The sequence below is a fragment of the Phyllopteryx taeniolatus genome, chromosome 2 (genome assembly GCF_024500385.1).
Source record: "Phyllopteryx taeniolatus isolate TA_2022b chromosome 2, UOR_Ptae_1.2, whole genome shotgun sequence".
Lineage (NCBI taxonomy): Eukaryota > Metazoa > Chordata > Actinopteri > Syngnathiformes > Syngnathidae > Phyllopteryx > Phyllopteryx taeniolatus.
The window spans coordinates 19189101-19261189 of NC_084503.1; the positions used below are offsets into that span (position 1 = coordinate 19189101).

The 72089-nt window shown below is 42.1% G+C and overlaps 3 protein-coding genes and 1 long non-coding RNA gene across 4 annotated transcripts; 2 read left to right on the top strand and 2 right to left on the bottom strand.

Annotated features, from left to right (window-relative positions):
• The first annotated feature begins 18434 nt into the window (after positions 1-18434).
• On the top strand, positions 18435-22744 carry nr2e3 (nuclear receptor subfamily 2, group E, member 3). Its single transcript, XM_061764355.1, has 8 exons — positions 18435-18836; positions 19414-19564; positions 20200-20303; positions 20433-20723; positions 21141-21319; positions 21465-21705; positions 22021-22126; positions 22249-22744. Exons 1-8 carry the CDS (start codon positions 18743-18745, stop codon positions 22379-22381), a joined length of 1299 nt encoding a protein of 432 aa, XP_061620339.1. The 5' UTR covers positions 18435-18742; the 3' UTR covers positions 22382-22744.
• Positions 21587-27643, bottom strand: LOC133472877 (uncharacterized). Its single transcript, XR_009786891.1, has 5 exons — positions 27566-27643; positions 26947-27076; positions 23673-23787; positions 22000-22160; positions 21587-21719 (listed from the first exon to the last, which is right to left on the bottom strand). It is a non-coding gene; the product is annotated as an uncharacterized LOC133472877 (long non-coding RNA).
• Positions 25396-35221, top strand: LOC133472863 (receptor for retinol uptake stra6-like). Its single transcript, XM_061764348.1, has 17 exons — positions 25396-26031; positions 26211-26277; positions 26781-26866; positions 26949-27088; positions 27347-27513; positions 27593-27700; positions 29679-29752; positions 29939-30018; positions 30092-30153; positions 30459-30621; positions 30706-30781; positions 31209-31342; positions 31803-31920; positions 32011-32112; positions 32253-32416; positions 32597-32734; positions 34052-35221. The coding sequence occupies exons 1-17, from the start codon at positions 25931-25933 to the stop codon at positions 34303-34305; spliced, it is 2034 nt and encodes a 677-aa protein (XP_061620332.1). The 5' UTR covers positions 25396-25930; the 3' UTR covers positions 34306-35221.
• A 1826-nt stretch (positions 35222-37047) lies between these two features.
• On the bottom strand, positions 37048-40731 carry LOC133472883 (immunoglobulin superfamily containing leucine-rich repeat protein 2-like). Its single transcript, XM_061764372.1, has 2 exons — positions 40518-40731; positions 37048-39129 (listed from the first exon to the last, which is right to left on the bottom strand). Exon 2 carries the CDS (start codon positions 39118-39120, stop codon positions 37066-37068), a length of 2055 nt encoding a protein of 684 aa, XP_061620356.1. The 5' UTR covers positions 39121-39129; positions 40518-40731; the 3' UTR covers positions 37048-37065.
• Positions 40732-72089: the final 31358 nt, after the last annotated feature.

The following is a 72089-nucleotide window of genomic DNA, read 5'->3' on the forward strand; positions in this document are numbered from 1 at the left end:
ATTAGTTTTGTTTTTTTAATGATTGATTCATAATTGAGGGACTAGGGGTTAGCACGTTTGCCTCACAGTTCTGAGGTTTCTGTGTGAGGTTTGCATGCTATCCTCATACTTGCGTGGATTATGTCCGGTTACTTTGGCTTCTTCCCACAGTCCAAAAACTTTTACAAAATTGTCCACATGTGAATACGAGTGTAAATTGGCTGTCTGTCTATATGTTCGGCGACCAGTCCAGGATTTATTCTGCGTCTCGCCCCAAATCAGCTCTCGGATAGGCTCCAGCTCACCCACGCCTCTCATGAGGACAAGCAATATCGAAAATGGATGGATGGATGTTTATAATAAAAACAGTAAAGTGCAAATGTTTACAAGAAGTGTTCACAAAAAGTTTGTTTCTTTTGATTAACTAAATAACTAATTAGCTCAGTTGTTATTTTTTACCACAGTCGTCTCAGAAGTTTTTTTCCTCCCTTAATCCCAAATTATCGAGTGACATACTAGTTATCAGTACACTGCTCCCCAAAGTGCTCCATCTGTTGTGATAGACAGCCACATTTCTGTAGTTTACAGAAATGTAACAATGGCTCACTTCAGTTACCTCATTTGTCATAATCTTCTTGCTTCCTCTGCATTTCCACAGGGGCCCCAATCTAATCTAAAGTCATGGGTGCTAATCCGACGCAGCAACAGCGGTGGCAGTGGTCGAGGTAAATTAGGTCTTGGAGTGATAGCCATCTGCTAGACGTGTGGTTAATTAGTTTGTTTTACATGGTAAATTCAAAAACCTTACTCATCTAAGATGTAGATAGGCATGGTAAATTCAAAAACATGGAATTAATTATTTCCTTCAAAACACAAAAGGTTATGAATATGCTTCTTTCAATATTTTCCCTATTATCTTTAGTTGAGAGCACAATAAAGTGGAGTTTGGTCAGACCAAAGTACATGATAACCACACCACGATGAATTCAACCTGGTTGTCAGTCGAGGGCTTGTAAATTGTGATATTCTTCCATTCTTGCGGCACGGTGACCGATTGGTTTGCACATCCGCCTCACAGTTCTGAGGACCCTGGTTCAAATCCGGCCTCGCCTGTGTGGAGTTTCCATGTTCTCCCCGTGGCTGCATGGGTTTTCTCAGAGTACTCCGGTCAATTGAAGACCCTAAATTGTCCGTAGGTGTGAATGTGTATGTGAGTGTGAATGGATTGTGACTGCCCTGCGATTGGCTGCCGACCATTTCAGGGTGCACCCCGCCTCTTGCCCAGAGTCAGATGGGATAGGAGCCAGCATGCCCGTGACCCTAGTGAGGATAACGCTGTACGGAAAATGGATGGATGGATGTTTCATTCTTGTCCTGTAGGTGGCAGTAATTATACACATTTGTATATACCTTGTTTGCAACTACCAACAAATGAAGAAGAGTCATCTTAAATTATTACACTTGCAAGCTCCGTGGTCGCCTTTCCTCTCTTCACATTAGCTCATACTAGAGAGTCCATCGAGGAGTGAAGATCACACACGTTGGAAAGAAACAACAAAAACGACAATCAAGAACATGATCTCCTTGGCAGAGGTATAACTATAGCTAGCGGTCATAATCCTACTCTTTGCCAACACTTGACATTCAAAGGATTATCTAAACCGATTTAAGATGATTGACAATTTAACCACTCAGAGGATTTAACACACGTGCATGCTCGTGTGCCCCCTACATGTAAATTCCTGAAAAGTTAAGGTACCTGACTTCAGCAGATTTATTATTTAGATCAGGGGTCTCAAACTCAATTTACCTTGGGGCCGCTGGAGGCAGACTCTGGCTGAGGAGGGGCCGCAGCCTCGGCGCACATGCACGCGTGTGCAATTTAAATTAGAAATAAAAAAAAAATCTAATCTTCTCAATCGTCTTTTTTCTTTTTTTAACACAAAATAAGATAAACAAGGACGCTGACCAGACCAGATCCACGTGAGGGCCCGACACAACCAGACCGAACGCACCGCAACCCCCATCCACTGCCATGCCATCGAATCACCTTTTCTTTTTTTCCATCTAAGATGGCAGTGCACGACGCACTTCGCGCTCAGCCCGACTGCAGCCCACCCCCACACAAATCCAACCAGACTCAGACCGCAGACCACACCAACGAATTCCCCACCCTTCTTTTATCTCACCGCGCACGCATCACTTTGATTTATTCAGGGAGAGACATAACCTATATACGTCGTATAATGTCACGCTGGTCAGCAACTTAAAACACTTTTTTTTTGGAAGGTGTGGTGAACACAGCGCGCTGGGACGAATGTCCGTGTTTGCTTAGCCAGGCACAGAAGACAAATCTCCATGGCAACGCTACTGCAACTTTCACTCATGGAAAAATGTTTCTCTGCTTGCATCAAGCCCGGTCGATGTCACGCTCCCGTGAGCCATATACCCCACCGTGATTGATAGGTTCGTCAGCTCTGCAAACAACACTGTAGAAGTGACATTCATACAAAGTTTGAGACCTCTGATTTAGATTGTTATGCATACAGCAATCCAAGTCAGATAGTTTGACATGATGTGCATGGGAGATTTATTTGTATTGTTTGAACTCCATCAGGCCATCAATTTTCTATTTCACTTTACCTCATTGTGGTTGTAGATGACATTTGAGCAAAAGGTGGGGTACCCAGGACTGGTCACCAGCCAGCCGCAGGGCACATAGAGACAAACAACCATTCACATACCTACGCTTAATATAGCCTGGAGAAAAACCACACAAGCACACGAGAAACAACATAATGACAACGCCATTCTGTTGCCTAGAGATTTATTTTATTCACCAATTATTGCAAAATATAATAGTTGTCCAGTAATGTCCAGTATAGTGTCATGACTCGTCGATTATGTTAAGTTCTCAGTTTTAGTCCTTTTTCATGTCATGTCTGCTTTTATTTTGTAGCAATTGTTTCCTCTCATTTCAGAAGCCTTACATCTGCCCTCGTATCTCCTCGTTATGGCAATTTTCTCCACCCGTGTAAAGTTCCCCTGTGTGTAAATAATCTGCGTCTACCCCGGTTCTCTGTCAGTTTGTGTTGTATCCTGGCCTGTTTTGGGGGGTATTCCAGCAAGCAGATATCAAAATGCTCTTAATCGAAACCTGAGTCCTGACTTGACCTCCCCTGAACTCAAAAGCTGGTATTGTTCAGGTCCAGAACAGCTGATCTGAATTAGTTCAATCAAGTCTAAGTACAATGGAGTCCCGATATGTCGATTCACCAAGGACACTGATAGAAACATGTCAAGTTACTTCCCCCTTGGAATTTGAGTTGCTAATGTGGGCATTTAGTGATATGAAAATATCCATCCATCCATTTTCCGTACTGCTTATCCTCACTAGGGTCGCGGGCGTGCTGGGATCTATCTCAGCTGACTTTGCGCAAGAGGCGGGGTACACCCTGAACTGGTCGTCAGCCAATCGCAGGGCACACAAAGGCACAATCATTCACACTCGTATTGACACCGACTTGCAAATTAGAGTCTTCAATTAACCTACCGTGCAAGTTTTTGGGAATGCGGGAGGAAACCGGAATACCCGGAAAAAACCCTCGCAGGCACGGCGAGAACATGCAAACTCCACACAGGCGAGGCCGGATTTAAACCCGAGTCCTCGGAACTATGAGGCAGACACTGGGGCCTTAGTCAAGGTGAGGGAATTATAATAAATAGCAAGTGTTAGCCAAAACCTTCAGGCTTGCTTGCCATAATAACTCGTCAAAGTAATTCGAATGTGAAGAATACTTAGAATCATCAGTTTGGTCTTCCATCAGTCAGTGACATGACTCTCACAAGTTGTCATTATGAGGCTCCTGAAATTCTTGCAGTCTGTCTGGTGTGCATTTTATCTATTGTAGGCAGTGAATGCAGACATTGTTCTTTGAAACACAGAGCAAAAAAAATAGAAGCACACAGTGCCAAGTGTTTTAGGATGGCCTAAACAACCCACAGGGCTCTGAGCTGCATCAAGAGGCTCAGCTAAGGTTCAATCTGACGTTTATCTCTCCTGGCTGTTCTGCTGACAGCAGCACGACGTTGCTTTAGGAAGCAGCTGTTTACTGTCAGAGATCTAGGTCAGGAAGGGAGAGTTGGTCACAAAAGGCAGGCCTGGTTCCTCTGCCAACAGTTTACACACAGACGTGTTGGCCCCTGGCACTATTGTGGGCCATTTAATGGTTGTGGGGCCCAGAGCAGGAACTGAGCCATGGAACGTTCCAGGGATTATGCATATTAAACATACAAGATGCTTAATTGCTTCAGTCAGGGTACACTGAACTACATACCCGTCTTTCCAGTGCCTTAAAATATTCATCACATAGTCATCAGCTACTCCACAAATGTAAAGTAAATATTATGAACCTCATCTTCCTCCGTGGTCAGAGTTTAAAAAAAACACACCTCCAGACAGAAAAAAATTTAATTACTGTGCATCTCTTGAAAATTTACAGTGGCTCTGTTAAACGTCAACAAAAGTTAGTCTATTATTGTAGTAAACCTTTTTTTTTAATTACACAGAGAAGCCCACCTGTTTGTCCATCCATTTTCCATACTGCTTATCCTCTCTAGGGTCGCGGGCGTGCTGGAGCCTATCCCAGCTATTTTTGGGAGAGAGGCGGGGTACACCCTGAACTGGTCACCAGACAATCGCAGCGCACATATAAACAAACAATCATTCACACTCACATTCACACCAAGGGATGCATGTTTTTGGGATGTGGGAGGAAACCGGAGTACCCAGAGAAAACCCATGCAGGCACAGGGAGAACATGCAAACTCCGCACAGAGAAGGCGGACCCGGGTCCTCAGAACTGTGAGACAGATCTGTGTAAAATAATATGGCACAGACTTCGTTCATATCAATGTCAACGTCCCCTCTGTGTCACTCTACTGTCTTTTGTGCAACACAAAGCATTCATCGGCTTGTGAGTTGGATTTCCCTTTGAGGTACTATAATGAAGGAGGCACGGTGGACGACTGGTTAGCACGTCTGCCTCACAGTTCTGAGGAGCCGGGTACAAATCCGGCCACGCCTGTGTGGAATATGCATGTTCTCTCCGTGCCTGCGTGGGATTTCTCCGGTTACTCCGGTTTCCTCCCACAATCCAAAAACATGCATGATAGCTTAATTGAAGACAAAATTGTCCGTAGGTGTGAATGTGAGTGCGACTGGCTGGTGACCAGTACAGGGTGTACGCCGCGTCTTGCCCAGAGTCAGCTGGGATAGGCTCCAGCCCGCCCGTGACCCTAGTGAGGATAAGCAGTACGGAAAATGGATGGAGGGTACTATAGTAAATATAATAATTTAAAAATAAAACAAATACTGTATGTGTGTGTCTGTTCATGTCAATATGCACTGAGCTGATTTATGTGTTAGATTAAGATCTGTTGTCAGACACACCTGACGTACAGGTAAGAGGCTCAGTTTCCACAGTCAGATCCCAAAGGCAGATTTATCATAGTGTTATGTAACACACACACACACACAGACATACACGCAAGTCACGAGGCAGGATGATTGGAGGATGCTGTCACAATGCTGCCATCAGCACTGGTCAGATCAGATTTAACACCCTGCTTCATCTCCACACAATCATCCTTGAATTGTCTCCATGATCCATGGCAACACTCCTTTGCACTAGATTGGAGAAAGTCTTGGAAAGACGTGTAGCTGGGATGTCCTGGAAAGTTATGGGCACGTCACCACGAGTGTGTACTTTTATCCTCTTTGAAGTGATTGGTCAACTTGATTACTGAGCGTCAGCAATAACCTTGAAATTTTTGTTTTAAATTACAATGTGTCTGTGTGTGTTGCACACAAATCTGCACTGATCTTTCAGCCTTCATGCTTTGTTCAAAGTTGAATTGTTTCATGAATACAGCCACACTCACATTTCATCTTTTCACCTTTGACGGGCTCACAATCTAGATGGTTATTGTTGTTTTTAGAGTTTTACCTTTGACTGTTGTTCTGCGCTGTGGTGTCATAGCACATCTGAATAAACAAAGCACTGCTGAGCCTTAACAGTGTCCTCAATATGTTTGATTTAAAGGAGGTGTTATGACTTTCCTACCAAAAAAAAATCTCTGTCTTAAAGGGGAACTAAACCCTAGATGTCAAAACTGTCATATTTTAAAACACATTCACTGCCATTGACTGCTTTAGAAGTCAAATATCCATGTTAACTGGGAGAGCTGGCACTGAATGAGTTGTTTAAATGTGTGTTTTTTTTAATGAATACTTCATATATTGTATTTAAGTAAACGGCATCAGAAATAAAACATCGCATCTACTCCCCTACGAAGGCCACCATTTTACATCATTACGTGTGCAAAGTCTCAACAATGTGAAACATATTCATCCTAAACTAACTAAACCAATAATATATTGGACATCGCTGCCTTTTAGGCTTTTATTCTGAAGTTGACCATTGTAGTGTGTTGGCAGCGTGTTACCGTAATGCTTAATATGAACAATCGTTATGGCAGCTGGCTTGACTTCTTGACTGGATGCTGGCCTGACTGTAGCTTATATTACCATCATACACTGTTGCCACCAACATCAATACAACACTATCTCAAAATTATGTTCAATCAATAATTTAATACACTAAAAAAATAGATAATGATTGAAAACAGGTGCACGGCCAAGGTGGTGGTGATTACAGGGAAGGGAGAGAGAGAGGGGGATACCTCATGACACGAAAATGAATCTGTACACTTTGACGCTGACTGCCTGACACACTTGCAGTTCCTACTGATCCATTTTTAACAAACCAGGCTTACTCAAATTTTAGGCAATTAGCTACATTAATTGTGACGTCACCTGCCAATGTGAGCACAGCTTTTGTTACCATGACGAAAGATGCAGAGCTCTGGGATAGCTACTTGTGTTTAAACGCCAAATCTAATAAAAAACGAGTGCATGTTGAAGTGTTGGGAAAGTTAATTTTTTATGCAAACTAGTTCAAAGTTCAGTTCACCGTTCCAAAAATTAACGAGTTCAGTTTATAGTTCAGAATTCAAAATCTTGAACAAATTTCACTGTTTCAAAAATGATTTAGTTCATAGCTCTTATTGCTTCTACATGTTACTGACAGGCTATTCCCCTGAAAGTAATGACATTTCATTTCCCCATTGTTGCCACCCATTCAATTCACATTAGTACCCAGCTGCAGCGTTCACCCAACAATCTAAAAAACATTTGGAAAAACCTATTGCTTGAATGGTGTTTTGTTTTGTTTAGATGAGGAATTAAAGCAAAACACATGACTTGTATGTTTTTCTTTCCACATTAAGGACTAATCAGAATTAAAATCATCTTTATTTGCCAAGTATGTCAAAAACACAACAAGAAAAAAGGAATTTGTCCCCGGTAGTTGGAGCTGCTCTACTACGACAACAGACAGTCAATTGACAATGAATAGTTTTGAGACATTAAAACATAAAAAGTATTTTTTTTGACAATTTTGCAAATGATGCAGAGTCCTCTACCAATTTAGAACAGTTTGAAATGACTAATAGAACAATAGTCTGGTGCAGTGACCATTGTGCAAATGGTGCAGAGACTTCAAGAAATTATGCAGTTTAAAGTGACTAGTAGTGCGATAGTCTGGAACAGTATCAATTGCGCAAATGGTGCAGATAATTCTCAAGCATATTAGTGGCCAGTATTAGTCAACAACAGATATGCAAGTAGTGCAGAGTGGCGAGACTACTACAGTGAGTGCACAAATAATGTATAATTGGCCCGACAGAGATTTTACAACAATCTCAAGACAAAATTGGCAGCATATTACAATGGAATTGTAAGTTAACTTAGTCGTGCCCAACCACCGGTCCGCGGATCAGTACCGGGCCATGAGGCATTTGTTACCGGGCCGCAGAGAACGAATGACCAGTTTGTATAATTTCTGTTGTTTTGCAATTTGTGTGTCAATGTGTTTTATTTTAAAAATTTACCAGATCTTCTCCGCCGCACCAGCTGGGCAAGGAGCTGGAGAGGAGGGTCCGTCGGGAAGTCGAATCTCAGATTCAGGAGGAGAAGTGTGGTTTTCGTCCTGGCCGTGGAATAGTCGACTACCTCTACACCCTCGGCAGGGTCCTCGAGGGTGCATGGGAGTGGTTTGTGGACTCGACCGTGTCCCTCTGGGAGTCCTGTGGGGAGTGCTTCGGGAGTATGGGGTACTGAACCCCCTGATATGGGCTGTTCGGTCCCTTTATGACCGGTGTAAGAGTTTGGTCTGCATTGCCAACAGTAAGTCGGACTCGTTTCCGGTGAGGGCTGGATTCCGCCAAGGCTGCCCTTTGTCACCGAATCTGTTTATAACTTTTATGGAAAGAATTTCTAGGCGCAGCCGAGGCGTAGAGGGGGTCCGGTTTGCTGGCCTCAGAATTGCATCTCCGCTTTTTGCAGATGATGTGGTTCTGTTTGCTTCATCAAGCCGTGAGCTCCAATTCTCACTAGAGCAGTTCGCAGCCGAATGTGAAGCGGCTGGGATGAGAATCAGCACCTCCAAATCTGAGACCATGGTCCTCAGTCGGAAAAGGGTGGTGTGCCCTCTCCAGGTCGGGGATGAGATCCTGCCCCAAGTGGAGGAGTTCAAGTATCTTGGGGACTTGTTCACGAGTGAGGGAAGAATGGAACGGGATTTGGACAGGCGAATCGGTGCAGCGTTTGTGTCATGACCGGAACAGAGGATAGGACCCAAAAATGCACGACTCCAAAACAAATGGACAGTTTCCAAAAAGAGAGGTTTAATAGACGGGCATAGGTCGGTACACAGGCAGGCAATCCAAGAAAGGCAACAGTATCCAAAAACATGAGGCAAAGAGGCAAGATCGATAATCGGAACAGGGTCAAGTCTTACTGTGAGTCTGGGACGTGGAAACAAGGAATGCTGGAACGCGACGACAAGGTACAACGAACTGGCAACGAGAGGGAATGAGACACGAGGTTAAATACAATAGGTAATTAGGGTGAACGAGGCACAGGTGGTGAAGATGCTCACAGGAGCAGGTGTTTGTGAAACAGGGGGGAAGACAAAACCCGGAACACACACACATGACAGTACCCCCCCCTTAACGGCCGGCCCCAGACGGCCCTGGGGCCCCTAGATGCGCAACGTGGAAGTCCTGAATGAGCGAATCATCCATGATAAACGCAGACGGTACCCATGAACGTTCCTCAGGCCCATAGCCCTCCCAGTCCACCAGATATTGAAACAGCCGCTTCACAGAGAAGACAGGGCCCCCATCCACAAACCGGATGGGAGGACGGGGCCTGGAAGGCGGGACCAGAGGGGACTCCTGGGCTGGCTTGAGTAGGCTGATGTGAAAAGCAGGGTGGACCCGCATCGACCTTGGGAGCCTCAGCTTCACGGTGACAGGGTTGATGATCTTCGTGATGGGGAAGGGCCCAACGAACCTGGGAGCGAGCTTCTTGGACTCCACCTGGAGTGGAATATGTTTGGTCGAGAGCCAAACTCGCTGACCCACTTTGTAGGTCGGGGCCGGTGTCCTCCGACGGTCAGCAGCGGCTTTGTAGGACCGTCCCTGGCGCAGCAGAATCTGGCGGGCTCGCTCCCAGGTCCTCCTGCAGCGTCTCACCAAGGTTAATGCCGCTGGAACTGTGGACTCTGGGGCTATGGCAGGAAACAGAGATGGTTGGTAACCATGCACAATGTGAAAAGGCGATAGACCAGTGGATGCAGAGGGGAGGGAATTGTGAAGCGAGACTCCTGTGAAGCGAGACATCAGAGCCCAGTCTCCAGGTATCTGGTTCAGCCTCTCGGTTTGGCCGTTGGAGCCCATCTAGCCTGCCTCGCATTTAATCTTTTAGCAGTTTTAATATACTCAAGGTTCTTGTGATCTGTCCATAGTAAAAACAGAGTCTGTGCCCCCTCTAGCCAGTGCCTCCACTCCATCAAAGCCACCTTGACTGCCAGCAGTTCACGGTCACCAATGTCATAATTTTTCTCAGCTGGGGTCAGTTTTTTGGAGAGAAAAGCACAAGGATGTAATTTATCATCCTTGAGAGATTTCTGTGAGAGCACTGCTCCTATTCCGGCATCAGACGCTTCGACTTCTACCACAAACTGCTGTTTGAGATCTGGCAGAGTAAGGATGGGAGCGGAGGTAAAGCTCGACTTAAGTTTTTGAAAAGCTGCCTGACAAAGCGGGTTCCATACAAAAGGTTTGTGTGGCGAGGTAAGATCATGCAAAGGAGAGGCTATAGAACTGAAATTTCTGATGAATTTTCTGTAGAAGTTTGCGAACCCTCAGAACCTTTGTACATCTTTGCGTGATGTGGGAGTAGGCCAATTCGTTCTGTCATGACCGGAACAGAGGATAGGACCCAAAAATGCACGACTCCAAAACAAATGGACAGTTTCCAAAAAGAGAGGTTTAATAGACGGGCATAGGTCGGTACACAGGCAGGCAATCCAAGAAAGGCAACAGTATCCAAAAACATGAGGCAAAGAGGCAAGGTCAATAATCGGAACAGGGTCAAGTCTTACTGTGAGTCTGGGACGTGGAAACAAGGAACGCTGGAACGCGACGACAAGGTACAACGAACTGGCAACGAGAGGGAATGAGACACGAGGTTAAATACAATAGGTAATTAGGGTGAACGAGGCACAGGTAGTGAAGATGCTCACAGCAGCAGGTGTGTGTGAAACAGGGGGGAAGACAAAACCCGGAACACACACACATGACAGTTTGCAGTGACGCGGACTTTGTATCGGTAAAGAAGGAGCTAAGCCTAAAGGCGAAGCTCTAAATTTACCGATCGATCTACGTTCCTACCCTCACCTATGGTCACGAGCTGTGGGTTGTGACCGAAAGAACAAGATCCCGGATACAAGCGGCCAAAATGAGTTTCCTACGCAGGGTGTCCGGGCTCTCCCTTAGAAATAGGGTGAGAAGCTTGGTCATCCGGGAGGATCTCAGAGTAGAACCGCTGCTCCTCCACATCGAGAGGAGCCAGATGAGGTGGCTGGGGAGATAGAGATAGCCATATCACACAGCTAGTCTAATCATTGTTTGAATCCTAATATTAGACTGCTCCCATGCTAATCTATTTGTTTTGGCATAATCTATGGCCTGCTCATGTAAGCATGTCTTCACCTAAAACTTTGCTTGGTGCTGTCCCTGTCTTCCCCAACTCAACTGCTGTCTGGCGCTGTGCATCTCCACAGAAACGGATCGAAAAATATATGTATATTTATTTAAAAGTAAGCAAACCAATAGTTTTACATTTCCACATGTCATGCTTATGGTCAAGTGATTTATTCTATGAATGGCCATTTGATATTGGCAAACAAATGGCGGCAAAGCTCATATTATTGGAAAGGATAATAAAGATTTTCATGAATAATAAAGATGTTTTATGATCATTCATGAGATCCTGTGGGTAGGATATTAAAAGGCATGGCCAGTAAATATCAGGCAAATTATTGCTGCATAATACATGACTCCAAAGACATGACTCCAGCACGCCCACGACCCTAGTGAGGATAAGCGGTACGGAAGATGAATGAATGAATGAGAAAACACACAGTTGTGCTCATATGTTTGATTACCTAGGCAGAATGTGTAAGATGGGTACAATTCTTTGAAGAAAACATGACGGGCTCGGCGAAAAACATTTAATTTTATTTTAATGGGATTCAAATTAAACTGTCAAGCATTTCAGAAAAGCATTATCATTAAACAAAACATAACCATAAAGAAATTAATGATGGTTGTTGTTCAGTATTTAAAAAAAAAAAACAAAAAAAATTTCACAAATTCTGCCAGGGTATTTTAATTTATGAGCACAACTGTACATATTTGGAGTCATACGTACCCCTGCCATATTGCAATGAAAATGTAGGCTACACCTTTCTCATAACGTCTAGGTGGCGGTGGCATATTGGAATGAAAGTGTACAGCTTTTTCATAACCTCTAGATGGCAGCATACATTTATAAAATGTGAATGTTTTTTTCTTTTCCCCCTATACCTATGTATGATGCGCACTGTTGACAAAATGATTTCTGCGTTGGCGGCACGCACAGTGGAAGACTGGTTAGAGCGTCAGCCTCACAGTTCTGAGGACCCGGGTTCAATCCCCGGCCCCGCCTGTGTGGAGTTTGCATGTTCTCCCCGTGCCTGCGTGGGTTTTCTCCGGGCACTCCGGTTTCCTCCCACATCCCAAAAACATGCATTAATTGGGGACTCTAAATTGCCCGTAGGCATGACTGTGAGTGCGAATGGTTGTTTGTTTCTATGTGCCCTGCGATTGGCTGGCAACCAGTTCAGGGTGTACCCCGCCTCCTGCCCGATGACAGCTGGGATAGGCTCCAGCACACCAGCGACCCTAGTGAAGAGAAGCGGCTCAGAAAATGGATGGATGGATGGATGGATGGATTTCTGCGTCTTTCCATGTCGCTGGTACTTCTTGTAAGTCCAAGCACTGTTGAAATAGTTTTACAAGGATCTTATTAAGTTCGTTGACTCCTGCTTTCAGCATTTAAGTATTTCAACAATGAAATGAATATATATATAGAACCCCAATTCCAATGAAGTTGGGACCTTGTGTTAAACATAAATAAAAACAGACTACAATGATTTGCAAATCATGTTCGACCTGTATTTAATTGAATACACTACAAAGACAAGATATTTAATGTTCAAACTGATAAACTTGATTGTTTTTAGCAAATATTCATTAACTTAGAATTGAATGGCTGTAACACATTCCAAAAAAGCTGGGACAGGTTCATGTTTACCACTGTGTTACATCACCTTTTAACAACTTTCAATAAACATTTAGGAACTGAGGACACTAATTGTTGAAGCTTTGTAGGTGGAATTCTTTCCCATTCTTGCTTGATGTACAGCTTCAGCTGTTCAACAGTCCGGGTTCGTATTTTACGCTTCATAATGCGCCACACATTTTCAGACAGGTCTGGACTGCAGCCAGGCCAGTCTAGTACCCGCACTCTTTCACTACGAAGCCACGCTGTTGTAACACGTGCAGAATGTGGTTTGCCATTGTCTTGCTGAAATAAGCAGGGGCGTCCATGAAAAAGACGTTGCTTGGATGGCAGCATATGTTACCCATGCCATTGGGACTAACACAGCCCCATACCATCACAGATGCTTGCTTTTTAACTTTGCGTCCATAACAGTCCGGATGGTTCTTTTCCTCTTTGGCCCGGAGGACAGGACGTCCACAATTTCCAAAAACAATTTGAAATGTGGACTCGTCGGACCACAGAACACTTTTCCACTTTGCATCAGTCCATCTTAGAAGAGCTCGGCCCCAGAGAAGCCGGAGGCGTGTCTGGGTGTTGTTGATAAAAGGCTTTTGCTTTGTATAGTCGAGTTTCAAGTTGCACTTACGGATGTAGCGCCGAACTGTATTTACTGACATTGGTTTTCTGAAGTGTTCCTGAGCCCATGGGGTGATATCCTTTACACATTGATGTCGGTTTTTGATGCAGTGCCACCTGAGGGATCGAAGGCCACGGGCATTCAATGTTGGTTTTCGGCCTTGCAGTGATTTCTCCAGATTCTCTCAACCTTTTGATGATATGATGGACCGCAGATGATGAAATCCCTAAATTCCTTGCAATTGTACGTTGAGGAACATTGCCCTTAAACTGTTCGACTATTTTCTCGCGCACTTGTTCACAAAGAGGTGAACCTCGCCCCATCTTTGCTTGTGAATGACTGAACAATTCAGGGAAGCTCCTTTTATACCCAATCATGGCACCCACCTGTTCCCAATTAGCCTGTTCACCTGTGGGATGTTCCAAACGGGTGTTTGATGAGCATTCCTCAACTTTCTCAGTCTTTTTTGCCATCTGTCCCAGCTTTTTTGGAACGTGTTGCAGCCATAAAGTTCTAAGTTAATGATTCTTTTCTAAAAACAATAAAGGTTGAACATGAAATATTAATATTAAATATCTTGTCTTTGTAGTGTATTCAATTAAATATAGGTTGAACATGATTTGCAAATTATTGTATTCTTTTTTTTTATTTATGTTTAACACAACGCCCCAACTTCATTGGAATTGGGGTTGTGTATATATATATATATATATATATATATATATATATATATATACCCCCAAATCATGAATGATTCCATATATAGGTAATCAGTGTTCAATGAGGTGTATCCAAGCAAAAGGTCTTTAGAACGCTGACCTCTGAGGACTAATTAACTGCTAAATCTTACAAAGGTCAACAGTGCGGCGACCAAGGATGAAAAGAGTAGTCACCATATGGCTAAAGATGCACTCAAGAAGTGTGTCTTCACTGCTCTTTTAATCTTTTGAGCTAATTGTGTCTCTTCCCCCCTGTCTTCTATTGACTGTGACTGGTGTTCGGGCAGACAATGTGGTCAAACCCTAATCTACTTAACTGCCTTCCACCTTGTTTTTGCCATTTTACTCAGGCCTTGTTGTTGTGTCCCTTGAAACACGCTGACATTAACAATACAATTTCTCCACAATGCGGGTTTATAGGTGACACATACTGTATAGAGTTGACACATTCAAACACATTTGACATGTTTTTAAACCATCATAGACATGGGCAGAGGTGGGTAGTAACTCGCTACATTTACTCCGTTAACATTTTCCATGAACTGTACTTGTCAGAGTACTTCAAATGCACCGTACTTTTTACTTTTACTTGAGTATTTATGTGAAGAAGGATCGATACTTTTACTCTGGTACAATGATCGACATGCTGTTCTCTACTTTTATGTATAGATTCCTGCGTGTGCGCGTCTATTTTTAAACTCCATCTACGACTTCCTTATAGGATGCCCGTTGCGGCAATCAAACGGAATCACTAATGTCATTTGACTCCCAATTCAATTTGACTCCAATTCAGACAACACAAGGCAGCCACATGACTGCGCACGTAGCCTTCGCGAGCCAATTAAAATGACTAATTTTGGGGGGGGAAAAAACATCCGCCCGAGTGCGTTTATTTTACAGACTCCAAAAAACAACAGATTATATGCCGCTCTTAAATTGTGACTGCCCGAATTTGGACATTTCAGCCCACTTCTAACTTGAGAAAAGTGAGTGCGGTATGTGGATATGGCAAAATTAGCACTATCCCTATGGTGTCGCACACGCGCACACAATCAATAAGTCTCTACAGCAAACAGGTCATCAAGTCATTTACGTGAATAAAGCAAATAATGTTTCTGTAGGGCCCAATGTATGTGTTGTTGTTTTTTGGGCAGTTAAAAATTGAAATGGTGGCAGCTGTGTGCCGACTCCCACATATTATTATTTTTTTATTTGATTTGATGTTCAAGCTGTGATTTAAAAAAACAAAATCAGGTTACTCACAAGTTACTCTTTACTTGAGTAGTTTTTTTCATCGAATACTTTCTTACTCTTACTCAAGGAAATATTTGGATGACTACTTTTTACTTTTACTTGAGTCATATTATTCCAAAGTAACAGTACTCTAACTTGAGTACAATATTTGGCTACTCTACCCACCTCTGGACATGGGCTTTGCTGTCAATGAAAACATGAATTGAATGGATGCAGCACCAATCAATAATTTGAAAGTCAAGAAATATGGCGACCAGACTCAGGCAGTAATTCATTATTGTCTCCAGGGAATTTAGCAAGCAGCCCGATTTCATGAGAGGAACATTTCTAAAGATTAAATCAATAGTTGGTGGTGAGAGGGTGGGTTACTTTCAAAACCTGAATGATGTGAATTCTAAAAAAAATGATGAATAGCTCACAGTTCTGAGGTCCCGTGTTCAAATCCGGCCTCGCCTGTGTGCAGTTGGCTTGTTCTTCCTGTGCCTGCATGGGTTTTCTCCAGGTACTCCAGTTTCCTCCCACATCCCAAAAACATGCGTGGTAGGTTAATTGCACTGTGTGAATGTGTGTGTGAATGCTTGTTTGTTTCTATGTGCCCTGCGATTGGCTGGCAAACAGTTCAGGGTGTACCCCGCCTCTTGCCCGAAGATAGCTTGGATAGGCTCCAGCACTCCCGCGACCCTAGTGAGGATAAGCGGTACGGAAAATGAATGAATGAAAAGCTATTGAGTGTCATTTTCACTAGCACTGAAAATTACCCCCAACCCGTTTTTAAATTGTATTTATCTGCAAAATGTACAAACTTCATTTGATTGATTGCAAACTACTTTACATTTGTAACCTTTGAAAATGTAATTTCCAGTGGGAGTTGAATAATGTTCAGTATATCTGTACCGTTCTTTGCTGAGAATTTAGTTATTCACTTATGTTGCAATTAATTATGAATTATGAATCTCCAAAGAGAGTTGTTCTTACCTTTTCATCTTGCACCCAACTAATTCTTGTGAGAGCAAATGTTATGAAAAATATTTGTCCCTTTTGTGCAGAAAAAAAGTTTATTATTATAGCTTTGTTGTATCATTTCTGCCCTGGAAAATATCCTAAATTATTGCAGTTAAGCCCTAACTTATTTATACCAAATGCCAGATTTTCAGTTGAAGTGGTCTTTTATTTGGTCCGTCTTATTACAGGGATAGGCAACTGGTGGCCCCAAGATTATTATTTTTTTTTTATTGTAAATAAGTTTACTCTATCGTAACAGAACAGTTTTAAGTTGTAATAATACCATTCACAACTCGATAGCAGACATCGCTTAGTAGAACGCCAGATCTTCTCCATCAGAGAAGAAGAGTGGTGATGCTACAATGAAAATCAGCAGGAAGAGAGAGTAATGATGTAATGGTGAAAAGCTGCGGTAAGAGAAAACTCAACCAAGAAAATCGCGGTTCCATGTGGCCCCCTGGTAGCTCTGACATCATTTAAGTTGTCCATCCCTGGTCTAGTGGTCAAACTATGTATAATTACACAGAAGCTTAAACTTTTTTTAAAAAATCCAGTGCAGTACATTCGTTAAGCATAGCTCAGTTGCATTAAACTTTTAAGTTAAATACATTTGCATTTAATTGTTCAGAACTGTTTGTTTTTAACCATTATTTTGTATTTAACAATACAGCAATAGCAATATACTTTAGTTGAGTAATATTTGAAGGACTTTTTTTTTTTTTTTAGGAGTGTTAATATTCAAACTGCGATTAATGTTACAGGGGCTTACGATAATTTTAAATAGATTTTTTTTGTAGGGGTAAAACCTCTGTCTCATTTTTTAATGACGACAGACCTACTACACTAGTGCATTTTAATGTTGGTCATGATGGTGGTACTCTACTGAGCCAATTACTGTATTTTTTTTAGGCGCTAGTTGGTGTAAAAAATTTGAGACTAACTGATCTTTGAATATTCGATACATTTAGAATGTTGATTACACCTGCATTAAGTGAGTATGGACCATCTTGGACATGCACAAAGAGTGCTGCACCACTTGAGCCAGGGTGATGGGGATGATGCCTTGCTCAGGGGCACCTCAACTGTAGCCAGCAAGCAGACTAGCAGCCCTCCAACAACCTGGGTTTTCTCCAGTACTCCTGGTTCCTTCCACATTCCAAAAACCTGCATGTTACCGGTAGGTTAACTTAAAATTATTTGTCCATAGGTGTACATGTGAGCGTGAATGGTTGTTTGCCTATATGTGTCGCGCAATTGGCTGGCGACCAGCCCTGGGTGTAAACTGCCTCTCGCCCAAATTCATCTTGGGTAGGCTCCAGCTCACCCACAACCCTAATTAGCACAAGTGGTATAGGAAACGGACGGCTGCATAGTTTTGAGCAATGTCAAGATTCACTTAGAAAACAAGAAAGCTTTTTTCCTTACATGATCTCCCTGAGCTTATTGACTGAGTCTCCTATACAAATTCATCCACTTAATGGCACATGCATGATAATTCAAACTCTATAGTAATGCATAAATGGAGCATCTGTATGAGCTAAAATCATGCAGACCAGAACATCATCAATTCCAGTTTTTATTAGCCCCCCCTGGAATTCCTCACCCAGGGGGGAAGCAGGTTTGCATGTCCAAAAAGCAAAATTGGAGTTGGAGGGCAGCTCCTGAGCAAACACATGGGTTTCATTTAGAATGGGAGGCAATCACGCAGATCAAATATATAATAGGAGAAAAATTAAGAGTGAAGAACAAATTGAAGGGACATGAAAACATAATTATGTTTATGTTTAGTCCCCTGTTAAATGCAGTGACGGATGGACTGGCGAGACTTTACAGGCTTAAAGTTACAACTCTTCCAGAGGTCATCACATTTTGGGAGACTAAGCAACACCAATGTTCGGGCAATGTGACTGATTGATCCACTAGATGAACAGTAAAGATTAAGAGGATGACAAATAAGCATGCTGCTTACACAGCACTTGGGGCTAATCCCCAGCACTCCCCCCCCCCCCCCCCCCCCCCCCCCCCTTCAGCTCCCTTTTGAGGAGGTGCCACCGAGGAGAACCCACAGACAGTAACGGACCCTGATGGTCGCTGGGACGACATACAACCTGTGCAGCAAGTGTGCGCTTGAGTCTGCATCGCCACGCCAGAAGCTCCAGCCCATAGACAGGCACTGCAGGAGATCCAGTGTGCCATCTGCACACTGGGAGCAACAGCGGGCCCTGTTTTTTTTTTTTTTCAAAGCTCCTCCTTGTTGGCTGAAACCTGATACCATATCTGGCGAATTTTCAGGATTGGGGACAGTTATTTCCCCGCTGTTCATCATCACTAAGAAAGAATATATTTTCAGTAAAAATGATGGAGGATCACCTGACTAAGATACCCATGGGGCCGTCCTGTTCCCCCACTGAGTTGATTGGGAGCGGTGGGACGGACGACAGCAGAGGAGGTGAGAGCCCTGTTTCAGCTAAGGTGCAACAGGTGTGCGTGAGGGATTGAATGCAATGAAGTTCAGCTGTTAGGAAAAAAAGACTACAGAATGAAATATGCCTAACAATGATCATGCTTTTAAAAAAAAGAAAGACATGATTTTGATGTACTCAGAGCCTTTCAAGAGAACCAATGATGCATAGTTTACTGAATACTTTCATGGTGCATCTGAATTATGGTGCGTTCCTTCAATTGGAAAAAGAGGTTGGTTTTTGTATGTGAGTTACATTTGACTAAAAACACACAAACATAAAACTAATTAAAAGTAAAGTACATATAATTTAAAGACAAATACTGTGACAATAATAATAATAATAAATGTTGATTCATTTCAGTTTGTTTAACTTGTTTCTGTGTTCCCAGTCTTTCATTGTTTTACCTTGACAATTACACGCTAAATATGCTGTTGCAATATTGCGTATCTTCATGCACACTCAGCTCACACCACAGATGGCAGGGCAACCATGTCCAAAGTATGACACAATCCATCGCTGAATGAATGGTACTAATGATTTGTCTCTTGTCTTGACCCGCAGCCAAGAGTCCAGCCCCTGGCAAAGCCCTCAGCCCTGCTCTGGTCTGCAAAGTGTGCGGCGACACCAGCAGTGGAAAACACTACGGCATTTATGCCTGCAATGGCTGCAGCGGCTTCTTCAAACGCAGTGTGAGGAGGAGACTCATTTATAGGTAGGACAGCGACATAGTAGACATATAATCCATAGCCACACAATTCTATCCCCAAATTAATATTATACATAAAGTTGAAAAAAAACTTTTGTTCAATTGACTTTAGTGTCAAACATACAGCTTTATTTTATGTATTGAGTTTTGCTATGGTGAGTAGTTTGTTATGAATAATGAATATATACGACATTTTATTATACTATGTTATTAATATAAGTTGTATGACAGGTCTTTCAGTGCTAATAATGCTAACAATACTTATGTTTTCATTGACACACTCAGGTATTTTGAAAATAATGTGTTTTTATTGCAGTTGCAGTTCACTATAATTATACTGGGCAACCAAAATATTGGAAACATGTCTCAGTATGATGCAGTGCAGTTGTACACCACTACAAACTACAAACAAAACAATAAACAAACAATTCTTAAATTAAAACATCTCTGACAGTATCAATCAAAAGTGAGACTTTTTTTTTTTTTTTTTTTTGCTACTGGCCTAAATGTTAAATGAGTGTATATCATATTCATGTTTTGTTATCAGCTATCATTTGTCTTCAGAAAAGTTGAATGCGCAGTGTTTCCAAATCTTTTGCAAAGATTAATCACTGAAAACAAATGTGGTTGTTGGTTTGCAGGTGTCAGGCAGGCACGGGCATGTGCCCAGTAGACAAGGCTCATCGCAACCAGTGCCAGGCGTGCCGGCTGAAGAAGTGCCTGCAGGCGGGCATGAATAAAGATGGTAATTATATGGGATTCTATTTAAAGGACCATGGTGGTTCATTTAGGGGACGTGTGATGGTGTGCTGAAGATTGACCTATTGCAAGCCAATCTAATTCTTCGATCCTGCTGCTTTCATGTGAATTGTAGCTGTGCAGAATGAGCGGCAGCCCCGCAGCACAGCTCAGGTGCGTCTGGACTCCATCGATGTTGACCATGAGAAGGAGCACCTGGCCACCACGCGGGAGCCCACTTGCTCCTCGTCCTCTTCCTCATCTTCCTCTTCAAGTGGCTCTGTCATCGCATGGCCACACATCACTTCGTCCATAGCCATCACCTCTTCGGTGCCCCCCCAACGCTGTGTCAGCCCTCAGAACAACCACCGCTTCATGGCCAGCCTTATGACGGCCGAGACCTGCGCCAAGCTGGAGCCCGAGGATGGTGAGGATATATTTTTTTTTTACGATATATTTTCTGCATGATGTGGAACCATGCTTTTATATTTGGGGGCGATCCCAAGGGCCCAAGACTGACAGTGGTAGTATAGTATATTGTTTTATAGGCACCGCAAATATCTGGCAGCACGCCGGAGCGTGTTTATAGATTCTCAAAACGGAGCCTGCAGGAGGCATAAGCAAACTAAGCAATTGCATGGGGCCTTAAACAAATTAAGAGGTGATAGTATGTTGTGTCACTATTAGTGTGTGAGCATGCTCAGAAATAACCTCCTCTGAAACGATACAAAAGAAACGTTTACAAGTCAAAGACCTCCTCATAAACCTATCAAACCCAAAACAAGGATATAAACTCATTTCATCAGCAGAAGCCATACCACTAACATTTTATTCTCTATTCCAGTCGACGAGAACATTGATGTGACCAGCAACGAGCCGGAGCGAGCGTCCTCGGAATACCACATGGCATTTTACCCGCCCACCTCGGAAAACGTGTATGAGACCTCGGCGAGGCTCCTCTTCATGTCGGTGAAGTGGGCCAAGAACCTGCCAGTGTTTTCCAACCTACCCTTCAGAGACCAGGTGAGACTTCTCGAATGGCACATACTCAGTGACACATTCACTCTGAGGATGAAATGAAATATTTGCTGTACTGCAAATTTGAAACTTACATCATAAGGCTGCATTATGATGTAAGTTTGGTTTCACATTCTTGGTATCCATGCAGGTGATCCTACTTGAGGAGGCGTGGAGTGAGCTCTTCCTCTTGTGCGCGATCCAGTGGTCTCTGCCGCTGGACAGCTGCCCCCTGCTCTCCCTGCCAGACCTGTGCCCAGGCATGCAGGGCAAGACCAGCTACACGAGCCTGGACCTGAGACTCCTGCAGGAGGTCTTTAGCCGCTTTAAGGCCCTTGCCGTCGACCCCACGGAGTTCGCCTGCCTCAAGGCCATTGTGCTCTTCAAGCCCGGTGGGGAGCTGCCTCTGTAAAAAGTATTTTTTGCTCAGTGAAATAACATAATGTAATATTAAAATTACTTAAAGTGATGTTGAAACTAAGATCAATAAGAAACAATCCATAAAAAGTCTTAAGTAAAACTTCTACTCAATTTAAAGGTCATTAACAAATGTATTATTACGCTCCACTTGCAGAATGTGAAAGTTACCAAGTATGGTTCCTTGGTCTATAAATGGCTACAGGGTTTAATATGCAATTTAAAAGCAAATAATCAATGAGTTTGTTTAAGATTTTTTCTCTACTCACATTGGTCCTTCTTGTCCACAGAGACCCGTGGTCTAAAAGATCCAGAACAAGTGGAGAACCTTCAGGATCAGTCGCACGTGATGCTGGGACAACACATCCGCTCTCACTACCCCAGTCAACCAGCCAGGTATGCCATGGTAGCATTTATTTCCAAGAGGCCACTGTGCAATGTAAATACACAAATGTGAATGCTATAAAAGTGTGATAAGAATGTAGCACGAATATCTATTTTTTTTTGGTTTTGTTTAGGTTTGGAAAGTTGCTTCTTCTTCTCCCGTCGCTACGATTTGTGAACTCTGAGCGCATTGAGCTACTGTTCTTCCACAGGACCATCGGAAACACTCCAATGGAGAAATTGCTGTGCGACATGTTTAAAAACTGATTCTGATACCTTACAACGTGCAGTTTTCCAGGCACTACCAGTATGGAGGAAGGATGATTGGCAGATTGCTGCTTTGTAAACGATTTAAGGTTCATTTTAAGGTCACTTTGTTTATTTGTTTGTTTTCTCTTGCCATGCCACACCATCATGCTTGCTGTTGCTTGTATATGATTTATAATTTGATTTCTGTGTTACGCAACCAATATCACAGTCATCTGTGATAGTCAAGTGTTTCTCTATTGACGTCTTACACTGAATATTGCATTGCACATGTTAATTTGCTTGGTTGATAGATGAAATATATATTCAGCGTGAATGTATTTTCATGTTGTCATGCCTTGATAAAGAAACAGAAACATTTTCCATTTGGTTTCTTATTTCATGGTTTTGTGTAATAAATTATACCAGCTCATAATAGATTAATTAAAATAGCTCTATCCATCACAGTGTTGCATGTTATATGTATAATCTTTCTATAATATTCAAAATCTACATTTATTTCTTTATATTCCATGGATAGTTCATATTGATCCCTAGTTTGTACAAAGTACGAATGAACATCCACGACTATATATTGCCAGCCATCCGTGTGCAGTCTGTGTGCATGTTGTGTTTTCTTGGCAAGTGTAAGGGTACACAATCATGGAACTTGCAGTGAACAACTGCGCTCTGCTGCCTCAAATGGTAGTCAAAGACATCACAGCCAAAACTTCCATCCATCCATCCATCCATTCTCAAGACCTTTTATCCAGTTCAGGGTCATGGGGCACTGGAGCCTAACCCGGCTGACTTCGGGCAAAAGGCGGACTACACCCTGAACTGGTCACAGGGCACATATAGACACGGACAACCATTCTGACTCACATCCACACCGTCACTGAGTGGGAACTGAACCCACGCTGCCCGTACCAAAGTCAGGCAAATGTACCACTCCACCATCAGTGACACAGCTGAAACTGTCATTAATTTCTGTAATTAAAGTACAGTCCTGAAAGCTATCATCACTGTACCTTACCTGTAGGTATTTTAAGTGCTTAACCAAAGCTGTTCATAAAAGGGGTTGTTTTTGGACATTCACATTTTTTTTTATTGTCTAAATTTAGACACATAAACACAGTACAACCTATAGCGGTTAGAACCTTCATTGGTAGTTATAGGCTAATTAGTTGATTAGAGTTGAGAAATACAGTAAGTAGCACACAATAAGCAGAAGTGACCTTTTGCACCTCAACTTCAGTGCAATGTTAGGACACATTTTACAAACGAAATTAGACCATAAGAAGCCACTTACTACTTTTTTAAATCAGAGGGACAAGATGCAAAAGCCATATAGGTGGGTGTCTGAGCCAAGATTCATACCCTGGACCTCTCAGCTGTGAGGCAGCCGTGCAAACCACTGCTCCTGTCTGTGGGTCAAAAAAATCCCAAATAGTTTTCAAACTTTCAGCATGGTTGTCCGTATTGCAACAAAACAAGACCTACAAAGAAGTGGGAAATTAATTTGCCATAATGCTTTCAATGTGTTTTAAGCTAATACAGCAAAAAAATAAAAAAATTCCACATCTGTGCTGATTGCATCACAGGCTGATTGCCTCAATGCCATGGCGCATCGAGGCAGTGATTAAAGCAAAGGGATTCCCAACCAAGTATTGAAGATTAACATATCGTTTTGAATAACATATTTGGATTGCTTTAATGTGACCCTAATTTCTTTTTTTCTCTCCAGTAACTGAAAGCAAATGGTGATTTCGTCACAGTAATCACATTTTTGGAATTTCTGATTTTGTGGGTTTTATGAGCTGGAAGCCCAAATTATGTAAAAATAAACAAATAAATACTTGAAATTGTTTAAATTGTGGGCCCTGAATCTATAATTTAGGAAAGTTTAACTTTTTGAATGGAATTATGGAAATAAAGAAACTTTTCCATGGTATTCACATTTTTTGGAAAGGGTATATATATATATATATATATATATATATTGCTTGATTTTAACTATGGAAAGCACTTTGAGATGCATGTCATTGAATGAAAGGTGCTTTATAAGTAAAGTTTGACTGATTGATCATCATTGCATGTTGCTCTAAAATTTTTCAGACAAATGAATGAATGAATATGCAACAGCGTCATTGTCACATTGTCTAAATAATTCTGCATTTCCTCATGTGTAATTTGAGTAAGAGTTTTTTCCCCAAGGCGGTTGCAAACAAAGGTTTTTCTTGTTTAAATCAGAGATTTTCATTTTATAATGGGATTAGTCTCTTCAGTAACAGGCAGACCAAGGCATGAAGGTTAATTCCACATTGCAACATGAAAAGAACATTTAACCAGTTTTCACGATAAATCAGGTTTGGGTGTTTTTCAAAATATTTTTGGATGTCCATGTGAAATGATTTTGTAAAGAAATGGTAAATGTGGACACTCAAGTTGGAATGCCGCACCTCCCCCCAAAATAATAACAAACTAACGTTATTAAGGACAAAGCTGTCATCATACACTGACATTTTCTCTCTCCAAAAAGTGTAAATACATTTCCGTTCATTCCCCAAGGCCTCCATGCATTTTCTTTTCAAACTGACTTCCAAGTGAATCTACTATTTCCTTGATGTATTGCTTCTCATGGAAAACAAACAGACAAACACACTTTGGTGAAAATGTAAAAAATGAAAAATGTTATCCCTTACAGTAACCCCAGGGCCCGAGTTGCCCTGCTGCGAATAACGAAAATCCGCGAGTAATTGACACTACCCCAAAAAGGTTTTTAATTGCCTTTAGATGCTACAAAGTACCGCCACATGAAGCTCTTCAACTCACTTCAATATACTTCCAGGCTCCACTAGGTGGTGCTCAAGCACCAACTCGTTTGCCCTGAACCAAAAAAGTCCTCTTTTTGCTGCAACCCATATTTTTGTTCATTCATCAAAATTAAACAAAATGTATACCTTCTCTGTCATCAATTTTACCCAAAGTGTTTTGAACTCTGACAGGCATTTATTTGAACCCTTGGGCGTATGGTACATATCGTGAGCCTATAAATACATACTAGTGTTTTTTTCATAATTGTATGAATAATTTTAGTGATGGGTGCCCTTTTTTGGCTGAGAGCACCTCCACTCAAACATCTCTGTGCACGTGCCTGGTCATACAGTACATTATACTGGGCTTTGGTCTGAGCACAAAAACAGGAGGAGGGTGGTTTGCCCAAACAATGAGCGAATATTGAACTGCAAATATTCGGTGGTTCACTGCAATACCTTAAGAGATGCGAGCAAACAAATTTTGGTTGAACAACTGGATGAATAGTATGGCTAATCTTCACTTGGCATCAGAGTTCACCTTAGGTCAAAATGTTCTTGCACTTCTACCACTTGCCCATGTGCAGCAGCTAATCTACTGTGTTTAATACTTAACGCTTACTGGAATGCATTGGGTGGTTTGGTTCTAACACTGCATCAGCCCCAACGGATCTGGCCCACGTTACCTGACTTGAAGGCAGAACGAGACGCAGAAAAGTTTTATTCATTTTGCGATCTTCATCAAGCAGGCACAATGAACCACAGCAAGGATGAATTTGAGCCTTTTGAATATTCCTACTATGATTATTCAGACTGGTACTCCAACAACCCAGAACCAACAAAACCTCCCAAAGAGTGAGTATTACCCTGAAGCTTTAAATCCGAAGATAAGGAAATTCTTTGTGACAGTATCTCTCATTCAATCAGACTATAAAATGGCATGGTCAACGTTAGTTAATTGTTGATCATAGTAAATAAGTGGGTGCCTAATGTGTTTTGCTTAGATTGTTGACTTGCGTGTATTTCTTCTGCAGAGTTATTTCACCGTGTGACCCAACAGCGAGTGATGCAATATTTCACATATGCATACTCTCTATATCTGTAAGTACACGCTGAAAAAGAAGCCATTTTTTAAACTATGTAAACTACTATGAAGCAGATGTGGCAAAAGTATTCACACTCTGTACTCAATCTGTACTTAAGTAGAAGTACCGCTACTTGTGTAATAAATGAATGAAGTAGACATACTGATTCAATGCCTGTTCTTAAGTAAAAGTAAGAGAGTAAGTGTCCCTTGACAGCGAACTTGGCTACTAATTGGTGCACCGTAGCTTGGTAGATTATCCATATTAACAAAGGCCAAATTTGTTTTCAAGTGCTGCATCCCAACTAGTACTTAACCACTCTCCAGTTTGTATTATTGTTCCTTTACACTTTTTTTCTGGGTGAAGCGTCCCAGATTTACAGACCCATCAACTGATTTGAACCAAAGAACGTAAACCATCAAAGTGTGAAAGCACTTCCAAACCAGCAGCAGCAGTTTGCTAATGCGTCCTGATCGATCTTCAATGACGTGAACAGAATTCTTGTTTTTATTCTCCTAGCTGGTGATCATGGTAATTCTGGCAGCTCTAAGCAGGAGAAATAAACTCTGCCAAGGATTTACAAGAGGATCCTCCAGTATCTTTAGGTGAGTTCCAATTGCAATTAGTGCTTGCTATCTGATTATAAGTTTGTGTGACATGTGTTGATGCCCCTGCATGCTCTTACAGTCCAACCAACTTCCTGGATCAAACACAGAGGAAAGGTGTGGTGATGGCTGTGTTTGGGCTGGTGTTCAGCAAGCTGGCCTTGCTGGTGATTGCACCTGATCCGCTGCCTTTCTCCAAGGATACTCCAGCTGAAATCAAAGGTGCAGATTTGGAGTGCAAAGAAAGTATGTTAAACATATTTGCTGTAGGTGGCAAAGTGGTTACATCACTTTACAGGGACAAGAGTAACTATGTGGTACCAGAAATTCATGCAACTGAATGATTTCCTCTGAGAAATTACAGTTTTGTTCCCCATTTCCCACAACTGAGTATAATCTCTGTATGAACGGTTACATATTCATCTTGTGCATGATGTATTGAAGAAAGTATCCATCGATCTCATCTCCATGTGTGTTTAGAGTTCATGAAGATAATCGCCATCTTCTACTATCCAGTGCTCTACTACCCTCTGATGGTTTGTAGCACTCTGCAGCACAAGGCTGGTTATGTGTTTGGCACTCTGCTCTCTATCAGCCATTTTGGTGTCCAGCTGTGGCAGAAGTTGGACTGCCCAAAGACTCCAGAGGTTCGGCATTAATATATACACATAGTTTCTTCTCTTACATTCAACATCTTACTTGCATGTTTCCCTATTCTTTTCACAGCTTTACAAGTTCTATTCCTTGCTTGCAAGTTTGCCTCAGCTGGTCTGCCTGGCATATCTTTGCGTCCAGTTTCCTTTTCTGTTTTTCAGAGGAACACAGAGTGAAGAGGTGAGAAATGTTTGTCTAATGAGACAACGAGCTGAAGAGATAAAAAAAAAAAAAACACTTATTCAACGACACTGAACAATATTTATTTAAGCAATGTTAGGCATAACATTCATGATTACAATAAAAAGCTTTTTGTGAGCAGAGAGGACGTACCTCAGCGTCTTTTAAAGGATTACACAAGACCTGTGCTGTTTTCTTCTTCTTCTCATCCACTAAGGATAATAATACTTGTTTCGACAGCAGGTTTTATTAGCATAGAGTGGTGGGTACAAATTTCAGAAAATTTTATGTTTTGTCCCCTCCTGGAGCCGTCACCTTATTGTGGTGGAGGAGTTTGTGTTTCCTTATCCTAGGGCCTAAGTTGTCTGGGGCTTTATGCCCCTGGTAGGGTCACCCATGATAGGTCCTAGGTGAGGGTCCAGACAAAGCACGGCTCATAGAACCCTTTATGATGAGAAAAATATTTGGACCTCGTTCTCCATCGCCCAGATGCGGGTCACCAGGGCCCCCCTCTAGAGCCTGGAGGTGGGGCTAATGGTGAGCGCCTGGTGGACACCAGCGGTAAGGGATGCCTTCAAGAATTAGTCCTATTGGACCTTTTTGGCTTGTGGGACTCCGGAGACAGCTGATGGGTACCGGCTAGCCAAGTGAAACAAAGCTTTGCGGGGGGGCGGGGTGTAAAATGCTCCTAAGTGGTAGGTCCGTCCGGAGTTCTTAAAGCCTCTGGATGTTGTGGGGCTCTCCTGGTTGACACGTCTCTGCAATATTGCGTGGACATCGGGGACAGTGTCCCTGAATTGGCAGACCGGGATGTTGGTCCCCCTTTTTAAGAAGTGGGACCGGAGCTCTAGACCCTTAGGAAAGTTCTGGAGGGTGCATGGGAGTTCCCCCAACCAGTCTACATGTGTTTTGTGGACTTGGAAAAGGTGTTCGGCCGTGCCACTCGGGAAGTCCTGTGGAGGGTTCTCCGGGAGTATAGGGGACCTGACCCCCTAATAAGGCCTGTCCCTATAGGACCAGTGTCAGAATTTGGTCCGGATTGCTGCCCTTTGTCACTGATTCTGTTCATTACCTTCATGGACAGAATTTCTACTTGCAACCAAGGTGTTGAGGGTCTTCGGTTTGGTGACTGTCAGTATTAGATCTCTGCTTTTTGCAGATGATGTGGTTCTGATGGCTTCATCAAGCCCTGATCTTCAACTCTCGCTGGAGCGGTTTGCAACCACGTGTGAAGTGGCTGGGATGAAAATCAGCACCTTCAAATCTGAGACCATGGTCCTCAGTCGGAAAAGGGTGGAGTGCTCTCTCTCGAGCAGATGCTGCCCCAAGTGGAGGAGTTCAAATATCTCTGGGTCTTGTTCACAAGTGAGGGAAGAATCGAGAGGTGGATTAGTGCAGCGTCTGCAGTGATGCAGACTCTGTATCAGTCTTCTGTGGTGAAGAAGGAGCTGAGCCGAAAGGGGAAGCTATCAACTTACCAATCGAGGTACGTTCCTACCCTCAGCTACGTTCACGAGCTGTGGGTCGTGACCGGAAGAACAATTCGGCGGTTACACACGGCCGAAATGAGTTTCCTTCGCAGGGTGTCCAGGCTCTCCCTTAGAGATAGGTTGAGAAGCTCGGTCATTGGAGAAGGACTCAGAGTCGAGGTGCTGCTCCTCCGCATCGAGAGGAGCCAGATGAGGTGGCTCGGGCATCGGATAAGGATGCCCCCTGGACGTCTCCCTGGTGACGTGTTACAGGCACGTTCCACCAGGAGGAGGCAACATTGACGACCAAGGACATGCTGGAGAGACTGTGTCTCTCAGCTGACCTCGCAACGCCAAGGGGAGAGCTGGACGAAGCGGCTGGGGAGAGGGAAGTTTGGGCTACCCTGCTTAAGCTGCTGCCTCCGTGACACGACCTCTGATAAGTGGAAGTAAATGGATGGATGGATGGATCAATGTTTTGTCATTATTCTGAATTATTTGTCTACTAGGACCTTGACAGCAGTTATTACACCGACTATGTAAAATCCCTTCTCAAAAAGAAGAAGAAGCCTGCAGCACTCAGGTGACTGGAAACCAATTATTTGTTCAGTGTTCTAGTCCACAAGAAATGAATTCATTTGAAGGCAGTGCATGCATTTCAATGGCCAAATTAAATAAACTCACTTTCATCAATGTACTTCAAAAGTTATAAATTGCCGTTTACAGTCTTAGTGAGCTGTGATTGACTATTTTTGTTCAAAAATTGCAGCCCCACCTCATGTGACAAAGCAACATTGGTGGAGAGACTACTGAATATGCCAAAGAGTTATCTTTATCTTCCAGAAAAAGGTTTGTCCATTTTCACATCAAACACACTGTGACATTCTCAACTCTTCTGAACTTTTTTTTTCTCCTCTTTCAGTGTTTCATTTCCCTCTAAAGCTGGCTGTATCAATATTTGTAGCTTTGGTGGCGATATACCATGTAAGTGTGCTTTAATCATGATGCCTACTCTGTCTCTAAAACTGAAGAGTGTTCACCACAATGCTTGATTTGCATGTAATACATCAAATAGATTATTTTCTTACACATACCGTCTTGATCACATGGATAAACAAGTAACACGCTGGTATTTAAAAAAACAAATTAATGAATACATATAATTATAAAAAATCAATCTAAGTGAATTATTAAAATTATTAACCTATGTCTTGCCACTCAGGAGCACGGAAGATTATGTTCTGGTCGATCATTCTGTTTGCCTTAGAGTAAATTATTTTGTCTTTCAGACAGCTCTCTTGTTAGTTGTGTTGGTTGTCCCAACCCTCCATATTGTTCGTGCCGGTATTGATGAGAACATTGCCTTCCTCTTACTGGGTTTTGGGATCGTCCTCTCCGATGACAGAATGGAGGTTGTCAAAATCGTCACTTTCTACACTTGGCTACTGGAAGGTTTGAGACATTTTAATTAAAAATGCATTTTGATTGACAGAGATACTATCTTATGTTCTGCTTCCTGTGTTTTTTTTTTCCCAGTCTGCTACCTCTGTGCATTGACCCTGTCTTGTGTGGTCAGTCTGGTCATGCTCATGAGGACCATGGTACTTCACAGGTACTGAAATCTAGTCTCCAGCTAACAAAAAAAATAATTGTATTTTTACTACGCAACATGTGGCCTAGTGAGTAGCATGTCTGCCTCACAGGAGTTCAAATCGTGGCCCTGGCCTTTTTGTGTAGTTTCTTTGTTTCCTTGGGCACGCACTGGTTTTCTCCAGGCACTCCGATTTTTTATTACGAAACATACCACGTTAGGTTCATCAATGACAAAATAGTTCATAGTTGTGTTTGCGAGTGTACTGTACGAGTGAATGGTTGTCTATATGTACCAGTCCAGAGTGTAGCCCGCCTCTCGCCCAAAGTCAGCTGGGATAGGCTCCAGCTCACCTGTAACCCTAATCAGGACAACCAGAATAGAAAAAAGATGGATGTCTATATAGAAACTGACCCCTCGCATCATTCTCTTGGGTGCTTTGCTTCAGGTCAAACCTGAGGGGACTGTACAAGGGTGAGATTTACAACCTTTACAACAGCCAGAAGAACCTTCGTCCATCTAAATCCGGTGTTGTCTGCTGGATGGGCTTGACTGGATACCAAGCTGCCATCGTCTGTCTGGGTAAAGCTCAAAAACACTTCACACATCATCTGTGTTCATCATGTTATCTTACTCTTATTATCATGAAATCTCATTTAAGCACCTAAAACCACTTAATCCTACCATAGCATCAGTAGTGGACTGAGTTAGGTTGTTCTATCACTTTACCTAAAACTAACTCATTATTTTTGACTGTCAGTACTTCATGACGACTAAATACCTAGTATGCGCTGAAACACATCTGAAAATTACCCCATTGAATATCATTTTTATTTTCACTTTGAAATACTGATCGATGTTTATGACATGTTTTTTGGAACACATAAGCAACACCTGTATGTAGTTGAAAAGTGGTATAGAACGTCACCGTCACGTACTGAAATGTGTTTTAGGTACCTCATTTGGTTACACGAACGAGTTAGCATATTAGAAACACTGCGAAAAATATTGTACGTCTTTTTGTTGCGTGATATCTTGGCAGGTATGGTGATCCAGACTGTTGTGTTTTTTATCTGCTTCATGTTCCTGGTCTTCCTTATCATCATCCCCATCTTCTATGGACGTAACCTGATTGTCTTTGAGATTGCTGGCAAAGCTTGGTCAGTCAGCAAACATTCATCAATTTATTTTCTTTTAATTCTTATTTGACAAATAAACATTTAACAAATTTAACCTGTGTGTTGCATCAGGCCAGGATGGGTTACAGTAATTGTGGTCACAGTGCTTCAGCATGTCGCTGCCAAGTTTGCCTTTGTCAAAAAAGATGCCGGCACCAGAGACTTAAATAACAGGTACAACATGTGTCACTCTGCGTCAAGGAACCCTCATGCTGGATATGTTGTGCTTGATCGCGAATCACTTAACAGATCATTGTCAAGGGAAAGGTTTCAATTGTAAGTTTCAAATTGCACTTTGCTTGTTGGATTTCCAGGGAGAGTTTGTTCCTTCTGACATATTTGCTGTTTCTTATCAACACCGTGGTGGGACTGATAGTGGCCATATGGAGAATGGTCATTACTGCACTGCACAACATTGTACATCTTGGCCGTGTCGACATCAGTCTGCTACACCACACTGCTGAGGCCTATGACCCAGGTATAAAGGGTTGAAACAACAGCGACAACGCAGCTCTTACAAAACATTTGATTGGTAACAACAGGATACAATGTATAGAGAATTAATATTCATATTATTAGAATCAAAGATCTACACGTTTATGATAGTGTTGAATTACTGTCACCGATCACTGCTCATGTGTCTTTTGACCCCACCCAGCATTCCACTATTACACCCACTTTCTGAAGGTGGAGGTGAGCCAGTCACACCCGGTCATGAAAGCTTTCTGCGGGTTGCTGCTGGACATAATGGTGGTAGGTGGCCAAGTGGGCCAGAAAATACGAGACGCAGAGGAAGGTATACATATATATATATATGTATATACATACTAACACACACACACACGTGTATCATTATTTTGATCGCTACTATTTTCCCTCTCATGTAAAAAAAAAGGGCAGCATAGTGAAATAATGGTTAGCATGTTTGCCTCACAGAGTGACTGTACCAAAAGATTGCATGCCCTTCATGAGTGTATGTATACTTCTAAACATAACTGTATATACAGTATCTTGTTGTCAGAATGTCGTCATTATTATTATTACGAGTGGCAGTGGTTTGTATGCATTTTGTTTTACTTGAAAACATTACTTAATGTTGATTATTCACTATTATCCACATGGGTACAAATCTTTTATATTTTACTAATAGCACACCACCAAACAAGAATGTCATAAAAAGTGGATATGCAGGTCAATTATGTGCTTTCTGCCATCTAGTGGAAGAGCTTTTAATTGTTATGGCTGTCATTATAAGTCACTTTCACAGACAGATGAACAAAGATACATTATTTAGAGTCCATTCATCCATTTTCCACACCTCTTATCCTCACTAGGGTCACGGGCGTGATGGAGGCTATTCCAGCTATCTTTGGGCGAGAGGCAGGGTACACCCTGGACTGGTTGCTAGCCAATCGCAGAGCACATACAGTTTTTAAAACAACCATTCGCACTCACATTCACACCTACGGGCAATTTAGAGTCTTCAATTCATGCATGTTTTTGGGATGTGGGAGGAAACCGGAGTGCCCGGAGAAAACCCACGCAGGCACGGGGAGAACACGCAAACTCAACAAAATCGAGGCCTGATTTGAACCCAGGTCCTCAGAACTGTGAGGCAGATGTGCTTACCAGTCATTATTTATAGTCAATAAATCAAATTTGTATCATTTAAGTGAAATTTGTAAATATTTCACACCACCCCTGATATTCTCTTCAAACACACTAATGTGCAACGACAAAATCACTCTTTTAGATTAATTTTAATTATTATAAACTGTATTTGTATCCACGTCCACCTTCTGCACTGTCATTAGGCTATGGACTGATATATTTAAATATTGTCCATATTAATATTTTTAGTGTCTGGCAAACTTTTAGTTTTCTTCTTCCGAAGGTTAAAGCATAGTCACTTTTCCTATTGGGGAATTACATAAATTGGTTTATCAACCTATTGAAAGAAGATACGACCATACAAAACAATTATTTAGCTACATAGAAACAGTACTCAGTATGATGCAGACAAAGCAGTAACATAGTGTCTAGTCATAGACCCTCAAGCACTCATGTGTGACATATGGTTCTATCCTAACAGCCTGCTCTATCACATTTGCAGGGATCCAGGAGAGCTCGCAGAGCACGTCCACCAGCAGTCGCAGGATTCGCTCTCGTTGGCAGCTGGTGTACACACTGGTCAACAATCCTGCTCTCCTGGGCTCTAGGAAGCACTTCCAGACAATGCAGAGCTTGGAGAGCATCCTAAATGGCAGCCCGAAACGCAGGAAGCAGACAAGCAGCAGGAGGGAAGTGGGCAAGGCATCATCCACTGAGCCTGCTCCATCCAGTGACAGCCAAGATAAAACTGATTGAGAAAGAAGCAATGTTGACAGTATTCTTCTAAAAAATTCATCACAGTTGGCATTTATGCTGCAGACTATTGAGGAAATTATGTAAGGAGGAAGTGACGGCCTTAGATGATTTTAAAAACAACCAAGTGTGTCAAGGCAGAGGGTTGGGTTGAATGGTCTAGAACACACTGGCCCTGATTAAATTGTTTTTATGATCTTTGTCATTCACTAATATGATGCATCTGGAATCTCGAAATAATGTTCTTTTTTTTCCAACAGTCTGGTATTTGTCTTTCTCAAAGCAAGAGAACTATGGATATCTGATTCAGCATCTGGGGTCCCACAGTTTTGCTTAGCAGTTCTGCTGTGAAGTTAGTTTCATCTAGTTGTGACAACACAACAAACTAAAATCAGATACACATTTCCCCTGTTTCTCTGCTTCAGATGATTCATCGTTTATCCTCAGGAAAGAAAATGTTGCTTTAGTTGCCACATTTCCTGCCTTCTGAGTAAACGCATACTCTTAAATATGAGCTAAAGAAGCTGTCAGTTGGCCTTAATGTGACTAAAGAACTACAGAAAGTGCAGAAGTCCATAGGGCCTTTGCATATTGACATACACATATATTGATCAGGACTGATCAATTGCAGCATGACAACAGGATGCTTGAGGTCATAGTTCCACCTAAAACACGCCATGGTAAAACAAAGTGGTTCGAAGTACAGTGTACTGTAACTTCTCACTGAGTTAGTACATTATTGAAACAACAGATAGAGTGCCTTGTTATTGACCAAAAAGCTAATACATGTCACCAAATCAGCCCATTTTCAACTTTGACCGAGGCAAGGAGTTTGAAAGAATATTAATAACACAACTGTTGTTTAAATGCCGGAATATACAGTATAAAGGAGATTATAGAAGACAATTAAAAACTAGATTGAACTGGGCAGTAAACACAACCAAAGTTATCTTTTGAGCTAAGACTACATCAGATTCCGAATACTAAAATTAAGTTGATAAGAAACATTTTAAAAGTGGACTGAACAGAAACACTCATGTATTTTTACTGTTTTTATAAAGTACTGATCCACTTTCTCCACAAATAACTAAGCATGTTTGAACAGCCATTTAGTTCAACAGTATATAGTAACTGTTAATTTAGGTCATGGTACATTTTAACACATAGGTTGGTTTTACAGTCGTGTTCAGAATACTCGTGTGTGTGTGTATGTGTGCGTGTGTTCCAAAATGTGAGTAAAGGTAAAAATGTAACTTAGCTTTTCTATTTGACTGCAAATTATTTATTATTTTTTAAAGTATCAAATGTGTATTCCTTTATATGGCGTGAAAGAAAGGGAATGCTAACAAGGCTTTTCAAAAATAGTAGTGACTGCAAAAACCTAAAAACATGTAGGGCTCTATTTTTGCGACTAGCGCAGATCCAGCGCTGTAGTTGGCTTCTCTCATTCCCTTAAATGCGCTGCAATAGTCTCGCATGAAGATGTCTCTGTATGCGGGAGAGGATGCGTGCGTGCCTGGAGCATTAGCATTAATTACCCGCTAATTAGCATTAGCGGGTACGCTGGCCTGAAATATGTCGTGGACCTCATATAGCTATAGCTGGTCCAACGATCATTCATTTCCTCCCTCCCAACCCCTATAAGCTGCATGCCGGCCAGTACGTGGAATGAGTTAGAAAATATAATAATGATGATGACAATAATAATAATAATAATACGGTAGTCATGTGTTCAATGAATTCATTTCTACAATGATTAAGAGGATTGGATGTGCGCTGTTGAAATAAGTCTGTCATCCACCACGTGTCCAAGGAGCTCACGTGAAGTGTCTACCAAATTGGCAAACACTCCCAGCGAGCGTTGCGCTTTCACAGAAATCAAGATGCGCCAGTTTTTACACTGAAGTGCATCTGCGGCGTCTACGAAAATAACGTACTGTATAAACTAAAAAGGTTGAAGATTTGTTTTGCTGTAAATCACTGAACTAATTTTGCAAACGTATAACCAGTTTCTGAGAGCAGCTTCACATCTGTATTGCATGCAGTCAACTTCTGGAACCTGTTAAGTGGTACTCCAGCCAAGGATGAGTCAACAACATTCCACAATTCTTCTGCATTTCTTGGTTTTGCCTTGGTTATTTCACCCCACAAGTTCTCTATTATTAAGGTCCTGGAAGAAAAATGTAAAACGTTTGAAGGATTTAGAGCTTTGTTATTTTTGGGGGGGAACACAGTGCTTTTATTGCACGACTGTATGTTTTTGAAGCCACAAACATAAGCATTGTGCCACAGTGATATGCAGAGTAGCTGGCTGTAACATATCCTGATAAAACAGCACAAATGGATTACATGTGCATTGTCATCTTTAGCTGTTATTTGATTGTTTGCTACATGTGTGTAATTTTCAATATTTATTGTTACTCAATATATCCCACTTGTTTTTGTATCATTAATAGGGAACGATAAAAAAAAAAAAAAGTGCGGCACTTAGCCACAACAACTGCAATAATAATTGACAAGCTTTTTTGAATCAGGTGTCTCTTTTCTCACGATCTGCAATTGAACTGTCTGCTACATTCATCAAACACTGCTTGATTGTCTCGTTAGTTAGGTGCTTGGTAAGTTGACGTTAAGTGTTATGGTCCCTCAGATGACTTTTGAGCACATCCACATAACACAACACACTCACATCTCTAACGTCACTGGCACAATGTGAAACAATACGGAGTGCACTTCATTCACTGTTTACTGTTGTATGTATTTCTAATTGCTTGTGATATTGACAGCTTCGGCCCCCAAAGGAAGCCTATCACTGAAGTCTGATCCGACCTCGCAGTCATCCAAATTCCCTCTTGACTGAGACAAAGTGGCAGTGTCAGTCATGACACTTTCTTCTGTATCTGCCTCCTTCTCTCCATCCAGACTCTCGGTACCCCCATCCTCTTCATCCAGTTGATCGACGTTTATATTCCTCTGAGACTCGGTTAGTGGTGTGATGTTGACAGTGCTGGCCCGGTTCCTCTCCATTTGATACTGGTCTCTGGCCTTTAGCATCAGCTTGTATGTTTTGCTGCGGTATTTATAAACCAAGTGGAAACACATGGCTCCTAGAAGAGGCACGGTGGACACAGTCAGTAGGCAGATGCTGACTGAGATGATGATGATCAAATTAGGCACCTTCTTTTTGGTGCTGAATAGCACTTGCACCTCACAGTCTTCCCCCTTGCGGGTCAAACACAGGGAGTAGTTGGTACCTGGCCGCAAACCACTGAGTAGGTAAGTGCTGAGACCCTCTTTAACCAGCGACCACAGCACAGGGGAGTGTTCGTGGTCAGAGGTAACACACAGATACAGTCCTCGTGAAGTGATTTCTTCATAGTTGTTTTCGGTGGCATTGGGAGGGCTTTCCGATGACGCGACAATGGCGGCAGTCCGGGTTGCCTGCTTGTCTCTGGGTATAAGAAGAGGGTTGAGTCGTACGGTTGCCTCCGTTTCTGACACCCATAGGGCAATGATGCCAAAGTCAAACGTGTAGTAATTTGTGTCATCCAAGCTCCCATTTAAGACATGGCTTGAGATGTGGATTTTTTTAGCTTTCAATCCGCATTTAGGTGCACCCATGAACTCATCATAAGACTGTGGGTTCATCTCTCTAGTGGGCAAAACACGTTCAGAAACGGAATCAAAAGCAGACGTTCCAGTTATTGACTTTATTGGTTGTGGTGTTGTATTGTAAAGCGCTGTTGTGGTCTTGTCCTTTGCAGATATTTGTTCTGACGGAGGCACCACTTTGACAAAAAGCGAGCCTGCTGCAGTGCCAAATTCGTTTGAGGCAGCGCAGCTGTAGTTGCCTCCAACCTCTGTGCTAAGGTGTGAGATGATGACGGTTCCGTTCTTAAAGATCTGGACTGAATTATTTGACAATAAGGACGTGTCACTTGATTGAGCTGAGTCATTCTCTGTAAAAGTCTGGTTCAGTTCTTGTGCTTGACTGCGAATATTCCATGTGACCAATGGCTTTGGGTTTCCTTTATACTCGCAATGTAAGACCAAAGCATCGCCCTCGTATAAAGTGGTGTAGTCAATATTTGGCTCAGTCCATATTGTGACATTCGGGTGCGTGCATTTTGAATCAGGTAAGTTCACTATCATTTCTCCTTGAAGTGTCGCTGGAGTAGCACAATTGATCGAGTTCTGTTCAGGGATGGAGATGGTAGCAGTTGAAAGCCAATCTCTAAACCAGTCTATGTAACAAGTGCATGCAAAAGGATTGTTGAAGATCTGTAAATGGGACAAAGAAATCAAAGCATCAAATGTCCCCTCAGCTATAGTTGAGAACTTGTTGTTGTTAAGACGAATGGACCTGAGGTTTTTGAGATTAACGAAGGCATCTCTGGGCAGACTGACCAACTCATTGTGGTTCATCTTAAGCAACTGCAGGGCAGTGAGATTCCGCAGATCCCCCCACGGAAAGTCGACTATTTTATTATGGCTGATGTCCAAATTACGCAGGAGAACCATGGGCGTGAGGCTTCCTGGCTCGATGGAGACGATTTCATTGTGGGCCATCCATAGCGACATCATCTGGGTGACATTGTTAAAAATGCCTTGTGGTACCAAACTGATCTTGTTTGCCGATAAACTAATAGTGTTAACATTAGGGGGCACGGCAGTTGGGATTTCAGCCAAGTCTCTGTGGGAGCAATCCACAAAATAATATCCATATCTGATTGAGCAGGTACAAACTGTTGGGCATCCAAGTAAGGCACTGAATAGTGTGGAAATCACCACGGTTACGTACAGGACTCTGGCAACCATTTTCAGCTCCTGTAAAAGAATGACAACCTTTCAGTCAATTGTTTTCCACCTACTCTGTTTCACACAAAAAAGTCTAATTGTCAACTTTGTTTGGAATCGTAAAAAAAAAAAAACACCTACCTGACCCAAGTGGTGATTTTACAGAAAGTGGCCATTCAATATCAAACCTGATTGGTGACATACATAATTTTAGGTACACATGTGTTTGGTGATGCCACATAAACACAGTGAAGTGTATTAATTGCTGACTCCACAAGTTAAATGCTTTTATTGTCTTTTGAGGCTTGCGCGTTTTCTTTGTTTTTTTTTTTACCCCCACACTATAGGCTCTGCTTTCGCAAGTAGAAGCAAACGCACTTGCCACTGAGATGATGAAAGCCGGTTCGCGGAGTGACGCGGAAGAGGGGATGGCCAAACGACAGCCGGAACCCTCACACTCGCTGGCGAGATTCAGCCCGCTGTTACAGAAACAGTTGCTGGTGAGATGAGAAGCGGTAACCCACCAAGCAAAACTTGGGCCCCACCACTGTTTGTCATGGTAATGAAAAACTACACTCCATTGGCCCAGGCAGTATATGGGACGGGATAATGTGTAGCTCACTGGCATGAAAATGATTCATAAAAACAGGCTAATTTCAACAAGACAACAAAGAGGGTGTGTAAAGTGGTATACAATTGTTGATCCTAGGGATATTTAATGATTGACACCTGTGAAAGGAGCCAGTTTTAAATTGTGGGGAAACAAATGCATTAATTAAAATATCTGCAAAATACTCAATGCTTGAAGATCTGTAATTTTGATGAGTGTTCGAGCAATTGCTTTTATTTTTGAGGAGCAGACATTTCATTACAAAGTGACATCGTGTTAAGAAAAAGGACTGTCTCTGCTGCCCGCTGGATATATATAGAACAGCTGAATCTGTCCATACAGGGCATTCAGAAGGGCATCCAACTCATATTTACAATGCATGCAGATAGCCATTTATCTTGTCCATCTGGACAAGGAGGACACAATCAAAGAGAAAGACCAAAATGGTGTCGTCTGATAACAACAGAGAACTGTTCCAAAAAAAGCACATGTTCCTGCTGTGGCCACATACGGAGTAGCCTGTGTGTATGTTCATTTTTAAATGACACAAACAGTGACATCAGGGGAAGAGTCTGGTTTCAAACTACGCAATAGCCTCCTGAGCTGTGTGTCCTTGGTGCATTGCCAGGGAGGCAGCTGCAAGACAGATGTTTGCAAACACGGCTCATAGCATCAGCGCCACGCAAAGCGTTTCACTTCAGCAATGTCGCAAACATCCAAACTACGAGGATTCCGAGACGGTCACAATGCCACATGAAAGATTGATGATGAGGAGAGGAAAGATGACCTTTACAGCAAGCTCTCTTACCTGCCTTCGGTTGTCTGTTCATGCGTGAGAGGAGCTGCGATAACGCGTCCGTGTTTTTTTTTTTTTTTTTTTTCGTTTTTGTTTTAATTCCCGCAGTCCAAACAGCACCTGGCTATTCAAAGTTGGAAGGCTGAGCTACTCGCTCTTAAACGATAAAAACGCGTATATGCGTCTCGCGTCTGTCATTCTGTCTGCCCCCCCTCCCCAGTTTGCCGAGTGCCGACCCACTTGCGTTGATGCCCCCCCCCCCCCCCAAAAAAAAAAAAAAAACACAAAAAAACAATTCTTAAAGAGAAACCGACCCCCCATCATAGCAACACTTTTTAGGAGATGGCAAAATAAGATCTATATTCACTCACCACCTTCAGGTATTTAACATGACCTAATGAGATAAAAGAGCTTTATTAAAACAACAACAACAAACATTTTTTAGTTTTGATTGACACACTCAAGATGAATTCATTGTGCAAATCGAGGACGCAATTTTTTTGCTGAAAAATATTGCAAGTATAAAATTCAGTTTTACTTTAACGATTAATAAAAAAAAAAAAGTCCGTCTTAATATGTGTTATGATATATATATATATTTTTAAAAATTATGATTAAAATTGTTTATTAATTAGGTAAGTATTCATAGATTGGAACGTGACCCTATAGGGTCAATACTGACCTCAGCACACCACAACCAGTATTACAGCGTCTAATGCTCAGGCCTTCAAAGGTAATAAGCCTAATTGTCCACTAGGTGACAGTACAAGCCTTGTCTGTTTGCTAAGATCATATAGAAAACCTTTTTACAGTACTGTACAGTCAGTACTCTCACCCTTTTTCTTGTAAACTCAACTGGAGTCTTTGACAAAACGTTCCATACCCAAAATGATTCTTCCCCTCGCTCGATACTAATTCAATATTACACATACGTGCTCTTGGCTAGGTTCTGAATGATATACTGTGCGTTACCAAGATTGTTGCATTTATATCACCGACATAACCTTTTTCACTCTTTTGCCACTTGTATAATTTGCTTTCAACAAATTCTTAAAATCGAATTCAAATTTACACAGTATATAACGAATTTTTCTTGACTGGATAAACTGTACATATTTATATTTCCTGTGTGAACAAATGAGGCCTAATAATACACTTCACAACAATGTATTTTAAATGGTCTTATTTTTAAAATGCATTTTTACTGAATTTCTGTCTATTCAAATAACGAATAAACAACCATAAAAATTGGACATGGGTCATTTCATTGTAAGCGAGCAAATTGAAAAATTGAGCAGGGGAACAAATAATTATTTTCAACCACTGCAGAACGACTGGCAGGCAGTCAGATATGTTACGCTGGTGTTGATGAAAGACAGCTTCCGCTGACACAGCCCTGCATGACAGAGCAATGAATGATTGATGAGCTACAGCGATTTTGCAGGATCTAAGGAAGAGTTTTCCTCTTTTGACACATCCAAACTTGGTACAAAGGCATCCAAAGAGTGCAGTCGTGCCACTTTGCATCAGAATCCAGCCGAGGCTGAATTTAATCAAGTCATCTTACATTTTTCACTCAGCTGGAAAATTAAAGCCATCACGTGTGTCAATGGAAATTGCAGAGAGGCTTATCCTTATTCCCACCACTTCGCCTGCCGTATGCTCCATCCATTTCCCCGGTAACTTACACCCCTCACTAGAGGATAGCAATGTGATTTTGGCAATAATGCAGTTCTATTGCTCCTCCTGTGATGCCCTGCGGTCTCGCTGACTATCACAACACAGTACTGAGAGCTTGGAGGGCTTTGGAGAGCCTCATTTACCTCCATAATCTCCCACAGTCATTGACATGATGGCATGGGAGAACACACTCGTGCACACAATGTACCGCGAGAGGGACAGGACATGTCTAAACAGTCCTCGTAGATGTCTGAGTGCAGCCTGAATTAACATACCGAAGACACTGCATTATGCAAATGTGTTATGGTTGCTCTCTCTGACAGAGCTGGTAAATTGGATAATGCTTTATGATGAAGTAAGAGAGAGTTAAAGCTAGGGGGATCAGTGCATTTTATACCTCTCTGATATATGCCCTCCTCTTGGAACATGGCTCGGAATGTGCTGAGATGCTAAACTCTTTAGCTTGCGTTCCACATGTCATAATGATTGTCATCCTTTAGGCTGCGAGACAATAGGACACAAAAACAACGTTGGATTAGCCAGCAGATGAACATCGGATGCGGCGCAATTACGATGGGGGTATTTAAGGATTGGCTGTGTGCTCACTGAGTGGTTCATCCTGCAATAATACTCAAGTATTTTATTTAAAATCAAAAGCGATCTTTTGGGGTGGTTTGCCATTTTGAGGAGAAATACAGACCATCAGCAAGGTTGGACATTTGAAAATAAACAAGAATAAATCCTGTTATGTTGGATAAGGTTGAGTGAAATAGGGGTGTCTAGCGATAACACAAACATGTGGGCACGCACGCACACACACACACGCACACACACATGTACACACACACACAAACACACGAAACCACGGCCTTGGCTATGTTCTAAAGCTCTTTTTTAGAGATACACAGGCTCCATTTACTCCTGATTGCCTGTGACTGGTGACCTTTGAACCCAATTCACACAGGTACAGAAGGAGGACCCATCAATGCTTGGCAGGAGTTTTTTTTTTTTTTTTTTTTTTTTTTAAATACATCTAGTCTGCTGGATAAATGATGCCCTTGCTGGACACACAAGTGCAAAGTGAAACACAAACACAAGAACACTTGAGAAACGACAAAAAGCACCAAAATCAATCGTTTTTACAGGCCCATTTATCATGAATTGATTACACTTGTGAAATTATCTCTCTGTCTTAGTGTTTTCTTCCAACTAAACATTGTAAACTGTACCGTTCCCTACCCACCCATGTTGGCTCTGGTTATGTAATTTATAAGGTCCAAAACACATATTTTTGTAGCTCCATCATTTTTAACATCTGTATCCATTGTCTCGCATGTATTTTTAATCATACAAAAAGTCTGCCTCTGTCATGAGGCTAAATGAGGTATAATACATGCACTTCTACACTAATTGGAATTATATCAGCATCTTTTTGGTCAGAACTGTTTTTATAGCCAAAATGTATACAACTCGTGTATTGAAGCTAATTAGAATGTGTAAATGCATCTCACGAAGTTGAGGGCGTCAAGCTCATACAGTACGTCCATGCATATACACATATTTATTCAATATGAAGTAATCATGTTTAGAATGTTAACATTGGGACATGCTGTTGTTACTCTAAACCTCTTCCATCTCTCCACCTCATCTCTTGTTACAGATCCACCATTTTAGTTGGGCTTCCAAGCACCTGGGACAGCACCAGCTGACCCCCTCACAACCTCCCATCTCACATAAATGCATTCATCTCATCTTCTCCGGCCAGAGAGGTCACAGCCTTATCGTGTCCTGCGCTGTTGCTGTCAGCTCAGCAGCCACAAACCATAACTTGTAAGTGCTAGTGAGTGCGCCGAGCGGTCAGTGGACGAGAGAACGAGAGTTTGGAGGGAAAGAGAAAGGGGAAGACAAAAAGAGGATGTGTCCAGGGGGGAGGGGAAAGGTTAGCTATAGGGGTAAAGGTAAAAAAATGTTGTGTGGAAAAAGAAGATGGAGGCATAGCCTGAAAAGAACCATTAAAGACCTTAATTCATTAAATAATCCACTACAATAATCCACAACGACAGAACAGCAGAACGTCACCATATTCTTCTGTTTCTGTGATGATGAACGTGATTTAACGTGATGAAACATGTTTTTATTCAAAGACTATACAGCACTACTGGGTATGAAAATGTTTAGGTTTTTTTTAAACAAATAAAATATGAAGATGTAAGACAAATATAAATATTAAGAGAAGTGGAACTGTGAGCAAAAAAGTGAAACGGTCAACAATACCAAAAAAATGGGGTAAAAATACAATACAATAAAGGGGAAAGAAAAAAGAAATTAAAGAAAAGGTGAGTCGCCACTGCTGCAACAGGCTGCTGACTCTTTGTGTCCCAGAAGAGACCCTCTTATCAGACAACCTGCATGTGGTATCCGACCCAGGCCTTTTTCAAACGCAGATATAAATCGGATATGTATCCGACATGAGTGCAGTATGGACGCTAACGAGGTGCGCATGCTACTTATACGTCATCAAAAGGTGACAAATGTGACAATTGTTCGACAAAACAGACGCGCCACAAAATGGCAGTCAGTGGCGAAAAGAAGATGCTTTACAACCGTTAAATATAATAAAATGTTGGCTTCGGTTGCACAAAATCCCAAATTGACACAATTTGATCCACCATCATCCCATTCCCCAAGAAACCTGCAATCTCGGGTCTGAATGACTTCAGGCGTGTCGCCCTGACATCTGTGGTCATGAAGTCCTTTGAACGCCTCATGCTGGACCGCATCAAGAGCCTCACAGGTCGCCTGCTGGACCCCCTGCAGTTTGCCTACCGAGCAAACAGGTCTGCGGATGATGCAATCAACATGGGACTGCAATTCATCCTAGAACACCTCGACAGCGCGGGGACCTCCACGAGGATCCTGTTTGTGGACTTCAGCTCTGCGTTCAACACCATTATCCCAAACTCCTCTCCTCCAAGCTTCTCCAGCTCAGCGTCTCGCCTGCCATCTGCCATTGGATTCACAGCTTCCTGACGGGCAGGACAAAGCAGGTGACACCACCTCATCTACACGCCCCATCAGCACCGCGGTGCCCCAAGGTTGTGTTCCTCTCTCTGCTGCTCTTTTCTCTCTACACGAACGACTACACCTCAACGCACCCAAGTGTCGAACTCCTGAAGTTTGCAGACGACACCAGAGTCATCGGCCTCATCAAAGACGGTGACGAGTCGGCGTATCAACAGGAAGTGGAGGGGCTGGAGCTGTGGTGCACCCGACACAACCTGGATCTGAACACGTTCAAGACTGTAAAGATCATTGTGCACTTCAGGAGGCATCCTTCGTCACAGCTGCTCCTCACGCTGTCCAACTGCCCTGTGTCAACCGCCGAGACCTTCAAGTTCCTGGGAATTACAGACTCTCAGGATCTGAAGTGGGAGATCAACATCAACTCCATCCTCAAAAAGGCCCAGCAGAGGATGTACTTCCTGCGGCTTCTGAGGAAGCACGGCCTGCCACAGGAGCTGCTGAGGCAGTTCTACACAGCGGTCATCGGATCAGTCCTGTGTTCTTCCATCACAGTCTAGTTTGGTGCTGCTACAAAAAAAACTCCGACTGCAACGGACAATCAAAACTGCTCAAACGATTGTCGGTATCCCCCTACCCGTCCTTGAGGACTTGTACACTACCAGAACTAAGACAAGAGCATGCACATCCTGGTCACCACCTCTTCCAGCTCCATCCCTCAGGTAGGCGCTACCACACAATGCAAACTAAAACAAGCAGACATTCCAACAGCTTCTGCCCTCTTGGCATTAACTTACAGTTAACTTACAATTCATTGCAACATGCTGCCAATTTTGTCTTGAGATTGTTGTTACATCTCTGTCGGGCCAATTATATATTATATATTACTCGTGCACTCACTGTAGTAGTCTCGCCACGCTGCACTATTTGCACATCTGTTGTTGACCAATACTGGCAACTCATGTGCCTGAGTAGCATCTGCAACATTTGCACAATCGACATTGTCCCGGATTATCGCACTACTAGTCACTTTAAACTAAATCAATTTCTTGAAGTCTCTGCGCCCTTTGCACAATGGTCATTGCACCGGACTATTGTTCTATTAGTCATTTCAAACTGCCCTAATTTCTCGAGGACTCTGTATCTTTTTGCACAATTGTCAAGAAAAATAAATAAATAAATAAATTGTACCGACATTACCACATTACTGGTAACCTTTTATTGCTCAGTGACTGTATTTTTTATGTCTTTATGTCTCAAAAGTATTCTCTGTCAATGGACTCTAAGCTCCAACTACTGGAGACAAATTCCTTGCGTATTTTTGACATACTTGGCAGCTAAAGATGATTCTGATTCAGATTCTGATTCTGATGACGCGAACTCTGCGGGGGCCCGCATTTACAACCGTAAACACAACGCCTCAGTTGTGCGTGTGATGTCACGGACGTGTTCCGTCCTCAATAGAAGCCCATCCATCCATCCATTTTACCTCAATAGAAGCCGAAAATAAGAAATAAAAAATTAAAAAAACAAAATTCAAGTTGGGCATCATGCCCTGCAGTATGAACATAGCCTTAGTGTTTACAACATACACTTTTATCCTGAAGTATTTGGATGATGTTTTGTCTTTATAGACCACCACAGTGTACAATATCTGAGATTTAAGTGTCAATTTTACAAAAATGTGTCAATTACTATTCAGATTATCACAGCCATTTTATGCGGATCCATTTTCACAGGCTCTTTCATAATGCAAATGAAGGTATCCAAATCTTCGAAACCCCTTGATGTTCTACACCACTACACAACTACAATAATATCCATCCATCCATTTTCTGAGCCGCTTCTCCTCACTAGGGTCGCGGGCGTGCTGGAGCCTATCCCAGCTGTCATCGGGCAGGATGCAGGGTACACCCTGAACTGGTTGCCAGCCAATCGCAGGGCACATACAAACAAACAACCATTTTTGGGATGTGGGAGGAAACCGGAGTGCCCGGAGAAAACCCACGCAGGCACGGGGAGAACATGCAAACTCCACACAGGCGGGACCGGGGATTGAACCCGGGTCCTCAGAACTGTGAGGCTGACGCTCTAACCAGTCGGCCACCGTGCCGCCACTACAATAATAATTCTAATAAATACTCACCATTATTATCCATGAAAATATCAATTTACACTGCCCTTGTAGCTATTGGCCGCATTGATACTAGTGGTTAATGGAACATCTACACTGAAAAAAGTATTTATTATAATTACAAATTTGACAAATATAGTTCAAAATGTGCACAAAAGTGACTCGAAAATTCACACCAGTTTTTTTTAAACACTGTTTGAGACTAAATGTGACAAAATGTTGCTGTTATTTTACAAACAGCACCCCATACGTGTATATCATTTATTTATTCAAATGTGATACATAAACATGAATGAAGCCTAAACACCCTGTATTGTCATCTTTGGTTACATCATGTGTTTAAAAAAAAAAAAGACATTGTATCTGTTTAAAGTTCTTATGGGTGCTATGAAACAATTCTCTTCCCCATTCACCCGAGCGATGAGGAAGTGCTTTTACCGGTGTTGCCGAAGGCGGAAGTCGGTTGCGCTTGTCTGAAGAGTGCAGGCCAGGCAGACCTACCTAGACTGGGGACGGGAGGGGCTGCTGCTTACACAAGTATATTTTTCTCAGATAAACCAGAAAGACGCTGTTGTTAAATAACAATGGTAAAATCCTGTGCTTTGTGTGAAGCTTGCATGAGTGTGTCAATGTGTAGGAGCCCTGAAACTTGCTGCCGTGTTTCTAAACTAAGGTAAGCTAAGTTAGCAAGAGCTAAGGTTTTGGCTAAGACTGGTAATGTTTGTTCCAACATTAAAAATGGTTTACATGAACTAAAAAAAATCTGGTTAAACTTTCAGGATAAACTATCCATCCATCCATTTTCTTAGCCGCTTCTCCTCACTAGGGTCGCGGGCGTGCTGGAGCCTATCCCAGCTGTCATCGGGCAGGAGGCAGGGTACACCCTGAACTGGTTGCCAGCCAATCGCAGGGCACATAGGAACAAACAACCAGTCATGCCTACGGGCAATTTAGAGTCTCCAATTCATGCATGTTTTTGGGATGTGGGAGGAAACCGGAGTGCCCGGAGAAAACCCACGCAGGCACGGGGAGAACATGCAAACTCCACACAGGCGGGGCCGGGGATTGAACCCGGGTCCTCAGAACTGTGAGGCTGACGCTCTAACCAGTCGGCCACCGTGCCGCCCCAGGATAAACTAAATAAATGATATTAACATATTAACTCTGACGGATTACTTCAATTTATTTTATGTTATGCAGTTTAATGTTTTGTGTGTAACTTGTAGTTTCTTGCACTTGACACTAGATGTTACTAAAGCGACTATAGTATGTAAATTGAATAGAATCGTATGAAGTATATGTCCCTTTGACCAGAAAATCACTAGACCTGTTATAACAGATTAGATTTGCTGTTCTTCTGAAAGGAAATGAGCTTGTGTCAAGATGAAAAGGGGGGCCAGGATGAAGGACTGCGAGGGGGATTGCAATAGAACGCCTCTTCCTGCCACGGGAAGTGTTTTACATTGCAACCGTCACATGCTTCCACCAGAGGTCGGTTAATTAAGCACATCAGTTTCTTAATGTGACCACTTTTAATTAAAAGGGAATTTAATCGGGAGCGGTAACAGGAGGCTAGTAGTGGTGACAGTCGAGGGAGGGAAGTGTGGAGGTCACGCCACGGCAGGCACGTGTGCATGCGTGTGTGTGTGTGTGTGTGTGTGTCTCTGTGTTCGTGCGTGTGCGTGCATGCGTGTGTGTGTGTGTGTGTGTGTGTGTCTCTGTGTTTCTGTATGCCTCAAGCTGCAGCAGACTGGTTTCCCTCACTTCAGATTTGTGGGTGCGTCTAATTAATATGGATGAAGCATTAAGCCTTTTGGACTCTGGTGCCTCTCATTTCATGACTATTAATGATTTTAATGAACTGGGCGAATAAGGCCGTTTTTCTTCGTTGAGTTCGAGAAGAGCTGTCCAACACACACCAGGGTCACGAGGACAGGCTTTCCCCACCTTCACATGGGAAATTAAAACAGCACTCATAAACCCATTAACGTCATTGTGTCTCTGCACTCATCAGCTGGGAGCGCCGTGTGATAGTGTTTATAATGGAGAAACACCATGCCGGTTATTTGAGGGCACTAGTCACGTGGTTTTGCATGGACTGGAATAAACATTTTAACACAAGTCTAAGGCCCCATCCAATATGGTGTTTAGCAATGCATGCTGTGGTTATTGATCTGTGTCAATAGGCCACAGAAAACAACATTTCCTAATGCTTAATTTTGAAGGGGAGACATTATGGAAAATTGACTTTTTAATTGCTTGTATACAAATGCTTTGGTTTCTGGATTGCCTGGCCCATCAAGTGTGAAATTAAACAACCATGTAAATCTCTTGTTGTATGCCTCTTTCTGAAAATGTTTTTTTTGAGCAAAGTGTTCTGCACTTCCCCGTCAACTGTTATGTAACAGTGTGGCTAATTTACATAGTGACAGGCCCTCACACCGAGTTTCTCTGCCAATGACATGACCAGATAGGCTGGGCGAAGATCCAGAGCCTCTTTCAAACGACAGCCAACCTGTGCCCATTCACTGCATATACAGTCAGTGCAGTGTTCGGACTGTTTCCTCCACAATTCAAAAGGCTTTTATTGTCTTTACCGCCACATAGTTTTTTTCTGGGCTCTGCTCCCGCAAATAGAAGCAAACAGTCAGCTGTAGCACACACGCTGGTGAGAGGGCAGCCAGTGCACTGAGCCAAAGGACAATGAGATGTTTTTATCTTTATTGTTTCAAATGCTGTTTTCTACTCCATTTTCTACTTCATTTAAATCAGGGGTGTCAAACTCATTTTTGCTGGAGGGCACATTGTAGTCATGGTTTCTCTTGGAGGGGTGTTATGGCTGTGAACCCATATAAATGTAGAATCGTCTCATATTATTACATCTACACAACAAATTGATGGATAACTAGTTTCAAAATCAGAAGCCAGTAAAAACTGTTTGTTCAACTATCATTCTTTTTTTTTTAAAGCGGCATTGGTAACAAAACATGCTTGCAATAGCTCAAAAATATTAAAAGCAAAGACAATTTTGGAATGTTGGTATTTCAGCAAGAAACATGAAGTCAATGCATATGATTTGCTTTCACGGACCACATAAAATGATGTGGTGGGCTGGATGTGGCCCCCGGGTCTTGACTTTGACACCTGGGATTTAAATAATCAAAACCCATTCTTTGTTTGCTCTGGCTTGTGGATAGAATGGTCCCAACATCAGATGACTAGTCCTTATGTTTCCCCAACAAATAAAAGTGCAGTAATTGCGCCCAAGTTGATTTGATTTTGCTGTTTTGGCTTACTCTTGACCTACTTCCTGCATCACAGGAAAACACACACACACACACACAAAAACACCACTTAAACTCCTCTTAACATAGTTAAATGGCCGTTAGATTCACAATTAAATAATTGAGCTCAGAGGCCACTTTGAAGGAACATTTAGAAAAAGAAAAAAAATTCACCCTGATATGGCAAGAATACCTTCCAAAGTGCAAAACATATTGAAGTTAGGTTTCAATAAAATTCTAATCACATTTATACTTCTGAAAGTTCAGAAGTGGGCTCGAGGGAAAGGTACTTCATATCTAAAATCTGAAACATCTGATAATAAATGAGGGTGTCTTGAAGAATTACTGAGAAAACGAAGCAGGTATATTTTTGGAACATTTTTGTTTCATGTGGCTTAATACTGTGATGGTACCCCCTTAGCTACTGCATTTGTACACTTGATTCTTGACTTTTACACCTATTTTATCATAGCCACATTCCCACCAAACAGCACAGTTCCGTCTGGTTCACCACAGTGCCACTCTTACATTCTACCTAACCTTGAAGTTCAATCGTTCAAGTGAATTTTTATTTTGGTGAGTGAGTTTTAAAAGACATTCTTCAAAAATAAATTAATTACCATAATGCAAGAAAAAAATATTTTCTTTGTGTTGCTTGTTTTAGCCATGTGATCAACAAATAAATGGCTACAGAATAGTAACAGAAACAGAAAGTTGGGCATTGTGAAATGAACAACAGAGGGAAAAAACCCGCATGATTCCCTTTTCTGTGACTGAAGAGATATTGTCCTCGCTTGTGGGAAACACGTGTCATCTAATTTCAGGCCATGAAATCAACAGTCACGATGAAGACTTGCAGTAGAACTGCCACAAATGCTGGGCCAGGATGTAAGAAACTGGATGTGAAAATGAAGAATGTTCATACATTAACTGCCATCTTCAAGTTTTGCTTTGCTGCCTCTCATAGCATGGAAGTTCGTGTTACCTTTGCTGCCATTTCACACTGAAGGCAGCAGTAGTGAGGGATGGTGTAGATCCCCACAGGGGCTCATGGATACTCTGACTCACAATGGTATGAAGGCATTGATGATGGCTACCGTGAAGGAACAAATAAGGCTGTCGAACCCGCGACCACCAATCACATCTCGACCTGAACTGAGCCCAGATCATGCTCATCCTTGACTTCACTCTCACGTCATCCCTCTCGCTGTTGTTCTGACTGGCTGGGTCACATCATGGCAGAGGTACTGGCCTTGCGTGAGATTTACAGCACCATGTAGCCATTTGTTATGTAGCAAGTGTATGACGTTCAGGCTCCTTCACCTTCTTCAGCGTGTTGCTTTGTATTGTAAATGTGCCATTTGCATTCATGAAGGTATTTACATGCATTGGGAAGCTACAGACTATGTATGCTACTCGCGTCACATTGTAAAATGCTGCACATTACTACGACTTTTCTTTTCGGCACAGCTCACCCCAAAATGTTCTTTCTTGTCAATAGTCAGATTAACTATTATTACGTCTCATTAGCATGACACAGGAACGTTTCAAAGGGATAGAATAGCAGTTGCAGAAACAAGTTATTGTGATGTTTAGTAAATTCAGCCGCACGCCAAGTGACCCGGCTGCACTAGATATAACTGGACAGTCCCGAACAAATTACAGTTGGCGACTGACCCTCACGCACCTACCGACTCAGTACAACAACAACAAAAAAGCAACCTCTGGCGTTCTTATTGGGAAACAATGTTTTGAAACGCCACCATTTATCTTTATAACAATAAGGCATGATGGCATAGGAAAAAGCGTATTGCCCTGGTCGCTGTTGCTACAGTGTATTTCTCTGTCAGTGGAAAATACAAAGACAGGAAACAGGAGAGAAGAAAGAAAAGACTGGATAAAGCCCCAGATATGTTTTCATGGCACTAAAGAGCCATTTGGCAATCTTGTCACCAGATTTCATGGTGATGTTCACGCATCCTTTGCAAAGTTAATTTGATTGATTGCTTTTATCTCTTGAAAATGAGTTTACATAATGTCAACATCTTAGCAACAATAACGCTTAACAAAGCTAAATACTACATGATGTGAAAACTCAACATATCATGAGGCCTCAATGACCGCAGCGGAGATGCTCACGGTTATTGAAACCAGGTTCTCACTTTCCAGTGTTTTGATTTCTCTACTATCTTTGGTAAACATTCATATAAAGTGGGTACAAACACACACATGCACGCAGGCACACATATCCCATTGCTGTTAAATGGAATCTAACATTGGGCTCTTGTGTCACAGAGTGGATTCTTAACCACTCATCCCCACTGTGCCAATTCTATATGAATTCTATATGCAATTCCTCTTGCAATAACAATTTTAAAAATCCATCCGTCCATTTTCTGTAGTGATTGTCCTCATTATGCATGGATTTAGGCGTACAATGTACGCCAGCCAATCACATATTGCCAAATAATCATTCACACTCGCATTCACACCTATGGACAATTTAGTTCAGTAAAATCAAGAAACATGTTTTTGGAAGGTGGGAGAAAGCCAGAGTAACCAGAGAAAACCAAGCAAGTACAGGGAGAACATGGCAATTTCACACAGCAGGAACTAAACCAAGATTTGAACCCAGAACCTCTTGACGGTGAGGCAGACATGCTAACCACTTATTCGCTATGCTGCCATGTTAAATCACACAGACAAAATAACCCACTAGGTGGAGTCATCATAAACATCAAGAAAATCACTGAACATTTTTTCTGAGCAAGTCACACATTTGCATTGTTTGTTGCCAAGCAGATTTCACAAGGCTTAATTGTACAATGATTCGCAACCACTGTGTAGCTGCACATTAGTGTGCCATGAGAGAATATTGGATGTGCTCCAGGAAATTACCCAATTTTGCTATTATTTATTTACTACAAATAATGTATCTTTGTTCATCTATCCATGTTGGCATCATATAGTGACAGGCAAAACAATTAAATGCTTAACCTGTGTACCTGTTGAAACTTGACATTTATAAAGCTGAATAATAGATTTGTGTTCAAATAAACAGGCCCAGATTTTGCACTGAATATACACATTTGTGAGTAAATTGAGATGAGCTCAATATTATTATCCATCCATCCATTTTCAACACCGCTTATCCTGGTTAGGGTCGCGGGACGCTGGAGCCTATCCCAGCTGACTTCGGGCGAAAGGCAGACTACGCCCTGAACTGGTCGCCAGTCAGTCGCAGGGCACATATAGACACGGACAACCATTCGCACTCACATTCACAACGTCACTGAGTGGGAACTGAACCCACGCTGCCTGCACCAAAGTCAGGCGAGTGTACCACTACACCATCAGTGACAGTGTAAATTACAGTACTTACAGCAGTTTGGTGGTGTTCCCTGAGATTTTCCTAATGTAAAATGATTAACCAATTAATAATAGATTGATGCACTTTTTTATTAATGCTGGTTTGATTGAATGTGCCTTGTTTTTACTCACATGGCCTTATTGATTATTGCATTTTGTATTTGTCCTTTTAATTTTGTTCCTGTCCAATAACATGGCATTTTTTTAGCCTGGTCGGGACTAAGTAGCCTTATCTGAGCATGCCCGGTGCCTTATGTACAACATGTCAGAGATGATTGTTTTCACATGGCAGGCAGATAGGCAGACACTGCCCTGTGCCGACTCCTCGTCAATTCCCCGAGTGCCAGCATGTGTGTTCACTTTGTGTTATCAACGGGGAGATTGATTTCTGTGTCCATCTTGTTTGCCCTTCCCTTTGTGCTTCAAAGCTCAATTTAGAGGGGCCTGTGATGTATTGACGCGCACACTGCAAATTACCCTGCTAAAAGATGCAAGCGCACAAAACATCACGCTGAAATGGATAGCGTCTGTCCTTCCATTTGTGTGACGGCACACTGTTGCCGTTCAAGGCACGTCCTCATTGTGAGGCAGCATGTGATGTGGTGCAGAGATGAGGCTAATGTTTGACAGTCAAACAGCAGCGGCAACACGAAAATAGGATGTCAGTGGTGAGTAATATGAAGAAATGATTTGCCTTGTGCCAAAGCTTTTTGTTTTCAGCTCTATTCATCTTGAACTGAGTAACAATAGACTAATACCATCACTCTTTACAGCGGAATTCTGCCTTTCCTCACACATACACACACTTTCTTCACAAACCAATTCTTTTACTTTATGACCTCGACAGGCTGTTTGTACATCCAAACCTAATTAACAATCTTACTTAATTTAAAAAGAGGCAATCAGTCTTTACGAGTATTGAAAAATAACGTGTCACTGTGGGATCCAATAAAGTCCAAATAAAATACAACCCCAATTCCAAGGAAGTTGGGACGTTGTCCATCCATCCCTTTTCCACACCGCTTATCCTGGTTAGGGTCGCAGGGTGCTGGAGCCTATACCAGCTGACTTCGGGCGAAAGGCGGACTACACCCTGAACTGGTCGCCAGTCAGTCGCAGGGCACATATAGACATGGACAACCAGTCACACTTACATTCACACCATCACTGAGTGGGAACTGAACCCACGCTGCCTGCACCAAAGTCAGGCGAGTGTACCACTACACCATCAGTGACTTTGGGACGTTGTGTTAAACATAAATAAAAACAGAATACAATGATTTGCAAATCATGTTCAACCTATATTTAATTGAATACACTACAAAGACAAGATACTTAATGTTCAAACTGATAAACTTTATTGTTTTTAGCAAATAATCATTAACTTGGAATTTTATGGCTGCAACACGTTCCAAAAAAGCTGGGACAGGGTCATGGTTACCACTGTGTTACATCACCTTTTGTTTTAACAACATTCAATAAACGTTTGGGAACTGAGGACACTAATTATTGAAGCTTTGTAGGTGGAATTCTTTCCCATTCTTGCTTGATGTACAGCTTCAGCTGTTCAACAGTCCGGGGTCTCCGTTGTCGTATTTTACGCTTCCTAATTCGCCACAAATTTTATATGGGCGACAGGTCTGGACTGCAGGCAGGCCAGTCTTGTACCCGCACTCTTTTACTACGAAGCCACACTGTTGTAACACGTGCAGAATGTGGTTTGGCATTGTCTTGCTGAAATAAGCAGGGGCGTCCATGAAAAATACGTTGCTTGGATGGGAGCATATGTTTCTCCAAAACCTGTATGTACCTTTCACCATTAATGGTGCTTTCACAGATGTGTAAGTTAGCCATGCCATTGCCACTAACACGGCCCCATACCATCACAGATGCTGGCTTTTGAACTTTGTGTCCATAACAGTCTGGATGGTTCTTTTCCTCTTTGGCCCGGAGGACACGACCTCCACAATTTCCAAAAACAATTTGAAATGTGGACTCATCCGTCCACAGAACACTTTTCCACTTTGGATCAGTCCATCTTAGATGAGCTCGGGCCCAGAGAAGCCGGCGGCGTTTCTGGGTGTTGTTGAGAAATGACTTTTGCTTTGCATAGTAGAGGTTTAAGTTGCACTGACGGATGTAGCGCCGAACTGTATTTACTGACATTGGTTTTCTGAGATCCTCCCGGATGACCGAGCTTCTCACACTATATCTAAGGGAGAGCCCGGCCACCCTGCGGAGGAAACTCATTTCGGCCGCTTGTATCCGGGATCTTGTTCTTTCGGTCACGACCCACAGCTCGTGACCATAGGTGAGGGTAGCAACGTAGATCGACCGGTAAATTGAGAGCTTCGCCTTTCGGCTTAGCTCCTTCTTTACCACAACGGACCGATACAAAGTCCGCATCACTGCAGACGCTGCACCGATCCGCCTGTCGATCTCCCGTTCCATTCTTCCCTCACTCATAAACAAGATCCCAAGATACTTGAACTCCTCCAATTGGGGCAGGATCTCATCCCCGACCTGGAGAGGGCATGGCACCCTTTTCTGACTGAGTCAGAAAAGGGTGTGTGGGTGTTCCTGAGCCCATGTGTTGATATACTTTACACATTGATGTCTGTTTTTTATGCAGTGCTGCCTGAGGGATCGAAGGTCACGGGCATTCAATGTTGGTTTTCGGCCTTGCCCCTTACATGCAGTGATTTCTCCAGATTCTCTGAACCTTTGGATTATATTATGGACCGTAGATGATGAAATCCCTAAATTCCTTGCAATTGTACGTTGAGGAACATTGTCCTTAAACTGTTCGACTATTTTCTCACGCACTTGTTCACAAAGAGGTGAACCTCGCCCCATCTTTGCTTGTGAATGACTGAGAAATTCAGGGAAGCTCCTTTTATACCCAATCATGGCACCCACCTGTTCCCAATGAGCCTGTTCACCTGTGGGATGTTCCAAACAGGTGTTTGATGAGCATTCCTCAACTTTCTCAGTCTTTTTTTTGCCACCTGTCCCAGCTTTTTTGAAACATGTTGCAGCCATAAAATTCTAAATTAATGATTATTTGCTAAAAACAATAAAGTTGATCAGTTTGAACATTAAATATCTTGTCTTTGTAGTGTATTCAATTAAATGTAGGTTGAATATGATTTGCACATCATTGTATTCTGTTTTTATTTATGTTTAACACAACGTCCCAACTTCATTGGAATTGGGGTTGTACTTCTGCAGTGACATGAAGACAAAGTGCCAGTATGGAGCAGTTCTGCCTCTGTTAGACCTGCAGACACCTGAGCTAACCACGCATTGCCCGGCGGTCAAAAGGACAAATTAGTTACTGTAATAAACGTGGCTGTAACAGCTAGCAGGCCTTTATTGGGTTGACTCCCTCACCCATCAAAAAGAAGAGCACAATATGAGCAGACAAAGGGCTTGAGGAGACCAGACATGTCTCCAGCATACAGAGGAGCTTGCCGCTAAATGCCAGTAGGCTGGAGACATTTATCCCCCAGTAATGTTTCAGTGCTGTTATTACACTCATTCACACACTGTGAAGTGCAGAGCTACGAGTTCAGCAGTGTCAGGTGCTTCCGATGCGGTTAAGTGTTGAGTTTTTTAAGGTAATTGCCAAACATTTGACCCCCTGCTCCTCTACGGCGGAGAAGACATTTAAAGTGGCCTAAAAAAAAGATACAGCGGCTAAAATAAATAAAATAAAATAAATTTCCAAAGGTGCTATTGACATGATATTTTCACCAGATGTTGGAAACAACCCAAGTAATCCATACATACAAAGTAAGCAGAGCAAATAAGATCAGAAATCAACTTGTGTGTATTAATGTGAAACGACACAGGGAAAAAGTATTGAACACATAAAGAAAGGGAGGTGCAAAATGGCATGGAAAGCCAAGACAATGCCTAAAATCTATCAATAATCAAACAGAAATCCAGCCCCTTGTCAGTGCAAATGAATATCAGCTTGTTCAGTCCTAAATGATGGCCTACAAAAAGGTCTCATTGCCAAGTTGTGAGTCAAGACACATCTCATGATGGGTAAGAGGAAAGAGCTGTCTCAAGACTAGGGTTAGCCATCATTTGAACTTGAGCGATTCCGGTTCCGATTCCGGTTCCGATTCCGGTTCCTTCCTCCAGCGGTGTAGGCTGAGGCTCGGAGCGCGTCAGACACTACACATCGTGAAAGCCTCTTTTGCGCAATATAATCTTATTCCAAGTGTTGCACTGAGGAGACTAGTCATTAATTTTAACAAAGTTAAGAACACTTTTGTTCGCCGCCGCCGTTGGGCACAAGCACGTCTTCGTGCTTGTTCTTCTTCTTCGTTGGTTTTTGCCACTTCTTCGTCGGTTTGCGCCACTTCTTCTTCCGGAGGACTAGGCATCGAAATCATTTGACCAAGGCAGAGGGATAGAGAAAACAGTGGAAATGGCTTGAATTATTATTTTAGCCTTCTTCCCTACCGCTGGAGTTTAAATGTGTGAACCTGCTTTCCTGGACACCGCAGTGCATGAAAATTAAGTTAAAAAGAGAAATAGACTCATGAAAGAGATCCGGGAAGTAAAAATTAACATTCGGATTACAAAAATTTGCCATATCCAATGACAGCATTCGATTCTGTACATTCTGTATGGAACTGAAGCAGAAAGCCTGTACAGCCACCTTGTCTGTCTGTCCTTCTTTATTTAACAAACAAACTAAAAAGTCCGATTGTAAGGATCTTATGGGGTCAGTTAAAATTTAACTTGAAGTTAAGGTTTTCAACCATAAATTGGCTAAATACTAGGTTTCATTGAGCGCTCCCAAACGTTCCCGATGCTGAGACATCCTGTGGTGTAGTTACTCTATCCACTGTCAGGGCTACCGGACGTGATGTAAGAATAGTCACGGAGCCTGTGTGTGACGAAGACGAATGGCTACTTAACAATTACACTCATCAGACATTGAAAGTGGTCACTACTGGGTGCAGAAAAGGAGACACAATATCGTATATTAGACGTTACACCGATTTGATTGGCTTGATCGGTCTCGGCCAATAGTTAGCATTTTATGTTGATCGTCTTTAATGTCATAATTTGCCGAGCGGCTCCGCAAAAGACATTTATTCCGCATCGCCATTTTGTAGTATATTTTAATCTAAAAGCCCTTTGTGCTGTGTGTGTGTGTGTGTATATATATATATATATATATATAGTTTCTCTCTCCCACCACTACATTCGCTCGACCCCCATCCCTCGCCTTCTCTGCTCCTGTGTGTCTCGTCAGCAAGCGGATATGTGGCTAAAACCTTTGTTTTGCATCTTTTAATTAAAAAAACTTGCACTAAACAGTATACAGCATTGTATAGAAACACACAGTAACAGCATTTGCACCTCACATTCAGTTTTTCTTTAAAAATGTTATTTGTGCCCATCGATCTGCTTTCTAGTGAATTCTCCACATCAATGTCAATGTCTCACATCTTCTGCAGAACTCGATAACTTCTCCAACAATTTCTTCTCAACAACTTCAAATTATTTTAAACACCCAGCTTTTGTTAATGCATTGTATTTTTGTGTGATGTTAATTGTTAGCCCGTGTGACTGTGGTGTTTTCCATCGTATGCTTGGAGGTTGTAGTTGTTTCAAACACACAATGTATTTTTCTCTTTGTTTTATACAGTAGTTAGTTTTTAAGTAAACCCCAAATGGTAGTGGCAATATACAGCTTGAGGCCTCTTTTTTTTTTTTTTTTTGAGGAATATTTACTAATTATATCTGCCCAAGTGCTGCTTGTTAAGTGAGTGGAGCCTCCTGCTGCCACAGAGCACTCGTGTCTCAGTTTGGTCTCACAGAAACTCGATTGCCAATCGACAGCTTGTATCTCGGAAAACTTGAAAGTCGGGTCACCCGTATCTCGAGACACCACTGTACTTTCTGCTAATTGTTTGACCAAAACACGCTGCCTCGAAAGTTATGTGTATTTTGCAGCCAAAGATATAAGATAGATCCCCTGCTGATTGACTCTCGAGGATCCACTGGTCACGTATTGCTTGGAAAGCTGAAGAAGCTCTTGCTACTGCCAGCCCTACTACTACAACCAGCTGCGACACAATAAATAAAAAAAATAAGAAAAATAAAAAAAATAGTAAAATACACAGCAATAAACAGAACAATGACATGCACACAACAGCACTGTAATGGTTTGTATCAAATGTTTTTTGGACTGGACCCAAAAGGAGACAGAGGTGGAGGAAGCACTTGGTAATGGTCTATTTAGGATGAATGCGATGTCAGGAATTCCAAGGCATGATGGTGGTCCATAGGAGCAGGGAGCGTGCGGAGGGCTTGGTGTGAGGAGGTGAGTGAACTTGGCAAGCAGCCAGAGTGAGCGTCGTGGCAAGAAACACAGGAGGGCTCTGAAAGAGGAGAAACAACAGGGAGTAAGTGCAAGCACAGGAGTCAGCAAATCAATCTTACTGTCGAAGAGCAATACATAGATCGTAGTACCGTGTGGGCGCCAGAATACTCTGGCATCGGATCCCTGGGACAGGCAGGCTTAAATACAGGCAGTGATGGCTGCTGATTGGGAACAGGTGCGCAGGCGAGGAGGTGGTAATTGCGGCAGGGAGAGAGAGAGAGAGAGAGAGAGAGAGAGCGAGAGAGAGCGAGAGGAGAGCAGGGCACAAAGCGCTACCCAAGCTCCAAGAGAAACTGCAGGGCACGAGGCTAATGCTACTGCCGAATAAACATATAGTCGGACAACTGCAAGGTCACAGCAGAAAATAGCCGAAGACGGGGAGGCACTAAATAAAAATAAAAAAAACAGACAACACGTTCTGTGTTATATTTATCGATTAAACTGCTGTATAACTGCTATGTATAATCACCTCAGAATGGCAGCTATGGTTTGTATAGGGGTTCTTGGGGTATCAATAGGAATTTTATTTTATTTTTTGAAAATCTAATCTTGAAAAAACAAAAACCTAAATACACATAGAACGCAATTTTTTAGATATTTGCTTTCTACAACTGGAAATGTTCATCCTAACATTAAAACAATAACACACACATGTTCTAGCACTACCCAGGTTTCTTTATTGTTGACAACCTATACCAAATGTAACCTAAACGTTAGGAAGAATATTGTGTAGCACCATTGCCTTTAGGCAGAGGTAGATAAGCTACTGTGCTAGTTCTAGATTCGATGAGTAGTACGACTAGCAAAGAAAGTGCCACAGTCGAAGGAGTTTGAACATGAAGTTTACTTAGAACAACAAACAAGACAGTGGACAAGATGACACTTAACATATAATTTTGGGCACATCATTTGGCATATGCACCTTAAAATAACCCTGTTCTGTTATATTACACCTTATTGTTGACTTATGAAGTGGACAAAGGGTTTTAAGTTCAATCACTTTTTCCTATTTTATTCTTGTTTTATTTTATTGACCTGTCATTTTGTCTAATTTTGGAGAATAAACCTAATATTATTTGCTTAATTTTTGGTTCAAGTGTAATTTTAGGTTTATGAAATCAACCAAAATCAGCCACAGGTACATTATAAATATAGTTTTGTTGTAAAATGCAATAATATGATTACTTTCTAATGTACATTATTTGAATGGTTTAGGAGGAACCTGGAAATGTATGTGTATGTCTCCACATTATCAGGTACTGTAACACAGCAGTGGTTAGAGAATGTATTCGTACACTGGATATTGAACTGCTGACACTTTCTTTCGCCCGTTTTATTTATCTTGTGGGTCGGCGACAGTTGCACTCGGCACACCCTAAGTCATATCGAAGCGACGGACCGCTTTATCTGTAATGCTAAATTACACCAGTAGGAGGTGCCAAAAATCACATTATAGTTTAAAGATGGTGAAACAAATGTTTTGGTTGTGCTGCAATTGTTGATATGGTTGGAAAGCAATATATCATGAGATCAGATATTAATCAGATATATCCAATGTTTGCAGATGTAAACAATACTTTAAAAATTATTGTCTAACATTTTTTAAGCGTCATTCCAACATTGAGGAAAATGGGGATGCAGTACTTGTCGTCAACCAGCAGAGGTGCTATTGATTTAGCCTCAACTAGTTTGTGGCCTAAAGAACAACATGACATCATCAATTGGAAGTTGAAACTGAGCGGTCTTATTTAGCTCCGTACGGCAATCACTGAACAGACACACACGCACCCATTTAAAGTAAAAGTGTGATTACTCTACACAACAATTAATACAATTAAACAGGAATTTCTCCTCTATCAATCAAGGAGGGGGAGCACGATGGTCTAATGGCTAGCATGTCAGTCTCACACTTCTGAGGTTTCGGTTTCGAATCTCGGCTCAGACCTTCCTTTGTGTAGTGTGCGGTTTCGCACGCGCTTGCGTGGGCATTCTCCCGGTACTCTAGGTTCCTCCCACACGTCAAAAACTTGCATGTTAGGTTTATTGAAGTCCCTAGATTGTTCTTTTGTGTGAATGTGAGTGTTAATGGTTCTTTGCCTAAATGTGATAGGCTCCAGCCCACCCACGACTCTAGTGAAGACAAATTCAATAGAAAATGAATGGATTAGTGAATGGATGGAAATCAACAAAATGTTGTCTAAAGCCCCAGGATAACAAAGCAATGAATCCTCCCTTCATGATGGCCATGTTTTTTGTTTGTTTGTTTTTTTTTTTTTTTGGGGGGGGTGGAGGGGTTTTATCTCTTGGAGAGGTCTTAAGTTATTCTTTTGGAGTACACAATTTGTTGAAAAGTGAACTGAACTCACTGACCACATCCCTGAGTAAATATAATATGGAAAATATTTCATTCAAAAAGATAATAATTCAACAATACCTTTACTATTGTTGACATATTTTACATTGCACCGCATTATACATAATAATCTTTATAGTGTACTGGATACCTGACTTACTCAGGGAGAGGCCAAAAATTAATAACAGCTCTTTGTTTGAACCTAATAAAGTGTCTATTTAGTTTGTACAGTAACATCTTTGTGATATTCTGCTCATGTTCTTCCTTGGTTACAAGTCTTTGTCTCTATCTTTGCCAAGGTCTCTATGCCATATAATCCGTTTTGGGCTATGGACTATAAGCACAGACGTTTCAGGTTGGATGTTCAAACTCTGTTTTTCAGTGTACAGATGCCTGCCCGAGACAGAGCCTGTCCCTGGAGACAGACCTGACAGAGAAAAGCCATAAGACAAGCTTCAAAGGACACACACAGATTGCCTGCCTCGTCTTCCTCATTCTCGCTCCTCCTCCCCCTTCCTCCATCCAGCACCACCACAAGCGCCAGACTATTCGGCTTCATTCATACATGAGATGGATGTGCGCCGGTAGTGAGGAGAGAAAGCGTATACATTTGCAAAACATCCCCTGGAGGAGCTGTGAGATTGCCTTCATTTGGATGGACTGTAATTGGCCAGGGGGGCTCTCCTCTCCAGACAGCGCCGGCACCATGCACACATCTCTCTGATATTCCTCACCAGCTTCAGCCTGGGGCCTCCAGCATCACTGTGTGCCATCTGTACCCACAACAAGCACAGGCTGCAGTTTTCCGTCTTTGAGAAAGCGCTTGCTCGAGTGCGTTTTCATCAGCGTTGATACAGCGGGCCTGCCTGCCCAAGGTAGACGCCACTTAGATTTCAAGAGTCTAAAACTACACATGACATCTAGTTTTTGGAAATGGGTGACATACAGTAAACCTTTCATAATACATGCAATGTTTTGCTGAGGACAAGCTTCCGAATACACTGTATTCATCCATTTTCCGTACCGCTTTATCCTCACAAGGGTGCTGGAGGCTATCCCAGCCATATTTGGGCGAGAGGTGGGGTACACCCTGAACTGGTCACCAGCCAATCGCAGGGCACATATAAACAAACAACCATTTGCGCACACATTCACACCTACGGGCAATTTAGACTCTTCAATGAACCTACCACGCATGTTTTTGGGATGTGGGGGGAAACCGGAGTGCCCGGAGAAAATCCACGCAGGCATGGGGAGAACATGCAAACTCCACACAGGCGGGTCCGGGATTTGAACCCCGGTCCTCAGAACTGTGAGGCAGATGTACTAACCAGTCGTACACCGTGCCGCCATACACTGTATTATAATGTAAAATTCAGATTGTCAGTTGTAGCATCAGTGAGATTGGCAAACAATTGTAGTCAAGAGCCACATTTTTAAAATGAACAGTCTGGTCAGGCTGTTATTATTGTTAATTTTATTATTTACAATAAATCAAATCAAATATTTTCCAATAAGATTTACAAAATTGAACATGAATAAATACATTTTTATTAACTTATTTTGGGAAAATGCTCAGTGGGCTGGATTAAAGATCTCAGCAGCCAGACTTTGTTCACCCCTGATCTGGAGCATTCTTATCCCCTATAAAACTAGAACAAGGCCAAGGGCACCAGGTCGCTCCCTAAGACCACATGAGTGGCCTGCAGGGCTGTTCCAAAAAAAAAAAAAAAAAATTTAATAGAAATTTTATACAAGTGATTATTTGGAAATGTAAACACTTGGAGAAATTTATAGAAATTGAATGTTGCTTATTGATATTTATCTGTCTCCTACCTTGTTACATCTTTCTGGATAATTATTGTGAGAAATTATTAACATGATCAGCATCTGCACATAGATGAATATTATTTTTTATTATTATTAATAATAATAATAATAATAATAAATCATTAAAGGTGATTTGAGCAAATTAATCAGTGCCCAAGAAGTTGCGGTTGGGTAACTGGTAACCCCTGATCCACAATATTGAATATCCATCCATCCATCCATCCATTTTCTGAGCCGCTTCTCCTCACGAGGGTCGCAGGCGTGCTGGAGCCTATCCCAGCTGTCATCGGGCAGGAGGCGGGGTACACCCTGAACTGGTTGCCAGCCAATCGCAGGGCACATAGAAACTAACAACCATTCGCACTCACAGTCATGCCTACGGGCAATTTAGAGTCTCCAATTAATGCATGTTTTTTGGGATGTGGGAGGAAACCGGAGTGCCCGGAGAAAACCCACGCAGGCACGGGGAGGACATGCAAACTCCACACAGGCGGGGACGAGGATTGAACCCCGCACCTCAGAACTGTGAGGCTGACGCTCTAACCAGTCGGCCACCGTGCCGCCTATTGAATATCCCTGTATTGATAAGGTGCATGATGCATTAGAGCAGGGATGCCCAAACCTTTTTCCCCCAAGATCTACTTTTCAAGCAGCCAACCACCCACGATCTACCTTTTTTATTTTGGGGGGCGACCATGTCTCCTGTTTGAGAGTACAGAGCACTGCCAATGAGCTAAAATGTATGTTGGTGTACCTGGCATCACCGCGAGCCATTCTTGCACAACACAACAAAATAACAATGTAAATTTTTTGTCATTACCTGAGTTTACTCCGATGACTTGTACTGAATTAATCAGCCAGGGATGCGTTGTCCGGACAGTAGCTGCTGACAGCCAGCCTCAAGCACACTTCCAAATGTTCATCAGTTAGGGTGGAACGGTACTTGGACTTAATGATCTTCATGTGGGAAAAGGCTGACTCACATACATAAGTGGAGCCGAATAATGTAGTCAAAAAGGTAGCACATTTCCTCATGTTGGGGTACTTTAGCTCTGTGAGTAAGTTCCAAAACTGTCCATGAGCTCTGGACCTCAGCTCAATGTCGGCTTGTAGTGTCAAAATCTCAACTTCCACTGCAGAAGAGTTCAGGTGAAACAGTGTTGCAATTTTTGATGCGAGTGAATCAACGTCAGCATCTTCCCGAAAAGGATAGCACATGAATGTAGCGACTGGCTCGAGCAAAGAAAAGTCTTGAAAGCGTTTGTCAAACTCTGACAGACAATTGTCAATCAGTTCTGTGTAGCGTGCACTGTCAAGTTTCACACAGGCCTACCCTTGCCTCTCCAGCTCTGACGCCAGGTTCTGGAAGTTTGCCAAATCATGACACTGCAGCTTTGAGGACAGATGTTGCATCTTTCGTTTGAAAGCATTAACTGATCTGATCATATTGATCACTGTTTTGTAGTGTTGTATTTTCCATGCACAGTCCTAAAATGCCGCTCCACATTTCCCTTCTTTGTTAATGCGATGGCAGACTAGCAGATGAGGCATATGCATTTCGAAAATGTCATCATGAAAAAATACTCCTTCTCCCATTCCATATGAAAGTGGTAAGTTTTTGTCTTCTTACTTGGTCCAGCTCCCCCAGTCATTTTTATACCCTTTCTTAAGTTTAAGAGAAAACCGAGAGATAAAAATTGGAGGTAACTCACTGACTTTCAGTCAAAATTCAGAAAAATTCAGATGTCATCGATTATATATGTATATCAGTCAAGCAACGGGATGGATGATAGGCTGACGTCTTTTTTTTTGTTTGTTTTAATGTCACACGATGAAATGCGATCTACCAATACTACCTTCGCGGTCAACTGGTCGATCGCGATCGACGCATTGAACACCCCTGCATTGGAGCATACATCATTTTGATATCAAAATGTAAAACTAATAAACGTAGCAGAGATATTTGAGATATATATTTAATGGCTTCTAACACAACTACTTACAGTTTTGTTTGTTTTTTTACCACTTTTACCACTTTGATTTCCAGTCAAAGGATACCCATTCACCACTCAAAATTTGATGGAATACTTTTGGCCATAACTCCATATGTAATGTCATGTGTAACCTCTTCCACATACACCATGTCCCAATACTGTATATTGACGACTTCTCATTGTATTTCTCTCACAAAAACCTCACCTACATGTGGGCATCATTCACTTGTGTATAGTTAGTAGCGAAACCATGGCACTGTTTGTCTTATTGTTGTTGTTTTTACCTCTCCTGTTACTGTATTTGTCTTGGGAGGATAAGTCCATATCGACAGCTCCTGACCACCTGGTGAACTTATGTGTTTGAGGTGAAAGGAAAAAGAGAAAGGGGTTTTAAGTGACTCAACAAAAGGGCTATAGAGAATAATCTTTTAAACAGATCGACAAATCCATCCACTTTACATGTGTTTGGATTCGGGTTGTATCAGAAAGGAGCACCAACATGCACAGCGTTCTGAGCCACCTCCAATCATTGTGATGAGATTACATTGGCAATGATAAACCAAACATTGAATGGAATAAGTGGTTATTAGTCAAACATTCATCAATTCTGATGCATTTCCCCTTTACCATGGTGAGTGTAATGATCTTTTTGTGTCTTCTTTGTGTTCTGTCACTGGAAAGCGTGCAAGTGCCAAACTGATGTATTCACTCACTATCACCACAGTCTCCGTAGCATGGCTATGTGGTACCAGCATGTTCTCTCATAATGTTTGGTGAGAGACATGGGAATGTGGAACCAAATAAACAGGCACATATTTACACACGCGGCACGGTGGATGACTGGTTAGAGCGTTTGCCTCACAGTTCTGAGGACCGGGGTTCAATCCCTGACCCCGCCTGTGTGGAGTTTGCATGTTCTCCCCGTGCCTGCGTGGGTTTTCTCCAGGCACTCTTGTTTCCTCCCATATCCCAAAAACATGCATGGTAGATTAATTGATAACTCTAAATTGCCCGTAGGTGTGAATGTGAGTGTGAATGGTTGTTTGTTTGTATGTGCCCTGCGATTGGCTGGCAACCAGTTCAGGGTGTACCCCGCCTCCTGCCCGATGATAGCTGGGATAGGCTCCAGCAGCCCGTGACCCTAGTGAGGAGAAGCAGCTCAGAAAATGGATTGATGGATGGATATTTACACACACCAACTTTACTTCATCTTGTATGCCTACTTGTCTTTCTACCCCTCAGCTCTCTTTCCAAGGAGGACTTAATGAATATTTCCCTTTGAGAGGGAGAGTGTAAAACAAACACAAGCCTGCGTCTCTTTTTCCCTGAGCCTGGTTCCTTGGAGGGAAGATGCAAGACACATGAAAGAGCTGAGAGACCAGAGAGCAAATACAGTATTTTGGCATCTGCACTGCATGCTTTCCCTCCACAAAATCATCGCCAGTCCTCTGATCATCTCCCTCAATACAGCAGTGATGGCATCGAGCAGGGATAATGTTTAAGAGGCAGCTATACTACAGAATGAGCTATATAGAGGCGATTCAATGCTCAGAGCCCTGAGTCCAGAGTCAAGTTATGCTCAATTACTTTAAAATGTGATATAATCAATTGGAACAACATGAAATGGAACAAGAAAAAAAAACACCATATCATTACATTAATTTCCTAATCACCATTTGTCTCACTGTTCAATATCGCTCACCATATTAAATTGTAGCAGACAACCTTGTGCAGTCGCTAAGTGATTACTGATTAGCAGCAAGCAAAATCAGTTGAAATATGTGTCAAATACAACCAACTATGGAGAAAACCGCATCTTGAAAGGGATATCATCAGTAGTGCCCTTGCCTCGACAAAGAGGATACTAAACTGAATATGACACCACCAGCACCAAACCAGACTGTGATGGAAGAACACAGGACTGATTCGATGACCGCTGTGTAGAACTGCCTCAGCAGCTCCTGTGGCAGGCTGTGCTTTCTCCGAAGCCGCAGGAAGTACATCCTCTGCTGGGCCTTTTTGAGGACGGAGTTGATGTTGGTCGCCCACTTCAGGTCCTGAGAGACTGTAATTCCCAGGAACTTGAAGGTCTCAATGGTTGACACAAGGCAGCTGGACAACGTGAGGGGCAGCTGTGGCGAAGGATGCCTCCTGAAGTCCACGATCATCTCAACAGTCTTGAGCGTGTTCAGCTCCAGGTTGTGTCGGCCGCACCACAGCTCCAGCCGCTCCACTTCCTGTCGATTTGCAGACTCGTCACCGTCCTTGATGAGGCCGATGACAGTGGTGTCATCTGCAAACTTCAGGAGTTTGACAGCCGGGTGCGCTGAGGTGCAGTCGTTCGTGTAGAGAGAGAAGAGCAGCGGAGAGATGACACAACCTTGGGGCGCCCCAGTGCTGATGCTGCGTGTGGATGAGGTGGTCTCCCCCAGCCTCAACTGCTGTGTCCTGCCCGTCAGGAAACTGTAAATCCACTGGCAGATGGCAGGCGAGACGCTGAGCTGGAGAAACTTGGATGAAAGGAGTTCAGGGATGATGGTGTTTAATGCTGAGCTGAAGTCCACGAACAGGATCCTCGCGTAGGTCCCTGCACTGTTGAGGTGTTCTAGGATGAAGTGCAGTCCTATGTTGACTGCATCATCCGCAGACCTGTTCGCTCGGTAGGCAAACTGCAGGGGGTCCACCAGGGGACCTGTGACGCTCTTGAGGTGGTCCAGCACGAGACCTTCAAAGGACATCATGACCACAGATGTCAAGGCGACAGGCCTGTAGTCATTTAGACCCAATATTGTAGGTTTCTTGGGGACTGGAATGATGGTGGAGCGTTTGAAACAGGATGGTACTTCGCACAGTTCCAGAGATCTATTGAATATCTGTGTGAAGACTGGAGCGAGCTGGTCTGCGCAGACTTTGAGGCAGGATGGGGACACATGGTCTGGGCCTGCCACTTTGTTAATCTTTTGTTGTTTGAAGATGCATCTCACATCCTGTTCGCGGATGGTTAACACAGAGGTCGGTGGCGTGATAGTGGTCGGTGATGCCGCTGGGTGGATGTGGGGTGTGAAAGTGTCCTTTGCACGAGGTATAGCACGGTATGCGTTTTTTAGCGTAGTATAGCAGTGGTCTAAAATCTTATTTTCTCTGGTAGGTGTGCACAGTCGATGTGCTGCTTGTATTTATGCACGACCTTTGTCTCTATTTCCTCTCTGAGCAATTCCCAAACTCTTCTAGGTACTACGGGTCAGCACTTGACCAGTTGGGCACTTTGCCTTTTGAGAGCATGTACTGGCTTTGTGGACACAGTGTCTACACTAGACTCGTTCCCGATTGGTCAGGTCAGTGTGCCCCTCTTGCTTTGACAGACCACTCGTACATTTTCTCTACCACATCTCATTTGAAGAACACGATCCAGTTTAGGGCACAAATGTCCCCACCGATCACAAGGTTTAGAGAACAGGTACCAAGGTATTATACTCACTATTTCCTCAAATTGGAGTGGGCAAATTGATGTTATGATATGAAACTCTAAGTTATCGCTTTTCTAGTTTTTTTAACACTCCCCTGACAATTCTTGATACTTCTCGTGTGGAAATTAATGCAATTCGTGAAGGATTTTCTTAAACCTGAGTTGTGAATATCTGGATGACTGTAGCGTTGTTTTGTTAATTAACTATAGTATTTATTCATTATGTATTTATTTATTTATTTTAACTATTAATTAATTATTTTGGTTATTGCATATTATACTGTTATATTATTTTGATTAACTTTTAATTTTTTGATTACTTTGTGTTAACTTCTAGGGAGTTAGGATGTAATAGTGTTTAGTAATTTTCCTTTTTTATGTCATTAATAATAGATTAATATAATCAAAAGGGGGGAGCTGAGTTGGAAAATGTATGTTTTATATATACCAAATATTACTTTTAGACAACCTTCACATGCTTTATTGTTACATTGTAACTAGTACCTCTGTGTGTGTACTAATTGTTCCTAGCTATGTTGTGATTATTAGCTTTTTCCCGGCTATACTGTGCGTACTAATTGTTCCCAGCCATATTGTGACTACTAGCTGTTTTTTGATAAAGATAAGTTGAGTGCAGTGGGACAAAGATAATTGTTTTGCTTTCCTTGTCTGTCTCTCTGACTTCGATATAACAAAGGGGTTTTCTGTCCGGGCTTCGGTAAGGGGTGACAACTTGTAAGACCTGTACCTTTTCCTCTCTTTGCAAAGACTTTTCTTTCTTTTTTGTAGTAAAAAAACCCACAAAGACAAGATTGCTTCCTTACTTATTCTGTCAGAAAAAGATTTGGCAAAACACTGATGACTGGGAAGAGAGAGCAAGAGGGGGAGAGAGAGAGAGAGAGAGAGAGAAAGAGAGAGAGCGAGAGGGGCACAAAGCCCCACCCAAGCTCCAACAAAGGAACTGCAGGGCATAGCTAGTGAGAGTTTGCTTAAAATAAGTGGTATATGTTCATGATTAAAGAACTGTTTACTTAATTTACGAATTTAAATCTTACTTATGAATTTTAATTAGTAAAAAGAAAAGGCTTACGGTTGGACATATTTTTGTGAAACAAAACATTTTGTTTCTCCTTTGAGCTTGTTCCAAGAAATTAAACCGTAACTCAACCTTGAAAAAAATTGCAAAATCAGTTCAAAATAACACAGTTTATTCAAAAACTATACTTAAAACAAGCAACTTAGACTTCAATCAGGGTCCCTGAACCATTCTCATCCCAAAAACGTTTAAGTTGAATTAGTAATTTGATTAGGTAAGTTCAGAGCACAATTCTCAATGTGTTTTTACCATGTCAAATCAATGTGAATAAATTAATTGAAAGTAATGCAATCGCATGCATAAACTTTAAGCGTTTATTTGTTTTTTACTTAAAGGTAAGGTGAACTTTTGCATTAACCTTATGCGCTCACTCACTTAAAGGTAACTTGACTATGCTTCTATGTTATTCCAGACAAAATAATAAAATAAAGCAATACATAGCGTATTTTTTATCTTTATTGGCAGAACTTCAACTTTTTAAAAAAAATCACATTCTCTTATTGAACATCCACAGTGTAGTTGTATTTGAGCTCCTAATGGAATGGAATACAGTATTTAAGTTGAATGTAATGTTTGAAAAAATTATTCTACACTCATTTAACTCAGCTTGTTAAGCATTACTCCATTACACATTTTAACAAAATTGTAGAATTTAAATTACCAAACTATTTTAGCTCCTGAAAAACAAAAATGTGTTTCAATCACTAGAGACATGTAAAATGCATTCAACTACAATATTGCAATCCATCCATCCATTTGCTGTACCGCTTTATCCTCACAAGGGTCGCGGCCGTGCTGAAGCCTATCCCAGCTATCTTCGGGCGAGAGGCGGGGTACACCCTGAACTGGTCGCCAGCCAATCCTAGGGCACAATATTACAATCCTTTTAAAAAAAAACATAATTATCTAATAACATGAAAACTTTAAATAAAATACATCATACTC

Coding starts and splice junctions, on each gene's coding strand:
- nr2e3 (XM_061764355.1), top strand. CDS start 18,743: ATGATGGAGGATCACCTGACTAAGATACCCATGGGGCCGTCCTGTTCC. Junction 18,837..19,413: donor GACGGACGACAGCAGAGGAG/GTGAGAGCCCTG, acceptor CTTGACCCGCAG/CCAAGAGTCCAGCCCCTGGC. Junction 21,706..22,020: donor CATTGTGCTCTTCAAGCCCG/GTGGGGAGCTGC, acceptor TCTTGTCCACAG/AGACCCGTGGTCTAAAAGAT.
- LOC133472863 (XM_061764348.1), top strand. CDS start 25,931: ATGAACCACAGCAAGGATGAATTTGAGCCTTTTGAATATTCCTACTAT. Junction 27,701..29,678: donor GAGGAACACAGAGTGAAGAG/GTGAGAAATGTT, acceptor TTTGTCTACTAG/GACCTTGACAGCAGTTATTA. Junction 31,343..31,802: donor AGCTGCCATCGTCTGTCTGG/GTAAAGCTCAAA, acceptor ATATCTTGGCAG/GTATGGTGATCCAGACTGTT.
- LOC133472883 (XM_061764372.1), bottom strand. CDS start 39,120: ATGGTTGCCAGAGTCCTGTACGTAACCGTGGTGATTTCCACACTATTC.